The sequence below is a fragment of the Salvelinus namaycush genome, chromosome 3 (assembly GCF_016432855.1).
Source record: "Salvelinus namaycush isolate Seneca chromosome 3, SaNama_1.0, whole genome shotgun sequence".
NCBI classification, from domain to species: Eukaryota; Metazoa; Chordata; class Actinopteri; order Salmoniformes; family Salmonidae; genus Salvelinus; species Salvelinus namaycush.
Window position 1 is genome coordinate 96,088,747 of NC_052309.1, and position 72,089 is coordinate 96,160,835.

Consider the following 72,089-nt stretch of genomic DNA (forward strand, 5'->3'; position numbering starts at 1 on the left):
GCACCTCGCCTTAATAGGTGTTCCACTCTGCTAGCCAGCACCTCGCCTAAATAGGTGTTCTACTCTGCTAGCCAGCACCTCGCCTAAATAGGTGTTCTACTCTGCTAGCCAGCACCTCGCCTAAATAGGTGTTCTACTCTGCTAGCCAACACCTCACCTAAATAGGTGTTCTACTCTGCTAGCCAGCACCTCGCCTTAATAGGTGTTCCACTCTGCTAGCCAGCACCTCACCTAAATAGGTGTTCCACTCTGCTAGCCAGCACCTCGCCTAAATAGGTGTTCCACTCTGCTAGCCAGCACCTCGCCTAAATAGGTGTTCCACTCTGCTAGCCAGCACCTCGCCTAAATAGGTGTTCCACTCTGCTAGCCAGCACCTCGCCTAAATAGGTGTTCTACTCTGCTAGCCAGCACCTCGCCTAAATAGGTGTTCCACTCCGCTAGCCAGCACCTCACCTAAATAGGTGTTCCACTCCGCTAGCCAGCACCTCACCTAAATAGGTGTTCCACTCCGCTAGCCAGCACCTCGCCTAAATAGGTGTTCTACTCTGCTAGCCAGCACCTCACCTAAATAGGTGTTCCACTCCGCTAGCCAGCACCTCACCTAAATAGGTGTTCCACTCTGCTAGCCAGCACCTCACCTAAATAGGTGTTCTACTCTGCTAGCCAGCACCTCGCCTAAATAGGTGTTCCACTCTGCTAGCCAGCACCTCGCCTAAATAGGTGTTCCACTCTGCTAGCCAGCACCTCGCCTAAATAGGTGTTCCACTCTGCTAGCCAGCACCTCGCCTAAATAGGTGTTCTACTCTGCTAGCCAGCACCTCGCCTAAATAGGTGTTCTACTCTGCTAGCCAGCACCTCGCCTAAATAGGTGTTCCACTCTGCTAGCCAGCACCTCGCCTAAATAGGTGTTCCACTCTGCTAGCCAGCACCTCGCCTTAATAGGTGTTCCACTCTGCTAGCCAGCACCTCGCCTAAATAGGTGTTCTACTCTGCTAGCCAGCACCTCGCCTAAATAGGTGTTCTACTCTGCTAGCCAGCACCTCGCCTAAATAGGTGTTCTACTCTGCTAGCCAACACCTCACCTAAATAGGTGTTCTACTCTGCTAGCCAGCACCTCGCCTTAATAGGTGTTCCACTCTGCTAGCCAGCACCTCACCTAAATAGGTGTTCCACTCTGCTAGCCAGCACCTCGCCTAAATAGGTGTTCCACTCTGCTAGCCAGCACCTCGCCTAAATAGGTGTTCCACTCTGCTAGCCAGCACCTCGCCTAAATAGGTGTTCCACTCTGCTAGCCAGCACCTCGCCTAAATAGGTGTTCTACTCTGCTAGCCAGCACCTCGCCTAAATAGGTGTTCTACTCTGCTAGCCAACACCTCACCTAAATAGGTGTTCTACTCTGCTAGCCAGCACCTCGCCTAAATAGGTGTTCTACTCTGCTAGCCAGCACCTCACCTAAATAGGTGTTCTACTCTGCTAGCCAGCACCTCGCCTAAATAGGTGTTCCACTCCGCTAGCCAGCACCTCACCTAAATAGGTGTTCCACTCCGCTAGCCAGTACCTCACCTAAATAGGTGTGCGTTTCCTTCGCCTCTAGATGGTTAGTTTAATCACATAATCATTAAGCCTAGAGAGTCGATTTGATAATATAACAGTCTTAAATTTTAATAATAAGTCAGAGACACGACAATTGTAAAGCCTTAGTTATTTTGTTGCTTTGACAAAGTCATTTCTGACGAGAAGCATTCAGTTGTACAACTGACTAGGTATCCCTCCTTTCCCTTTATTATTTATGTGATTAGTGATTCTTTTGTCTGTCCCCCATTTTAAGGTCAACTCTGTGACGTGAGCTGAACTTTTGTTTTAAAGGTAGACTCAGCGATATGATGTAGATGCAGAAAGTAAACAGCTTAGTGGGTCAATTCTCACAACATCTAAGAGCGTTGAAGCGCAAATCTCAACCTCACCGCTCTGTTGATGCCCTGGCTACCACGCTGTACACAGTGTGAATGTCACGCCCTGACCGTAGATTGCTTTGTATGTTTCTATTTTTTGTTTGGTCAGGGTGTGATGTGGGTGGGCATTCTATGTTTGTATGTCTAGGTTTTGTTTTGGCCTGGTATGGTTCCCAATCAGGCAGCTGTCAATCGTTGTCTCTGATTGAGAACCATACTTAGGTAGTCTGTTTTCCCACTGTTAGTTGTGGGTGGTTATTTTCTGTTTAGTGTTTGTTGCACCTTGCAGAACTGTTCGTTTGTCGTTTTGCTGTTTTTGTTCGAGTGTTCATATTTATTAAAAGTATTATGAATACTTACCACGCTGCACTTTGGTCCTCTTCTCCTTCTCCCGACGACGATCGTTACAGTGAAGTGTTTCCGTGCACATGCGCAGATACTTTGTGTTACTGTGTGAGAGTGAAGTGTTGCATCTCGCTCATCTCAGTATCTCTGTTGCTGCTCTTTGGCAACATCATTTTACTGAGTCTACCTTTTAATTCATATTTAATTAAACTACTCCTTTTTAAATCGTTTTTTCAAAAGAAACATTAAACATCTAATAGTTAAATCATATTGTAAAATCAGATGAGCTGGTTCTACTCTTCTTGGAAATGTTGTGGTGTTTTGTGGTGGAAAGCTGAGCAGATTGAGTATAATGTAGATACCTATAGATAGATAGGATAGTTACCTATAGATAGATAGGATAGAAATGTTTAAACAATAAATACAACATTTTGAAGTTTGCATTCAATTCCTACTCCCTTTTGCACACAACAAGCTTCCACTCCCCGCTTTCACAAGGGGATTCATGGCTTATTTAAGAAGAAATCATCAACCCTGTTACTTTATTTGGCACTTAACAGGCTTTTGTTATAGTCAATTCTTTATTTAACCTCTTGAAATGGGAAAACACGTTGTTTATGAAGGTGAATATGTGCTATTTATGACAAAATCAAAGTTGTTTTTATCAATTTACACTTTTCAATAGGCACCGAATTGGTGGAACGACCCAGATGCTGGGCGGAGAGAGAGAGAGAAGCATTCAAGTATTTCAGACTAGAACACCTGCCTCTATTTTACCTTAATGCAGGAATGCCTGGTCAATGTTTAGTTTGAAGTGCCATTATTACATGGTTTAAACTGTTCTCTAGTATTAACATTAGATGTTGGCCTCAGTATAATTTTCAGCATGAATGAGAAATATGACCTTGTAAGATTCAACTCAATATTAGGAAGGTGTTCTTAATGTTTTGTACACTCAGTGTAGCGCGGCGTCATGTTTCACATTCTGCATCAGTGATCAGAATAGAGGCTGCAGTTCTCTCAACGTCCACCAGAGGAGAACACAGGACCACCAATAATGACACAAGATATAACGACATTAAAGCAGGCACAGTGGCACTAGTCAGACAGACCACTGATTTCAGTCCCATCTAGTCTCCCATCCTTCTGTCACACCCCAGAAAAAACAGATTGTTTCATGTCTACTATCTCTAGTTAACAGAGTCATTCACCAGGGACGTGTTCTAGATCTGACACTGAGTTACAGGCAGTGATGTGTTGCTCCCTTTCTCCCCCAGAACACCTGCTTCCCCTCCTCCCCTTATTTATAGCTTCATGTAAATTTAGAGGTTATTTTATCTCCTCCCAGAACTGTGTGGGGAGAGGGGGGTGGACTGAAACTGAGGGTATGTCCCAAAAGGCATTATATTCCCTTTATAGTGCACTCTTCTTAAGGGCCCATTGGGTTCTGGTCAACGGCAGTGCGCTATAAACAGAGTAGGGAGACATTTGGGACACATCCTGAGTACCTCCTCATTATGTTGGTCCTGTGTAGAACTAGTATAGGATATTCAACTCCAGTTATGGTTTGATGGAGGTAGAATATGAGTCAGTGATGAAGACAGGGCCTAATGTAGAGCAATGAGAGCAGCTGGTGATTGGTTAACTTCAGAGGCCCCTCCCTCTGTTCCTCCCTGTCTGTCTCCTTATAGGTGGGTCCTGCAGCCTCTCCTCTCCTCACACTCCAACCCTGCTCATCTCTCAGCTGGACAGAAAGGGCCGTTCACACCACACACTGACAACATGCTGGGAACAATCTGTACTCTCATCACTGCTCTAACATGTAAGGAATTTACTGTATGTTCAATCTGAATCCCCAAAATGCAATACCAGTTTAATATTAATTTATGATTTAATGTCTTAAATTGTGTGCTTAATTCCCACAGATGTCAGTTGCCAGAAAGCAGTGACACAGACACCTTCAGTACTGACTGTCAGTTCAAAGGGGACTGCTACTTTTCACTGTGACATTACCAAAGGGGAAGGTTATTATGTAAGCTGGTATAAACAGGTTCCAGGAGGAGCTCCTCAGTATGTGTTAAGGTTTCACCGTACTCAGGCCTCCCCTGATGAATATGGTTCTGGTTTCTCCTCTGATCGTTTCACATCTAAAGCCACGTCTGATAAGGATTTTCAGTTTATAATCAGTAATGTGGAGGAGACAGACTCAGCAGTGTATTACTGTCAGACATGGGACAACTCTGTTAAAGAGAACGTATCACAGTGATATACACCATGACAAAAACCTCCCCACCAAACACACTCACTTCTGCTTTCAGATGTTCTGAATATAGACACTAACTGAATGTCAAGTCATCCTGAACCAGTGTGTCTGCAGTAGGAGAACATTCCATGCTTGTGTTTTACACAAAACCCTTCACACATTTACTAGAATGTTGTCATTAACAATTACACCTAATTGTCACAAAGCATGAATGATAAAGTGATATTCCAGAAGGTTCAGTCCTAACAGAAGACTCCATGTATCAGACAACCTCCATGATAGTCAGTCCCCTGGTTTACAGTAGAGACATATTACATCAACAGTCATTTAGTGATCTACTGTTAGTTCAGAACCCCACTATCAGGTCCAGATATTATTATCATTATGTTATTATTACACATATTATGACATGCTGATTTTAAGAAAACTTACCAACACAACTCACATGAAACTAAATACTGCTATTTTCAGTGTAACCAAAATGATCTCAAATGGTTTTTGTTAGTCCAATATAAAATATAGATATTTTTGATAGTTTAATAGTTACAGTAATATAAATTCATCAGAAGTCCGTCATTACAGAAGCTGATAGGGTGAGATATAGAGGCCCCTCCCTCTGCTCCTCCCTGTCTGTCTCCTTATAGGTGGGTTCAACAGCCTCTCCTCTCCTCACACTCCAACCCTGCTCATCTCTCAGCTGGACAGTAAGGGCCGTTCACACCACACACTGACAACATGCTGGGGACACTCTGCACTCTCATCACTGCTCTAACATGTAAGGAGTCTGACTTCCTGGAGATTTTACTTCCTGGTTTATTAATAATGAGTCTGTATGTTTCTCTTTACTACATGTCATCTTCTTATTTCCCAGGTGTCAGTGGTGTGACTGTGGTGACACAGAAGCCTCCTGTTGCGACAGTGAGGAAAGGAGAGACGGCCACTCTGGACTGTAACCTGGGGACTGTTGATAATAGAGACGGCCACTCTGGACTGTAACCTGGGGACTGTTGATAGTAGAGACGGGCACTCTGGACTGTAACCTGGGGACTGTTGATAATAGAGACGGCCACTCTGGACTGTAACCTGGGGACTGATGATAATAGAGACGGCCACTATGGACTGTAACCTGGGGACTGTTGATGATAGAGACGGCCACTCTGGACTGTAACCTGGGGACTGTTGATGATAGAGACGACCACTCTGGACTGTAACCTGGGGACTGTTGATAATAGAGACGGCCACTCTGGACTGTAACCTGGGGACTGTTGATAATAGAGACGGCCACTCTGGACTGTAACCTGGGGACTGTTGATGATAGAGACGGCCACTCTGGACTGTAACCTGGGGACTGTTGATGATAGAGACGACCACTCTGGACTGTAACCTGGGGACTGTTGATAATAGAGACGGCCACTCTGGACTGTAACCTGGGGACTGTTGATGATAGAGACGGCCACTCTGGACTGTAACCTGGGGACTGTTGATAATAGAGACGGCCACTCTGGACTGTAACCTGGGGACTGTTGATAATAGAGACGGCCACTCTGGACTGTAACCTGGGGACTGATGATAATAGAGACGGCCACTCTGGACTGTAACCTGGGGACTGTTGATAATAGAGACGGACACTCTGGACTGTAACCTGGGGCCTGTTAATAATAGAGAAGGCCAGTCTGGACTGTAACCTGGGGACTGTTGATAGTAGAGACGGCCACTCTGGACTGTAACCTGGGGACTGTTGATAATAGAGACGGCCACTCTGGACTGTAACCTGGGGACTGTTGATAATCGAGATGGCCACTCTGGACTGTAACCTGGGGACTGTTGATGATAGAGATGACCACTCTGGACTGTAACCTGGGGGCTGTTGATGATAGAGATGGCCACTCTGGACTGTAACCTGGGGACTGTTGATAATAGAGACAGCCACTCTGGACTGTAACCTGGGGACTGTTGATAATAGAGGCAGCCACTCTGGACTGTAACCTGGGGACTGTTGATAATAGAGGCAGCCACTCTGGACTGTAACCTGGGGACCGTTGATAATAGAGGCAGCCACTCTGGACTGTAACCTGGGGACTGTTGATAATAGAGGCAGCCACTCTGGACTGTAACCTGGGGACTGTTGATAATAGAGGCAGCCACTCTGGACTGTAACCTGGGGACTGTTGATAATAGAGGTGGCCACTCTGGACTGTAACCTGGGGACTGTTGATAATAGAGACAGCCACTCTGGACTGTAACCTGGGGACTGTTGATAATAGAGACAGCCACTCTGGACTGTAACCTGGGGACTGTTGATAATAGAGACGGCCACTCTGGACTGTAACCTGGGGACTGTTCATGATAGAGACAGCCACTCTGGACTGTAACCTGGGGACTGTTGATAATAGAGATGGCAACTCTGGACTGTAACCTGGGGACTGTTGATAATAGAGATGGCCACTCTGGACTGTAACCTGGGGACTGTTGATAATAGAGACGGCCACTATGGACTGTAACCTGGGTCTCTTGATAGTAGAGACAGCCACTATGGACTGTAACCTGGGTCTCTTGATAATAGAGACGGCCACTATGGACTGTAACCTGGGGACTGTTGATAATAGAGACGGACACTCTGGACTGTAACCTGGGGACTGTTGATAATATTGCTGGTTGGTATAAACAGGTTCCAGGAGGAGTCCCTCAGTGTGTGTTAAGGTGGTACCACACTGGTTGGAGCTCTGTAGATTATGGTTCTGGTTTCTCCTCTCATAAATTCACATCTAATCATCAGTCTAAATCAGATTATTGTTTGATTATTAACAATGTGGAGGAGACAGACTCAGCAGTGTATTACTGTCAGACTCAAAATGACTCTCCTATCACAGTGATAAACACCATGACAAAAACCTCCTCACCAAATACACTCACTTCTGCTTCATGCGTGGCAGAGGGGTGAACTCTAAGAAACAGCAGTTGGTCAGTGATTATTATAACAATATATACATGTCACAATGGGAGATCTGGAAATGGAAGAACCATCCATTCCTACACGTCAACAAGATTATAAGAAGACATTGTCTGAAAGGAAACTGATGTTGTTTCTCTTGTTGTGATCATCACCATCATCATCATCATCATCATCATCATCACCATCATCATCAAGTCAACAATGCATCATATGGATATTGGTTTAACTGATGGATTCAAAAGGACCAGACACCAACAGCAGAATATGATGCTATACTATATACTGTTACTTCATAGAGAGGAACTCTAGAAAAGCCTGAGATGTTTGTAGAGAGAGTGAAGCTCTGTCTGAATGGGATGTTTCAGTTCCTGTCCTCTCAGTAGAGAGAGTGAAGCTCTGTCTGAATGGGATGTTTCAGTTCCTGTCCTCTCAGTAGAGAGAGTGAAGCTCTGTCTGAATGGGATGTTTCAGTTCCTGTCCTCTCAGTAGAGAGAGTGAAGCTCTGTCTGAATGGGATGTTTCAGTTCCTGTCCTCTCAGTAGAGAGAGTGAAGCTCTGTCTGAATGGGATGTTTCAGTTCCTGCCCTCTCAGTAGAGAGAGTGAAGCTCTGTCTGAATGGGATGTTTCAGTTCCTGTCCTCTCAGTAGAGAGAGTGAAGCTCTGTCTGAATGGGATGTTTCAGTTCCTGTCCTCTCAGTAGAGAGAGTGAAGCTCTGTCTGAATAAGATGTTTCAGTTACTGTCCTCTCAGTAGAGAGAGTGAAGCTCTGTCTGGATGGGATGTTTCAGTTCCTGTCCTCTCAGTAGAGAGAGTGAAGCTCTGTCTGAATGGGATGTTTCAGTTCCTGTCCTCTCAGTAGAGAGAGTGAAGCTCTGTCTAAATGGGATGTTTCAGTTCCTGTCCTCTCAGTAGAGAGAGTGAAGCTCTGTCTGAATGGGATGTTTCAGTTACTGTCCTCTCAGTAGTGAGAGTGAAGCTCTGTCTGAATGGGATGTTTCAGTTCCTGTCCTCTCAGTAGAGAGAGTGAAGCTCTGTCTGAATGGGATGTTTCAGTTCCTGTCCTCTCAGTAGAGAGAGTGAAGCTCTGTTGAATGGGATGTTTCAGTTCCTGTCCTCTCAGTAGAGAGAGTGAAGCTCTGTCTGAATGGGATGTTTCAGTTCCTGTCCTCTCAGTAGTGAGAGTGAAGCTCTGTCTGAATGGGATGTTTCAGTTCCTGTCCTCTCAGTAGAGAGAGTGAGGAGGTTATTGTACGGCTGTGTATACAAGCTGAATCACTGTGGTATTCGGACAAGGAACCAAGCTCTTTGTTACTGGTAAGTACCCTTTCTTTTAACCTTATATGGTTTTTTAAAATGGGTTTTGGTACTACATAATAGTTAATAAAGTTAAAGTACTTAACATGATATTATTTTTTCAGATTGATTTAGTTTAAATAACCTACTTTGTGGACTGATTATCAAGAGTCATGGACACCATGTGACATCTTCATAGCCTACAGTATATCTGTAGTTGTTGATTTCACATTTAAACTTAAAAAACGTGATGGACTATTTGACCATGTAGGTTACTGCTGTCACTTGACAACACTACTCATTTATAATGTCTCATACAATAATAATATATTTACTCAGAGGTAGATTTGAATGTGAATGCTACATAAAGTTGTATGAACCTTTAAAATGTTTGTCCCACGTTATATTAAATCATGATAAAATCATGTATATGGTAGTTACACACAATATTGCTACATGATTCATTACATTGCAGGCTACTACATTGCAGTTGGTAACTCTGTTTGCTGGTTGACTAGTAGTAGGATATATGTTTGATTGTATCCCTCATTCAGCACATCTGACTTCTTGATTATGTTTAAACGTAGAGATCTGAACTCATTATCCACTTGCACAGAAATCTGCTTCACCTCTGAAAAGTCACATATGGAGAGTTACTTAGAAAGTTAAACTACAAACAGAGATATGAGTAATATGTAACAATAGAATTACATGGTTTTAGTGCCTTTTAATTTATGAGCCCAACATGTTAATTGTTTGTAGCCTTTGAGAAAACGTTTTATTTTTTATTCTACAGTATAATCACACAACCCTGTTTCATTCTACTAACATATCAAATGATTTTGTGTAATATTTATTCTGCTCATTCCATTGGTCCAGACTCTACCCTCCCTCCGCCTGTCTTGACCATCTTCCCTCCGTCCAGCGATGAGTTGAAATCCAGCAAAGTCACCCTGGTGTGTCTGGCCAGTCAGATGGCCATGGGCTACGCTGATGTCAGCTGGACAGCGGGAGGGAATCCGGTCACCGGCGGCATCGCTACGAGTGGCCCGGTGCCGCAAGCCGACAAGACGTTTCAACTCAGCAGCTGTCTGACCGTTGACACGTCAGAATGGAACCAGGACAAAGTGTTCTCATGTAAAGTCACCGCGGGCTCCAAGTTCGCTGAGAAAGGCATCAAGAAGTCTGTATGCAGCACTGAATAGCCTGAGAACCATTGTAATGTCCAGTTGATTTTCTACATCACTTTTCAAGATATTGTTAATGCATTAGAAGTTTAACCTGCATATATACATTATGTTCCATGAAAGATAAATAGCTAATCACACTGATATCATAGGCTATATGATAAGTAGACTGTATATTTGAAATGGGTTGCGTTGCAGATGTATAATAGAGGAATAGTTAGAGCTTTGCTGTATTGTGGATATTAAATAAAGAACATTCTAAAGAACAAGTGTTTGTATTTGAGCATGTTGATGAGTTTCAGTGTTAGCAGCACTAAATGAGGGGGAATCTGGATAATGACTGTTTAAATTGAACCAAGACAGAAGAGCCCAGAATCCTTACCTGCTTTATTATCAAAACAAGGATTCTGACCAACCAGAGATGACCTAACAGTTGACTGTGCTCTAGTATTAACATTGGATGTTGGACTCAGTATCATTTCAGCATTATTACAACTGTATAGGTCTGGTCTTCACTTAGTCTCCCATTGACATCCATCCATGACTAAGTAAACACTCAATGAGGTCCTTTATCTTCTTCCCCAGAGTCAGATGAAGATCGCACAATGACTGGAAGTCTATGGGAAACGCTAGTTAACATTGACTGACTAAACTAACTAACTGCCTTCAAACTGGACACAGAAACATACAAATGGTATGAACAAGTCCATCTGACTCTGGGGAAGTATATAAAGGGCCTCATTGCCAAAATTCTGAAGTATCCCCTTAAGTGGAAGTTAGGATTGGTCCAACATATAGAGAGTCATGTCATGCTGTGTTTCACATTGCATCAGTGATCAGAACAGAGGCTGCAGTTCTGTCAACGTCCACCTGAGGAGGACATAGGACCACCAATAATGACTGAGGAAAGATCTACATGTACTTTACAACAGGAACAGCTGTCTGTAGACCACTGGTTTCAGTCCCACCCAAAGACCAGCTGATAGTTTCATATCTACTATCTCTAGTTATCAGAGTCATTCACCAGGGACGTGTTCTAGATCTGACACTGAGTTACAGTCAGTGATGTGTTGTTCCCCTTTCTCCCCCAGAACACACCTGCTTCCCCTCCCCTCCTCCTCTCCTTATTTATAGCTTCATGTAAATGAAGGGGTTATTTTATCTCCTCTCAGAACTGTGTGTGTGTGTGGGGGGGGGGGGGGTCATATGTCTGTGGCACTAATATATGTTCAGTGGTGATAAGGAATGCCTAGTTTAGAATAGTTTAAAGGGCTTTGAGAGGGATTATATTTAGTTATTTATTTGAAATTTTTCAGATTAAATCTCTTGAGATGCCCCATCTCATCCAAATGAATTATATTAAGTGCCATAGATATTTATTCAAACTATGCAAGATACCTGACATCTCTTCTCATCTACATTTCATCAGTGTAACCAAACCAGAAACCACCACAGACAGACAGTCTACAGACCCAGTGTCCCCACAAAGACCAACAGAACCATGAATAACCTGGGCACCATCCGAGCCACCTGTTCTCGCTCCCCAACGAAGGGGCCCCCCAAGTTCAAACAGAGTTACACTCTCCAGTTTAAAAGCATTCCCAGAGGGGGGTCATTGGATGAGTCACTATTCATTTGATTTAGTTCTAAAATAAAGATTTCTAAACATTTCCAAATGTATTTCTAAATTTATCTCTGATTTATTTAGATTTTTTACATATATACATTTTATATTGTATTGTTTAAGGTCAGTGACAGTGGTAAGGTAGAGAGGGATACAGAGAGTGGGGGCTGAGGCAGGATTAGTAACCCCATCTCCAGTGGGTCTGTGTGTGATCTGGAGTCAGCAGTGTTACCACGAGACCTGACTCCAGCACTATTCTAGTCAACAGTGTTACAACTACACACGACTCCAGCACTATTCTAGTCAGCAGTGTTACCACGAGACCTGACTCCAGCACTATTCTAGTCAACAGTGTTACCACTAGACCTGACTCCAGCACTATTCTAGTCAGCAGTGTTACCACGAGACCTGACTCCAGCACTATTCTAGTCAACAGTGTTACCACTACACCTGACTCCAGCACTATTCTAGTCAACAGTGTTACCACTAGACCTGACTCCAGCACTATTCTAGTCAACAGTGTTACCACGAGACCTGACTCCAGCACTATTCTAGTCAGCAGTGTTACCACTAGACCTGACTCCAGCACTATTCTAGTCAGCAGTGTTACCACGAGACCTGACTCCAGCATTATTCTAGTCAGCAGTGTTACCACGAGACCTGACTCCAGCACTATTCTAGTCAGCAGTGTTACCACTAGACCTGACTCCAGCACTATTCTAGTCAGCAGTGTTACCACTAGACCTGACTCCAGCACTATTCTAGTCAGCAGTGTTACAGCTACACATGACTCCAGCACTATTCTAGTCAACAGTGTTACAACTACACACGACTCCAGCACTATTCTAGTCAACAGTGTTACCACGAGACCTGACTCCAGCACTATTCTAGTCAGCAGTGTTACCACTAGACCTGACTCCAGCACAATTCTAGTCAGCAGTGTTACCACGAGACCTGACTCCAGCACTATTCTAGTCAACAGTGTTACAACTACACACGACTCCAGCACTATTCTAGTCAGCAGTGTTACCACGAGACCTGACTCCAGCACAATTCTAGTCAGCAGTGTTACCACTAGACCTGACTCCAGCACAATTCTAGTCAGCAGTGTTACCACGAGACCTGACTCCAGCACTATTCTAGTCAGCAGTGTTACCACTACACCTGACTCCAGCACTATTCTAGTCAGCAGTGTTACCACTAGACCTGACTCCAGCACTATTCTAGTCAACAGTGTTTCCACTAGACCTGACTCCAGCACTATTTTAGTCAGCAGTGTTACCACGAGACCTGACTCCAGCACTATTCTAGTCAGCAGTGTTACCACTAGACCTGACTCCAGCACTATTCTAGTCAGCAGTGTTACCACTAGACCTGACTCCAGCACTATTCTAGTCAGCAGTGTTACCACTAGACCTGACTCCAGCACAATTCTAGTCAGCAGTGTTACCACGAGACCTGACTCCAGCACTATTCTAGTCAGCAGTGTTACCACTCACCTGACTCCAGCACTATTCTAGTCAGCAGTGTTACCACTAGACCTGACTCCAGCACTATTCTAGTCAGCAGTGTTACCACGAGACCTGACTCCAGCACTATTCTAGTCAGCAGTGTTACAACTAGACCTGACTCCAGCACAATTCTAGTCAGCAGTGTTACAACTAGACCTGACTCCAGCACTATTCATTTGATTTCTTTACAAGGTAATTCAGTGGTACTCAATGCTTTTGTGGGTAGAGAACAGAGGAGGCTGGTGGGTGATGATATAGGAGTACAGGCTTATTCTAATGGCTGAAATGTAATTGATTGCAATGATCTGATCCTCCGATATCTCTGCCCACTAGCCACCACTGGTGAATAAATTATTATTTGAATAATGATTAGAACATACAGTGTGATACAATTCATGTTCAGCCATACAACCTCAACAGTGACACCACTTAGATGGTTTACAGTTGATGATCTGGTCGTTCTGATAATGTTCTATAATAACAAAGTGATGTTGATTGTTTTCCTCAGGTTTGGAGATGATATTCCAGGGATGGATCATCTTGGTACTGGTAAGATCTCTCTGTTGGCAGACACATTCTAGATTATTACAGCTTCCCGTCTTTAACAACAAGATTCAACTTGTTTCCAACGTAGTCCCCGATGAAATTTCATGTTGAATTCCTAACTGAATTCTAACTGAATCCTAACTGAACACTGCTCTATTGCACTATTACAACACACACACTAGCCAATACATTGTAGTGTTTCTCTAACACACTAGCCAATACATTGTAGTGTTCCACTAACACACTAGCCAGGACATTTACTGTATAATAATCATAATACATTTCCATGGTTACAGTTTTTGTCCATCAGTACATAGTGATAATAAGAGTCCAGCTTGCATTATGGATGTTATCTTGTAGCTTTACTCCACTAGATGTTATTATCTTGTAGCTTTACTCCACTAGATGTTATTATCTTGTAGCTTTACTCCACTAGATGTTATCTTGTAGCTTTACTCCACTAGATGTTATCTTGTAGCTTTACTCCACTAGATGTTATCTTGTAGCTTTACTCTACTAGATGTTATCTTGTAGCTTTACTCCACTAGATGTTATTATCTTGTAGCTTTACTCCACTAGATGTTATTATCTTGTAGCTTTACTCTACTAGATGGTATCTTGTAGCTTTACTCTACTAGATGTTATCTTGTCGCTTTACTCCACTAGATGTTATCTTGTTGCTTTACTCCACTAGATGTTATCTTGTAGCTTTACTCCACTAGATGTTATTATCTTGTAGCTTTACTCTACTAGATGTTATATTGTAGCTTTACTCCACTAGATGTTATCTTGTAGCTTTACTCCACTAGATGTTATCTTGTAGCTTTACTCCACTAGATGTTATCTTGTAGCTTTACTCTACTAGATGTTATCTTGTAGCTTTACTCTACTAGATGTTATTATCTTGTAGCTTTACTCCACTATATGTTATCTTGTAGCTTTACTCCACTAGATGTTATCTTGTAGCTTTACCCCACTAGATGTTATCTTGTAGCTTTACTCCACTAGATGTTATCTTGTAGCTTTACTCCACTAGATGTTATATTGTAGCTTTACTCCACTAGATGTTATCTTGTAGCTTTACTGTACTAGATGTTATCTTGTAGCTTTACCCCACTAGATGTTATCTTGTAGCTTTACTCCACTAGATGTTATTATCTTGTAGCTTTACTCCACTAGATGTTATTATCTTATAGCTTTACTCTACTAGATGTTATTATCTTGTAGCTTTACTCCACTAGATGTTATTATCTTGTAGCTTTACTCCACTAGATGTTATTATCTTGTAGCTTTACTCCACTAGATGTTATCTTGTAGCTTTACTCCACTATATGTTATCTTGTAGCTTTACTCCACTAGATGTTATTATCTTGTAGCTTTACTCCACTAGATGTTATATTGTAGCTTTACTCCACTAGATGTTATCTTGTAGCTTTACTGTACTAGATTTTTTCTTGTAGCTTTACTCCACTAGATGTTATTATCTTGTAGCTTTACTCCACTAGATGTTATCTTGTAGCTTTACTCCACTAGATGTTATCTTGTAGCTTTACTGTACTAGATGTTATCTTGTAGCTTTACTCTACTAGATGTTATTATCTTGTTGCTTTACTCCACCAGATGTTATCTTGTAGCTTTACTCTACTAGATGTTATTATCTTGTAGCTTTACTCCACTAGATGTTATTATCTTGTAGCTTTACTCCACTATATGTTATTATCTTGTAGCTTTACTCCACTAGATGTTATTATCTTGTAGCTTTACTCCACTAGATGTTATCTTGTAGCTTTACTCCACTAGATGTTATCTTGTAGCTTTACTCCACTAGATGTTATTATCTTGTAGCTTTACTCCACTATATGTTATCTTGTAGCTTTACTCCACTGGATGTTATTATCATGTAGCTTTACTCCACTAGATGTTATCTTGTAGCTTTACTCCACTATATGTTATTTTCTTGTAGCTTTACTTCACTAGATGTTATTATCTTGTATCTTTACTCCACTATATGTTATCTTGTAGCTTTACTCCACTAGATGTTATCTGTAGCATTACTCTACTAGATGTTATCGTGTAGCTTTACTCTACTAGATGTTATTATCTTGTAGCTTTACTCCACTATATGTTATTATCTTGTAGCTTTACTCCACTAGATGTTATCTTGTAGCTTTACTCCACTAGATGTTATTATCTTGTAGCTTTACTCCACTATATGTTATCTTGTAGCTTTACTCCACTGGATGTTCTTATCTTGTAGCTTTACTCCACTAGATGTTATAATGTAGCTTTACTCCACTAAATGTTATCTTGTAGCTTTACTCCACTATATGTTATCTTGTAGCTTTACTCCACTAGATGTTATCTTGTAGCTTTACTCCACTAGATGTTATTATCTTGTAGCTTTACTCCACTAGATGTTATCTTGTAGCTTTACTCCACTAGATCTTATCTTGTAGCTTTACTCCACTAGATCTTATCTTGTAGCTTTACTCCACTAGATGTTATTATCTTGTAGCTTTACTCCACTAGATGTTATCTTGTAGCTTTACTCCACTAGATGTTATTATCTTGTAGCTTTACTCCACTATATGTTATTATCTTGTAGCTTTACTCCACTAGATGTTATTATCTTGTAGCTTTACTCCACTATATGTTATCTTGTAGCTTTACTCCACTGGATGTTATTATCATGTAGCTTTACTCCACTAGATGTTATAATGTAGCTTTACTCCACTAAATGTTATCTTGTAGCTTTACTCCACTATATGTTATCTTGTAGCTTTACTTCACTAGATGTTATTATCTTGTAGCTTTACTCCACTAGATGTTATCTTGTAGCTTTACTCCACTAGATGTTATCCTGTAGCTTTACTCCACTATATCTTATTATCTTGTAGCTTTACTCCACTAGATGTTATCTTGTAGCTTTACTCCACTAGATCTTATCTTGTAGCTTTACTCCACTAGATGTTATTATCTTGTAGCTTTACTCCACTAGATGTTATCTTGTAGCTTTACTCCACTAGATAATATCCTGTTGCTTTACTCCACTAGATGTTATCTTGTAGCTTTACTCCACTAGATCGTATCTTGTAGCTTTACTCCACTAGATGTTATCTTGCAGCTTTACTCCACTAGATGTTATTATCTTGTAGCTTTACTCCACTAGATGTTATATTGTAGCTTTACTCCACTAGATGTTATCTTGTAGCTTTACTCCACTATATCTTATTATCTTGTAGCTTTACTCCACTAGGTCTTATTATCGTGTAGCTTTACTCTACTAGGTCTTATTAACTTGTAGCTTTACTGCACTGGATTTTATCCATCAGTCGTGTGGTGATGAACAGAGTGATGATCTGAATCCCCATTAGGACGATACCCACGGCTCCTATCAGGCCTGTGTGCTGCTCTATCCAGCGGGACATGCCCCCCAGACAGCCCCCCAGGAAGATGACGCTCTGAGCAGAGAACTCATCCAGCTGCTGGGATCCTACTCCACACTGGGAGTTCCACACGGGGCTGTTCTCCAGGGGGTCCACACAGCAGGTAGCAGGGACCCCACAGGACAGCACCCCCGGGGCAGAGCAGTTATAGTACCTGGGATGAGGAGGACATGGGAGGGGAGAAGCAAGGACTGTAACCAATTCAATTGGCTGCTTGGATAATGTTATGTGACATAAAAGCAATAACTTTAGTTATGTAACATATAATTTTTGACAGATTTATATTTTATAAATTCTATTTAATCTTTTTCATACAGTTTATTCTCTGAGATTAACTCTATTTTACAAGAGAGACCTGCTCAAAACTGACAAAGCTATCAAAATGATAGTAACAACCCACATTGACAGACATCAGTTCACAAGGCTGTGTGTCAGTCAATGGACCATGTCATCACAAGTCATCATGTCAATGGTCTGGTCAGTCACATCTCACTCACATGTTGACCTCCCAGTCTCTGTAGTTGTCGGCCCCGCAGCACTGCAGTCCTATCTGGATCTCATCTGTGATGAACCTCAAGTCCAGGTCATCCTGGTAACGCACCATGGCAGCCAGCATACCTGACCTCAGGTATCCCTCTATCTGTCCCTGCAGGCTGTATGCCACGATGGCCGCTAGGACCTGGGCTGCTACCAGGACCAGCACAGTAGCTGAGAAGACCTGGAGCAGGCAGCAGTTCTCTCTCAGAGCCCCCACACAGCCTGACAGGCAGAGGGTAGACAGCACCAAGCCCAGCATCACAAACACCAGCATGGGGTCGGTGCTGATCTGTCCTATTTTCTCCTGAGCGAAGGATTCCTTGTTGATGAGGCCCCACAGTCCCAGGGCCAGGACCACCAGGCCTAGCACCGTGAAGAGGAGGTTGCTGAAGAACAGGAGGTACTTGAGAAGACAGTCTCTCAGGGAGAAGGGCCTGCTACGGGCTCTGGGTTTTACCTCCCTGGTTCTACCCTGGTTCCCTGGTCCATCATTCGGTCCTGGTTCTGGAGCCTGTTCTTCTGTGCTGCTCTCATCAGTCCCCTGAAGGACTCCTGACAACTCTCTATCTGTGTCTGTCTTCAAAGAGGAAACAGGACAGACAATAAACAATGAGATTTCACTGAGACAAAAACAACTCATCAAGTTCAGTCTGTAGTGGTCATTGTCTTTAGGTTTAGCCTACTTGCAACCATAGAATTAGAATCTATAGAACTGGTCTCCTCATCCAAGTCAAGAATGGCATAATGGGTGGACTGGTAGCCATTGGAGTTTGTGCATGTCTTTACCCGTCAAACTGACAGGGTTAAAGATTGCATGTCCTTTTATTCATTTATTTTTCTATGCTTGCAACATTGAAGGGACTGTAAACTCTATTCAATATGATGTACAGTGAGTACATAACTAACAGTATACAGGTTGTCAGACGGACATACAGTTACTGTACCTTTGGTATGAGTGGGCTGGTCTCAGTCTGTGAGGTCTCTCTCCTCAACCAGGGAAAATAAAACCATCTCATGGACTGCAACCTCCTCATCTTCCTAGCAGCCAGGAAACGGTTCTCCCTCTGTCCTCTCAGAAACTATTCTTCCCTTGTCCTCTCAGAAGATATTCTTCTCCTGTCCTCTCAGAAACTATTCTTCCCTTGTCCTCTCAGAAGATATTATTCTCCTGTCCTCTCAGAAACTATTCTTCCACTGTCCTCTCAACGAATCAATGTGCGATGGACGATTCTCCCCTTGTCCTCAGCTAATCAGTGTGTGAGAGGCGGTTCTCCCCGTCTTCCGGTCAGTTTACGAGACTAGAGGAGAGAAAAGGAGAGGAGAAGAGACTGTCTGAGGGGAAAGGGAGAGAGTTGAGGTGGCGGAAGCCAGGTCAGTAGAGCTCTATGCAGTGTGGTGTGGTGGGTGGGTAGCTAGCTTAGGGCTCCAACAGACAGAAGAGTGTATTCATTCATCTACACTGTAGCAAAATAACTTGTAACGGAACGAGAGTTTCTTATTGGTCAAATTCATGTAGAACACTCCCTGTTTTGGACCGTTGCTTTTGTTTGGTTCCTAATGAATAAAGCCCAGGGCTCCCAGGGATTCCAGCAACATCATGTGAGAGTCACAGTGCAGGCGATTAAGAAGTAATCAGATCACGCCTCAATGACTGTTACACTCCAGGGTGAAATTTCCCTTAGGTACAGATCTAAGATCAGCTTACCCTCCCCAATCCTAACCTTAACCATTAGTGGGGAAAAGGCCAAACTGACCCAAGATCAGCGTCTACTCAGGCCAACTTCACCCGAGTGTTACAGGAAGAAGAGATGCTCAGGGAACAGACCCCACTTTGATCCACAACAGCCATGTGATGAGGCTGTGGAATGACATCGTAATACAGAATTGTGAGAATGTTGTGAGCATGTTGTGTGTTTTAGCCAATGAGTGTCTCTATGGTAGATATAATTAATTCAAAAAGAATGAAGTGAAAACAACAGCAAACTTTAGACACAACCAGGGGTGGAAATGGAGGGAAAGCATGGAAACCAATATCCCAAAGCCACATATAGACACAACCAGGGGTGGAAATGGAGGGAACGCATGGAAACCAATATCCTAAAGCCACATTTAGACACAACCAGGGGTGGAAATGGAGGAAAGCATGGAAACCAATATCCCAAAGCCACATATAGACACAACCAGGGGTGGAAATGGAGGGAACGCATGGAAACCAATATCCTAAAGCCACATTTAGACACAACCAGGGGTGGAAATGGAGGAAAGCATGGAAACCAATATCCCAAAGCCACATATAGACACAACCAGGGGTGGAAATGGAGGGAAAGCATGGAAACCAATATCCTAAAGCCACATTTAGACACAACCAGGGGTGGAAATGGAGGGAAAGCATGGAAACCAATATCCTAAAGCCACATATAGACACAACCAGGGGTGGGAATGGAGAGAAACCATGGAAACCAATATCCCAAAGCCACATTTAGACACAACCAGGGGTGGAAATGGAGGGAAAGCATGGAAACCAATATCCCAAAGCCACATTTAGACACAACCAGGGGTGGAAATGGAGGGAATGCATGGAAACCAATATCCTAAAGCCACATTTAGACACAACCAGGGGTGGAAATGGAGGGAAAGCATGGAAACCAATATCCTAAAGACACATTTAGACACAACCAGGGGTGGAATTGGAGGGAAAGCATGGAAACCAATATCCCAAAGCTACATTTAGACACAACCAGGGGTGGAAATGGAGGGAAAGCATGGAAACCAATATCCCAAAGCCACATATAGACACAACCAGGGGTGGAAATGGAGGGAAGGCATGGAAACCAATATCCCAAAGCTACATTTAGACACAACCAGGGGTGGAAATGGAGGGAAAGCATGGAAACCAATATCCCAAAGCCACATATATACACAACCAGGGGTGGAAATGGAGGGAAAGCATGGAAACCAATATCCTAAAGCCACATTTAGACACAACCAGGGGTGGAAATGGAGGGAAGGCATGGAAACCAATATCCTAAAGCCACATTTAGACACAAAATATTATTTTTAGTATATTTTTTTCGTTGAATTCCCATGTTTATTTATTTTCCAGAATAACTTTTTGAATTCCACCCCTGGACACAACAAAAATCAATTCCAGCTCGTTAAGGATCTGTAGGGTAAGGAGGAGGAAAGGTTTAATTTTATAACAGTATGGTCAGGGATGTGGTCTATTTCTCTCTCTATGCAGTAAAATACCTCTAATACCTTGTCTCTTTTAACTTCTTATGGCTGCAGGGGGCGTATTGAGTAGCCAGATTATATGTGCCCATTTCAAACCGCGTCGAACTCAATTCTTGCTCGTACAATATGCATATTATTATTACAATTGGATAGAAAACACTCTCTAGTTTCTAAAAACGTTTGAATTATTTCTCTGAGGGAAACAGAAATCCTTCTGCAGCACTTTTCCTGACCAGGAAGTGAAATGTCAGAAATCTATGCTCTGTTCAACCTCATGCCTATACATGGGCGTGTTACGTAGGAGTCTACAAACACTTCCTACGCCTTTCCCTGGTTGTCAAGATGCGGTGAGAGAAGAAATTTCGTGTCTATCTTGGTCAGAGGTGGAATAAAAGGTCTTTGTTTGACGTGACCGTCCATATCCTGTTTCTGGAGCGCGCGAAAGAGGACACGGATATGGCTTCTTTTTAACTGTCATTATGATAGACGAACATCTCCGTCTTAGATTTGATTTGATACATGTCACCATATCATCGTAACGTATGTTTTTTCAATATAGTTTAATCAGATTATTGAAACTTTTTCGGGAGTTTTGCCGTGTTCCGTTTTCTAACTTTGTTGACTTTGGAGTAATCCGTGTCACTTGGCAAGTGCCCATGCTATATGAAGAGGGATATTTGCCGTTCCAGATCAAAACAACGACTATTCTGGACAAAGGACACCTTATCCAACATTCTGACGGAAGATCACCAAAAGTAAGAAACATTTTATGATGCTATTTCTAATATCTGTCGTGCATGTTGACTGGTCGTGGGCGCCCAAGTGTTTCTGGCTATTGTGGCTATGCTAATATCACGCTACATTTTGTTTGCGCTGTAAAACATTTAATAAATCGGAAATATTGTCTAGAATCACAAGATGCCTGTCTTTCAATTGCTGTACACTATGTATTTTTCAGAAATGTTTTATGATGAGTAATTAGGTATTTGACGTTGGTGTCTGTAAATATTATGGCTGCTTTCGGTGCAATTTCTGATTGTAGCTGAAATGTAAACTATGAATTATACCTGAAATATGCAAATTTTTCGAAAAAAACATATGCTATACAATAAATATGTTATCAGACTGTCATCTGATGAGGTTGTTTCTTGGTTAGTGGCTATTTTTATCTTTATTTGGCCGAATTTGTGATAGCTACTGATGGAGTCATAAACTGATGGAGTAAGAATATTGGTGTCTTTTGCTAACGTGATTAGCTAATAGATTTACATATTGTGTCTTCCCTGTAAAACATTTTAATGTTAGCTTGATTCACAAGATGTGCACCTTTCATCTGGTGTCTTGGACTTGTTAATGTGTGAAAGTTAAATATTTAAAAAAAATATCTTTTGAATTTCGCGCCCTGCACTTGAGCTGGATGTTGTCATAAGTGTACCGGTGTCGGGCTGCACCCCTAACAGGTTTTAAAATATACTTTGGCAGAAAATGTGAATCTCTTATAAAATGTATAAACTATATAATGTCACAATCTTAAACCGGTGTGTGTGTGTGTGTGTGCGTGGGTGTTGTGCCATTTATGCAGCTCTGGGCCTGGTTAGATATGCCAGCCCATAATAAAAAGTATCCTCTAGAAATGATATCAGTGGGTTAACTGCCTTGTTCAGGGGCAAAAGACAGATTTTTACCTTGTCAGCTCGGGGATTCGATACAGCAAACTTTTGGTTACTGGCTCTAAACGCTAGGCTACCTGCCACCCCAAAATCATAAAACTATCAGAGGCTGTCAGATTGGACTCAGTCCCAACAGATAGTTCATCTGAATAATAGAGATCTAGGGAGTATAAGAGTGTATGAAAGTAATTATTATGATGCTGTATGTGAAGTCTATGAACTTCTACCTGGCCTGTTGGAGGACTGATAGTGATCAGTTTCAGTAGTACAATTGAAGTAACACTTCCTTCATATCACCTGTAGGGGGGAGCAGTGCTAACCTAACAGCTTGTAGTGACTGTAGATGGCCTCCACAGGAGCTGCTCAGAGGTATTCTGTTGTTCTGCTTCAATAATCAGTCAGTCAACAACATAGTATTTACATATCTACTTTATCTCTGTTGTGAACACTGTCAATCAGTGGTTACACATTGTGAACACTGTCAATCAGTGGTTACACATTGTGAACACTGTCAATCAGTGATTACACATTGTTAACACTGTCAGTCAGTGATTACACATTGTTAACACTGTCAATCAGAGATTACACATTGTTAACACTGTCAATCAGAGATTACACATTGTTAACACTGTCAATCAGTGGTTACACATTTTTAACACTGTCAATCAGTGGTTACACATTGTTAACACTGTCAATCAGTGGTTACACATTGTTAACACTGTCAATCAGTGGTTACACATTGTTAACACTGTCAATCAGTGGTTACACATTTTTAACACTGTCAATCAGTGGTTACACATTTTTAACACTGTCAATCAATGATTACACATTGTTAACACTGTCAATCAGTGGTTACACATTGTTAACACTGTCAATCAGTGGTTACACATTGTTAACACTGTCAATCAGTGGTTACACATTGTTAACAATGTCAATCAGTGGTTACACATTGTTAACACTGTCAATCAGTGGTTACACATTGTTAACACTGTCAATCAGTGGTTACACATTGTGAACAATGTCAATCAGTGGTTACACATTTTTAACACTGTCAATCAGTGGTTACACATTTTTAACACTGTCAATCCCACAACACCAATCTAGGGCTGCAATGGATTCATGTATTTAATGTATTCAGAAGCATGTTTATATCGGAATCAGGAGTAGCATTGTATTTGAAGTGCTGCAGTCCACCTCTGAGATCCAGTCATCCATCACCTCAGAGTTGACACCTCCAGGCTCCAAGGCCAGGTTTGTTCCAGTAGGTAGCTGGTTAGTCTCAGGTCCAAGTTTGTCCCAGTAGGTAGCTGATAGGTCTCAGGTCCAGGTTTGTCCCAGTAGGTAGCTGGTAGGTCTCAGGTCCAGTTTTGTCCCAGTAGGTAGCTGGTAGGTCTCAGGTCCAGGTTTGTCCCAGTGGGTAGCTGGTAGGTCTCAGGTCCAGGTTTGTCCCAGTAGGTAGCTGATAGGTCTCAGGTCCAGGTTTGTCCCAGTAGGTAGCTGGTAGGTCTCAGGTCCAGGTTTGTCCCAGTAGGTAGCTGGTAGGTCTCAGGTCCAGGTTTGTCCCAGTGGGTAGCTGGTTGGTCTCAGGTCCAGGTTTGTCCCAGTAGGTAGCTGGTTGGTCTCAGGTCCAGGTTTGTCCCAGTAGGTAGCTGATAGGTCTCAGGTCCAGGTTTGTCCTAGTAGGTAGCTGGTAGGTCTCAGGTCCAGGTTCGTCCCAGTAGGTAGCTGGTAGGTCTCAGGTCCAGGTTTGTCCCAGTAGGTAGCTGGTAGGTCTCAGGTCCAGGTTTGTCCCAGTAGGTAGATGATAGGTCTCAGGTCCAGGTTTGTCCCAGTAGGTAGCTGGTAGGTCTCAGGTCCAGGCTTGTCCCAGTAGGTAGTTGATAGGTCTCAGGCCCAGGTTTGTCCCAGTAGGTAGCTGGTTGGTCTCAGGTCCAGGTTTGTCCCAGTAGGTAGCTGGTAGGTCTCAGGTCCAGGTTTGTCCCAGTAGGTAGCTGGTAGGTCTCAGGTCCAGGTTTGTCCCAGTAGGTAGTTGATAGGTCTCAGGCCCAGGTTTGTCCCAGTAGGTAGCTGGTTGGTCTCAGGTCCAGGTTTGTCCCAGTGGGTAGCTGGTAGGTCTCAGGTCCAGGTTTGTCCCAGTAGGTAGCTGGTAGGTCTCAGGTCCAGGTTTGTCCCAGTAGGTAGCTGGTTGGTCTCAGGTCCAGGTTTGTCCCAGTAGGTAGCTGGTAGGTCTCAGGTCCAGGTTTGTCCCAGTAGGTAGCTGGTAGGTCTCAGGTCCAGGTTTGTCCCAGTAGGTAGCTGGTTGGTCTCAGGTCCAGGTTTGTCCCAGTAGGTAGCTGGTATGTCTCAGGTCCAGGTCTCCTGTAGTTTTACTCCCAGGCCTCCCATCCTTTATTTGTCTTGGATCTTCTTGTTGCTTTGGATCCTGTTTTGGTTCAGAGTATCTCAGTGCAGGTGAGGTAGATATACTGAGGAGAGGAATATGTGCAGATCTTCAAGCTTTTTAAATGTTTTCTGCTGTTCTGGGACGGCTGGACAACTCAACACCTTCCTCCTCATGGCCAGTCACCTAGAGTCATGAAATTCGTAGATTATACTCTTTCTGGAACAGATTGTCCCTCCAATTGACCATAAATGATTTGAGGTGAACGTGAGTTACAGTGACCAGATTCATTCTGCTCTAATAAGACAATTATTCTACTGGAATTACGGGCTCAACTCGCCAGTGAATGACAGAGAGTTTCCACTGAGACCACCACAGTCACACACTTTTCCACCCATAGAACGAAGGGGTCCAAACAGCTATCAAGAGCTGTCGAAACGGCTAACTTTGGTGTGTGTTGTTATGGCAACCGTCTATGAACATGTTACATAGCTGACTGGGGTGTGTTGTTATAGCAACTGTCTATGAACATGTTACAGAGCTGACTGGGGTGTGTTGTTGTAGCAACTGTATATGAACATGGTAAACAGCTGACTTTGGTGTGTGTTGTTATAGCAACTGTATATGAACATGGTAAACAGCTGACTTTGGTGTGTGTTGTTATAGCAACTGAATATGAACATGTTAAACAGCTAATCACCTCTCAGCATGGAACCTGTCTGACTCCAGAACCCATGCAGTGTGTGTGTGTGTGTGTGTGTGTGTGTGTGTGTGTGTGTGTGTGTGTGTGTGTGTGTGTGTGTGTGTGTGTGTGTGTGTGTGTGTGTGTGTGTGTGTGTGTGTGTGCACTATGCAGCTCAGTGCTCCTTCAGAGGAGGACATAAACAACTCCATTACTCCATACTGATTTCTATTAGCAGCTCCCACAGGTCTCCTCACTCTGTCCAACTCTTCAACAGGGTTTGCAATATTTCACAACATCAACTCCTGAACCATGAAATCAGTCTAGTCTTCAGATGCTTCCGATGTGAACAAATTAGAATGCCTGATTTGACTGTAAACAAAACGTTCAATTATTTACACACTCTACAATCTAGTGGTCTATTCTTTATAATGGACCTTTGGGAACGAGGGAAAAATTATTTCTATAGTATATGGACTCTTCTCCCTCCCCAACACACACGCACACACACACACACACACACACAGGACTGTACATTATCATATTGGAGAATTAATCTGTTGGTGATTACAGTAGCTGACCTACCTGCTCTGTCCAAAGGAGGACGTCTCTTCCTGTGTAGTAAATCAAATCAAATCAAACTTTATTTGTCACATGCGCCAAATACAACAACAACAAGTGTAGACCTTACTGTGAAATGCTTAGACCTTACTGTGAAATGCTACTTACAAGCCCAACAGTGGAGTTCAAGAAGAGTTAAGAAAATATTTACGAAATAAACTAAAGTAAAAAAATAAAATATTGAAATATATACATATATATATAAAGATTGCGATATTTTTTTTTTAAATACAAAAATTTAGAAAAATGCAATTATAAAAAGTTATACAATGAAAGTTACACAATAACAAGGTTATATACAGGGGGTACCGGTACCGAGTCATTGTGCAGGGGTACAGGTTAGTTGAGGTAATTTGTACATGTAGGTAGGGGTGAAGTGACTATGCATAGATAATAAACAGTAGTAGCAGTGTACAAAACTAATTTCAATGGAAATAGTCCGGTGAACATTTGATTAATTGTTCAGCAGTCTTAGAAGCTGTTAAGGAGCCTTTTGGTCCTAGACTTGGCGCTCCGGTACCGCTTACTGTGCGGTAGCAGAGAAAACAGTCTATGACTTGGGTGACTGGAGTCTATGACAATTTTATGGGCTTTCCTCTGACACTGCCTATAATATAGGTCCTGGATGGCAGGAAGCTTGGCCCCAGTGATATACTGGGCCGTACGCACTACCCTCTGTCATGCCTTATGGTCAGATGCCGAGCAGTTGCCATACCAGGCGGTGATGCAAACGGTCAGGATGCTCTCGATGGTGCAGCTATAGAACTTTTTGAGGATCTGGGGACCCATGCCAAATCTTTTCAGTCTCCTGAGGGGGAAAATGTTTTGTCATGCACTCTTCACAACTGTCTTGGTGTGTTTGGTCCATGATAGTTCATTGGTGATGTGGACATCAAGGAACTTGAAACTCTCGACCCGCTCCACTACAGCCCCGTCGATGTTAATGGGGGCCTGTTCGGCCCGCCTTTTCCTGTTGTCTATGATCAGCTCCTTTGTCTCTTCCTGTATAGCACTGTCTCTTCCTGTGTGGTACTGTCTCTTCCTGTGTATTACCGTCTCTTCCTGTGTAGACCTGTCTCTTCCTGTGTAGTATTTAAGTGTGAATTCCTGTGTGAATTTAAGTATGCTCTCTCTAATTCTCTCCTTCTCTCTTTCTTTCTCTCTCTCGGAGGACCCGAGCCCTAGGACCATGCGTCAGGACTACCTGGCATGATGACTCCTTTCTGTCCCCAGTCCACCTGGCCTTGCTGCTGTTCCAGTTTCAACTGTTCTGCCTGCGGCTATGGAACCCTGACCTGTTCACCAGACGTGCTACCTGTCCCAGACCTGCTGTTTTCAACTCTCTAGAGACCGCAGGAGCGGTAGAGATACTCTTAATGATCGGCTATGAAAAGCCAACTGACATTTACTCCTGAGGGGCTGACTTGCTACACCCTCAACAACTACTGTGATTATTATTATTTGACCATGCTGGTCATTTATGAACATTTGAACATCTTGGCCATGTTCTGTTATAATCTCAACCCGGCACAGCCAGAAGAGGACTGGCCACCCCTCATAGCCTGGTTCCTCTCTAGGTTTCTTCCTAGGTTTTGGCCTTTCTAGGGAGTTTTTCCTAGCCACCGTGCTTCTACACCTGCATTGCTTGCTGTTTGGGGTTTTAAGGCTGGGTTTCTGTACAGCACTTTGAGATATCAGCTGATGTACGAAGGGCTATATAAATAAATTTGATTTGATTTGATTAGTACTGTCTCTTCTTGTGTGGTATTGTCCCTTCCTGTGTAGTACTGTGTATTCCTGTGTGTGTAGGATTAGTCCAGGGTTATGGAAAATCCTCCACCATATGTCACAGGTGTCCATTTCTATCTGGCCTCAATCTGGCATTTCCCTTCTTTGGGCCCTGGTCAAACATAGTCAAATATGGAATAGGAGGAGAGGCCTGGGTCTCTGCTGATCTGTGTGTCTTCTCGTGTGCTGCCTGGGCCCCCAGAGTGAGAGCGAAGATGTTGCCTGGGCCCCCAGAGTTAGAACACAGAGGCTACCTGGGCCCCGAGAGTTAGAGCACAGATGCTGCCTGAGCCCCCAGAGTGAGAGCACAGAGGCTTTCTTAGCCACCAGAGTTAGAACACAGAGGTTGCTTGGGTCCCAGAGTTAGAACACAGAGGCTTCCTGGGCCCCCAGATTTAGAACATAGAGGCTGCCTGGGCCCCCAGAGTTAGAACACAGATGCTGCCTGGGTCCCCAGAGTTAGAACACAGAGGCTGCCTGGGCCCCCAGAGTTAGAACACAGATGCTGCCTGGGCCCCCAGAGTTAGAAAACAGAGGCTGCCTGGGTCCCCAGAGTTAGAACACAGAGGATATTGTTTTCCAGTACAGGACTGAGACATAGTTTTATAAGTCTGTTATATCCATCAGATAGACTGAGATGTCTTGCCATCAGCAACAAACAGGAGCATGATGAGAGACAGAGAGAGATGGAGAGAAGGTAAAGTGAACAATATGAGAGCGAAAGAGATGGTGTGATATCCCCCTTCTCCTTGGCACCTTGGTCCTGTGCTGTCATTCTTTCCCCATTCAGGGCTGTGCTGTGTTGGATTGGGCTGTAGGGAGGTACTTGATGAAGCTGCTGGAGCTGGCCCTGCACCTAGGGCTCTGGAAGGGATTATAGTTTTACTGCTCAGGATCAAGCAGGCCAGGGTTGGAAGAACCACCAGCTCAGGCCAGAGTTGGAAGAATCAGGGCTGGACTCCCTGTGCCTCACACCTCATTCATATTGATGATCATAGATAGGCTCTAATGAAGGTGATTCATGCTGAAACGTCAGCCAATTGTTTACTTGTCCCATCAATAAATCTATCAGATCTACCCAGCAACAGAGTGCTCCTTTTTCTTTATTCTCCCTATAGTCACCAGTTGAAGTATCCTGGGGTAAGGGATGATAGTTACCAGTTGAAGTATCCTGGGGTAAGGGATGATAGTTACCAGTGGAAATATCCTGGGGTAAGGGATGATAGTTACCAGTTGAAGTATCCTGGGGTAAGGGATGATAGTTACCAGTGGAAATATCCTGGGGTAAGGAATGATAGTTACCAGTGGAAGTATCCTGGGGTAAGATACGATAGTTACCAGTTGAAGTATCTTTGGGTAAGGGATGATAGTTACCAGTTGAAATATCCTGGGGTAAGGGATGATAGTTACCAGTTGAAATATCCTGGGGTAAGGGATGATAGTCACCAGTTGAAGTATCCTGGGGTAAGGAATGATAGTCACCAGTTGAAATATCCTGGGTTAAGGAATGATAGTCACCAGTTGAAGTATCCTGGGGTAAGGAATGATATTTACCAGTTGTAGTATCCTGGGTTATGGGATGATAGTTACCAGTTGAAGTATCCTGGGGTAAGATACGATAGTTACCAGTTGAAGTATCCTTGGGTAAGGGATGATAGTTACCAGTTGAAATATCCTGGTGTAAGGAATGATAGTTACCAGTTGAAGTATCCTGGGGAAAGATACGATAGTTACCAGTTGAAGTATCCTGGGGTAAGGAATGATAGTTACCAGTTGAAGTGTCCTGGGGTAAGGAATGATAGTTACCAGTTGAAGTATCCTGGGGTAAGATACGATAGTTACCAGTTGAAGTATCCTGGGGTAAGGGATGATAGTTACCAGTTGAAGTATCCTGGGGTAAGGGATGATAGTCACCAGTTGAAGTATCCTGGGGTAAGGGATGATAGTCACCAGTTGAAGTATCCTGGGTTAAGGGATGATATTTACCAGTTGAAGTATCCTGGGGTAAGGGATGATAGTTACCAGTTGAAGTATCCTGGGGTAAGGGATGATATTTACCAGTTGAAGTATCTTGGCGTAAGGAAGGTTTTCTGTATGATCATAGATACGTTATAGTCACGTTGTCCTAGCTGTTAAAATGAGTGGAAAAGTAAATGATTTTGAAATAAGCTGCAATGCTTTGTTATAATGATGGTATAACCCTTCTCTCCTTATCAACTCTTCATGAAAACTCACTAGTGTTGAAACAGCAGGTAATACATGTCTGTTACCCACAGCAGGTCTGGACATGTTCCTTCACACACATGTCTCAGTGTCTGTCCTCGACTGGAACACAACACACCTCCCTCCTCCCTGCCTCCAACATGTGTCCGGTACATCTCAGTGGTCCACAGAACCAGTGGACAGAACCCAGTCATCATGTGTCCGGTACATCTCAGTGGTCCACAGAACCAGTGGACAGAACCCAGTCATCATGTGTATGGTACATCTCAGTGGTCCACAGGGCCAGTGGACAGAACCCAGTCATCATGTGTATGGTACATCTCAGTGGTCCACAGGGCCAGTAGACAGAACCCAGTCATCATGTGTATGGTACATCTCAGTGGTCCACAGGGCCAGTGGACAGAACCCAGTCATCATGTGTCCGGTACATCTCAGTGGTCCACAGGACCAGTGGACAGAACCCAGTCATCAGGTGTATGGTACATCTCAGTGGTCCACAGGACAGGTGGACAGAACCCAGTCATCATGTGTCCGGTACATCTCAGTGGTCCACAGGACCAGTGGACAGAACCCAGTCATCATGTGTATGGTACATCTCAGTGGTCCACAGGACAGGTGGACAGAACCCAGTCATCATGTGTATGGTACATCTCAGTGGTCCACAGGACCAGTGGACAGAACCCAGTCATCATGTGTCCGGTACATCTCAGTGGTCCACATGGCCAGTGGACAGAACCCAGTCATCAGGTGTATGGTACATCTCAGTGGTCCACAGAACCAGTGGACAGAACCCAGTCATCATGTGTATGGTACATCTCAGTGGTCCACAGGGCCAGTGGACAGAACCCAGTCATCATGTGTATGGTACATCTCAGTGGTCCACAGGGCCAGTAGACAGAACCCAGTCATCATGTGTATGGTACATCTGAGTGGTCCACAGGGCCAGTGGACAGAACCCAGTCATCATGTGTATGGTACATCTCAGTGGTCCACAGGACCAGTGGACAGAACCCAGTCATCATGTGTGTGGTACATCTCAGTGGTCCACAGGGCCAGTGGACAGAACCCAGTCATCATGTGTATGGTACATCTCAGTGGTCCACAGGACCAGTGGACAGAACCCAGTCATCATGTGTATGGTACATCTCAGTGGTCCACAGGGCCAGTGGACAGAACCCAGTCATCATGTGTCCGGTACATCTCAGTGGTCCACAGGACCAGTGGACAGAACCCAGTCATCATGTGTGTGGTACATCTCAGTGGTCCACAGAACCAGTGGACAGAACCCAGTCATCATGTGTATTGTACATCTCAGTGGTCCACAGAACCAGTGGACAGAATCCAGTCATCATGTGTATGGTACATCTCAGTGGTCCACAGGGCCAGTGGACAGAACCCAGTCATCATGTGTCCGGTACATCTCAGTGGTCCACAGGACCAGTGGACAGAACCCAGTCATCATGTGTATGGTACATCTCAGTGGTCCACAGGGCCAGTGGACAGAACCCAGTCATCATGTGTTATGGTACATCTCAGTGGTCCACAGGACCAGTGGACAGAACCCAGTCATCAGGTGTATGGTACATCTCAGTGGTCCACAGAACCAGTGGACAGAACCCAGTCATCATGTGTATGGTACATCTCAGTGGTCCACAGGGCCAGTGGACAGAACCCAGTCATCATGTGTATGGTACATCTCAGTGGTCCACAGGGCCAGTAGACATAACCCAGTCATCATGTGTCCGGTAAATCTCAGTGGTCCACAGGGCCAGTGGACAGAACCCAGTCATCATGTGTTATGGTACATCTCAGTGGTCCACAGGACTAGTGGACAGAACCCAGTCATCATGTGTATGGTACATCTCAGTGGTCCACAGGGCCAGTAGACAGAACCCAGTCATCATGTGTTATGGTACATCTCAGTGGTCCACAGGGCCAGTAGACAGAACCCAGTCATCATGTGTATGGTACCTCTCAGTGGTCCACAGGGCCAGTGGACAGAACCCAGTCATCATGTGTCCGGTACATCTCAGTGGTCCACAGGACCAGTGGACAGAACCCAGTCATCATGTGTCCGGTACATCTCAGTGGTCCACAGGGCCAGTGGACAGAACCCAGTCATCATGTGTATGGTACATCTCAGTGGTCCACAGGACCAGTGGACAGGACCCAGTCATCATGTGTATGGTACATCTCAGTGGTCCACAGGGCCAGTGGACAGAACCCAGTCATCATGTGTATGGTACATCTCAGTGATCCACAGGGCCAGTGGACAGGACCCAGTCATCATGTGTATGGTACATCTCAGTGGTCCACAGGGCCAGTGGACAGGACCCAGTCATCATGTGTATGGTACATCTCAGTGGTCCACAGGGCCAGTGGACAGAACCCAGTCATCATGTGTCCGGTACATCTCAGTGGTCCACAGGGCCAGTGGACAGAACCCAGTCATCATGTGTCCGGTACATCTCAGTGGTCCACAGGACCAGTGGACAGAACCCAGTGATCAGGTGTATGGTACATCTCAGTGGTCCACATGGCCAGTGGACAGAACCCAGTCATCATGTGTCCGGTACATCTCAGTGGTCCACAGGACCAGTGGACAGAACCCAGTCATCATGTGTATGGTACATCTCAGTGGTCCACAGGGCCAGTAGACAGAACCCAGTCATCATGTGTATGGTACATCTCAGTGGTCCACAGGGCCAGTGGACAGAACCCAGTCATCATGTGTATGGTACATCTCAGTGGTCCATAGGGCCAGTGGACAGAACCCAGTCATCATGTGTATGGTACATCTCAGTGGTCCACAGGACCAGTGGACAGAACCCAGTCATCATGTGTCCGGTACATCTCAGTGGTCCACAGGACCAGTGGACAGAACCCAGTCATCATGTGTATGGTACATCTCAGTGGTCCACAGGACAAGTGGACAGAACCCAGTCATCATGTGTATGGTACATCTCAGTGGTCCACAGGACCAGTGGACAGAACCCAGTCATCATGTGTATGGTACATCTCAGTGGTCCACAGGACCAGTGGACAGAACCCAGTCGTCATGTGTTATGAGCTAGAGGTGAACCATCTCAGTGGACAACAGGGCCAGTGTTTTGGAGAAGTATACAGTTAGTTTATCTTGTCTTAGCTTGTCGTATCTGTGGATAAATAAGCATAGCTTTGAAGCGTAGTCAGTTTTCCATACATTCTGACGTGTGGAATCATTTTTCAATACGTATCAGTACAGTTCCGTTCTCTCTCTCTCACTCACTCCCTCTCCCTCTCCCTCTCCCTCTCCCTCTCCCTCTCCCTCTCTCTCTCTACTCCCTTTCCCCCTCCCCCTCTCCCTCTCTCCTCCTCTCATCATAGTAATGTACTCTGCTGGCTGACAGGGTGAATTCCCAGTTCTCCTGGCTGGATGTCAATTATTCCCACCTCATATTCAGATATATACCAGATGAATGGCAGCACTAGTTTCTCTGTTTTGAACCTGTTTAAACGCCTTCAGCCTCTCAGTATATCACCATTTGCTCTGGTGTTCTGGAGGGGTGATTGGTGGATGTAAAGATGAATATTTGTGCATTATATAATGTAAACTTTTGTAATTTTGACCATAGGAAGAGACTTGAAATGTTTGGAGGGATTTCACATTTTGAGAAAACATGATGCATTTAATTCCGTTCCAGTTGCGTCTCAGGCCCTCTCAATCTCACTCCAGCTACACCTTATCTAGTTATATTGATGTGTAGAATGCCTTCACCTCGTGTGTGTGTGTGTGTGTGTGTGTGTGTGTGTGTGTGTGTGTGTGTGTGTGTGTGTGTGTGTGTGTGTGTGTGTGTGTGTGTGTGTGTGTGTGTGTGTGTGTGTGTGTGTGATAAATGGGATCAGGTTATTTCTACCGCACGTGGCTGCATGGAATGGGTTCTATCTGGTTTCTACATCTCTGGTCTCTCAGTAGAGGAATATTCTGCCAGTAGAATAACCTGAATGCAGTCAAAGGGGCAATATTTTTGATCGCAATTTACCTGAAAAGCTTTTACCAAAAAAGCTTATTCTTGTAATCACTGGACATTACCTTACAGTAATACACTTTTCTGTGATAAATCATCATAAGATAGCTTGTAAACCTTTGGTCGTAATAAGTGATGGACGCTGGTTAAATGTTTCCCATCCGCCTGCTATTAAAGTGTTGTAGGGTGGCTAAATGTTTCCCATCGCCTGCTATTAAAAGTGTTGTAGAGTGGCTAAATGTTTCCCATCGCCTGCTATTAAAAGTGTTGTAGGGTGGCTAAATGTTTCCCATCCGCCTGCTATTAAAAGTGTTGTAGGGTGGCTAAATGTTTCCCATCCGCCTGCTATTAAAAGTGTTGTAGGGTGGCTAAATGTTTCCCATCCGCCTGCTATTAAAAGTGTTGTAGGGTGGCTAAATGTTTCCCCTTCCCTGCTATTAAAAGTGTTGTAGGGTGGTTAAATGTTTCCCATCCGCCTGCTATTAAAAGTGTTGTAGAGTGGCTAAATGTTTCCCATCCTCCTGCTATTAAAAGTGTTGTAGGGTGGCTAAATGTTTCCCATCCGCCTGCTATTAAAAGTGTTGTAGGGTGGCTAAATGTTTCCCATCGCCTGCTATTAAAAGTGTTGTAGGGTGGCTAAATGTTTCCCCTTCCCTGCTATTAAAAGTGTTGTAGGGTGGCTAAATGTTTCCCATCCGCCTGCTATTAAAAGTGTTGTAGGGTGGCTAAATGTTTCCCCTTCCCTGCTATTAAAAGTGTTGTAGGGTGGCTAAATGTTTCCCATCCGCCTGCTATTAAAAGTGTTGTAGGGTGGCTAAATGTTTCCCATCCGCCTGCTATTAAAAGTGTTGTAGGGTGGCTAAATGTTTCCCCTTCCCTGCTATTAAAATGCTGTAGGGTGGCTAAATGTTTCCCATCCGCCTGCTATTAAAAGTGCTGTAGGGTGGCTAAATGTTTCCCCTTCCCTGCTATTAAAAGTGTTGTAGGGTGGCTAAATGTTTCCCCTTCCCTGCTATTAAAAGTGTTGTAGGGTGGCTAAATGTTTCCCCTTCCCTGCTATTAAAAGTGTTGTAGGGTGGCTAAATGTTTCCCCTTCCCTGCTATTAAAAGTGTTGTAGGGTGGCTAAATGTTTCCCCTTCCCTGCTATTAAAGTGTTGTAGGGTGGCTAAATGTTTCCCCCTCCCTGCTATTAAAAGTGTTGTAGGGTGGCTAAATGTTTCCCATTCCCTGCTATTAAAAGTGTTTTGTAGGGTGGCTAAATGTTTTCCCTTCCCTGCTATTAAAAGTGTTGAAGGGTGGCTAAATGTTTCCCCTTCCCTGCTATTAAAAGTGTTGTAGGGTGGCTAAATGTTTCCACTTCCCTGCTATTAAAAGTGTTGTAGGGTGGCTAAATGTTTCCCCTTCCCTGCTATTTCAATAGAGACTGTGTTTCACTGATACATGGTCTATTTTATTGAGTCTCTGTTAGGAACAAACATTTTGGTTCCAGTCAGTGCTTTGGTTCCTGTGTCAAAAAAGGTTAGTGTCAACATTCAACTGTCCCAAAGAGAGCATTGGTCTGTCAGATTCCAATACATCAATACTGTTATCTGGTGAGAAGTTTAATCAAAACTGTTTCTTATTTTTCTCTCCTTGAAAGTTCCTACACCTGTTTGTAACATTTCAGAGTCTAGAAACATAGAAGACAAACGGTATATCTCACAGGAGCCATGAATCTCTTCTCGTTACTGCGTGATGGCTCTCTGCTCTGCAGGGATCTCCAGACCAGGCTGGCTCAGGCTCTGGGCTGGCCACAGACTCTCCTGTCCCCTCCCTTCCCCTCCTCACCTCTCCCCTTCTCTTCTCTTCTCTCCCCACCTCTCCCCTCCCCTTCCCTCCTCTTCTCTCCTCTCCTCTCCCCTCCTCTTCTCTCCTCTCCCCTCCCCTCCCCTCCCCTCCTATCCTCGCCTCTCCTCTCCTCTCCCCTCCTCACCTCTCCCCTTCATGGTGTCCTCACCTCTCTCCTTACTGGTGTCCTCACCTCTCCCCTTAATGGTGTCCTCATCTCTCTCCTTAATGGTGTCCTCATCTCTCCCCTTACTGGTGTCCTCATCTCTCTCCTTAATGGTGTCCTCATCTCTCTCCTTAATGGTGTCCTCATCTCTCCCCTTACTGGTGTCCTCATCTCTCTCCTTCATGGTGTCCTCACCTCTCTCCTTACTGGTGTCCTCACCTCTCCCCTTCATGGTGTCCTCATCTCTCTCCTTAATGGTGTCCTCACCTCTCCCCTTCATGGTGTCCTCACCTCTCTCCTTAATGGTGTCCTCACCTCTCCCCTTCATGGTGTCCTCACCTCTCCCCTTCATGGTGTCCTCACCTCTCCCCTTCATGGTGTCCTCACCTCTCCCCTTCATGGTGTCCTCACCTCTCCCCTTCATGGTGTCCTCACCTCTCCCCTTCATGGTGTCCTCACCTCTCCCCTTCATGGTGTCCTCATCTCTCTCAATGGTACCCTGATGTCTGACCTCAGTGGCGTCCTCATTTGAGGACCCTCTGTACGAGGGGTGATGTTTGAATCAGGTTATCATTTGATCATTAATAATGGCAATGTCCATGCAAAACGGTTATATCCAACTGAAGATCTCTATCTACTGTATCTCTGTGAGTTTAATACTTTACAGAAACAGTATGTCCACCCTACACGAAATAAAATATTTATACAAAACCAAAACGCATTAGATTTGAAATAGAATGGTGTCTGCTGGTCAGACACAAAGAACACGAGATAAAAGATGAAGGTCTATCAGGAACTGTAATCTATAAATAATCCATCGCTGTGAGGAAGAGAGACAGGCTGTCAAGTACATACAACACCCCCCCACAAAGTTATGAAATTATGCCACAAAATAACTATCACTAAGTATATAAATATGTTATTTACAGTTATAAGGGAAATCTGATGGTCTTAAATTTTATTGTACTATATTCAGAAATTATAAAAAATTATTCTGGCCTTATTCACCCACTTTTTGGGGTATTTGGTATTTTATTAGGATCCCCATTAGCTGTTGCAAAAGCAGCAGCTACTCTTCCTGGGGTCCACACAAAACATGAAACTGTCACAGCCATCGTAAGGTGGAGACCAAGGCGCAGCGTAGTAAGCGTACATTCTTCTTTAATTAAAGAAAGAACACTGAACAAACTATCAAAACAAACCATGAAGCTAATATGCGTAGTGCAGACAGGTAACTAAACATAGACCAAGAACCCACAAAAACAAAAAAGGGAAAATGGCTACCTAAATAGGATCCCCAATCAGAGACAACGATAACCAGCTGCCTCTGATTGGGAACCAATTCAGGCCACCATAGACATACACACTACCTAGAACTCCCAAAATCCTTATACATACAAAACCCCTAGACAATACAAAAACTAACATACCCACCCTCGTCACACCCTGACCTAACCAAAATAATAACGAAAACAGAGATAACTAAGGTCAGGGCGTGACAGAAACATAATACAGAATGACATAATACAGGACATCAATAGACAAGAACAGCTCAAGGACAGAACTAGATAAAAAACATTTAAAGGCACATGTAGCCTACATATCAATGCATACACACAAACTATCTAGGTCAAACAGGGGAGAGGCGTTGTGCCGCGAGGTGTTGCCGCAATCTGTTCTTTTTAAACCAGGTTTGTTGTTTATTTGAGCAATATGAGATGGAAGGAAGTTCCATGCAATAAGGGCTCTATATAATACTGTACGTTTTCTTGAATTTGGGAACTGTGAAAAGACCCCTGGTGGGATGTCTGGTGGGATAAGTGTGTGTGTCAGAGCTGTGTGTAAGTTGACTATGCAAACAATTTGGGATTTTCAACACATTTATGTTTCTTATAAAAGGAAGAAGTGATGCATTCAGTCTCTCCTCAACTCTTAACCAAGAGAGACTGGCATGTATAGTATTAATATCAGCCCTCTGATTACAATTAAGAGCAAAATGTCCCGCTCTGTTCTGGGCCTGCTGCAGCTTAACTAGGTCTTTCCTTGTAGCACTGGATCACACGACTGGATAATAATCAAGATTAGACAAAACTAGAGCCTGCAGAACTTGCTTTTTGAGCAGAGCATCTCTTTTTTACGGACAGACCCCATCTTTACAACCATCTATATGTTTTGACCATGACAGTTTACGATCTAACGCCCAAAAAATGTTGTCTCTGACAAATAGGTTTATGATAGCATTTCATATCATCATGTTTTCATATTTTCTATCACACCTTTATTATGTACATGATCTTGTGTGTTTTTTTAATCTGATAGCTGAGGAAGTAAGCTTTTTGCTAATATAAGTCATGACTAGTTCCTCCTTGCCATGAAGGATGAATCAAGGTTTCCTAGGACCAAATAAAGCCTTTTTTCAGAATGTGTTTCTGTTCTTCTCCTTATTAATGAGATACGATAAGAGTAAAAGTCCCACTCAAAGCAAGGGTTTAGTGAGAGGAAAAACAGTACAGAACTTAAACAGTGTAGTACTTATTCTGATCTTGTTCTGTCAACTCTAATTCAGTACACCATTTGTGACGTCCTAAGATAAGTTTACCAACCCTCTAATTTAGAAAGAACAATGTAAATGACTGATGATGATGCTGATGGTGGTGATGTTGGTGATGATGGTGATGATGATGATGGTGATGATGATGATGATAAGAAGCCAACATCAGTTTCCTTTCAGACAATGTATTTGTATCATCCTTTTTGACATGTAGGGATGGATGGTTCTTCCATTCCCAGATCTCCCATGTTGTTTATAATATAGGACAACCCCCCCAAATCAAGTGAAATGAACACAATAGTCTTTCATCCTCATTATAATAATCTGTAATCATGGTAGAGGTGCAAAGAGACAAACACATACTGTTGGTTTCGGAATTCAATGTTTATTACATTAGAAAATGAAGTATGGCTTTCCAGAAGCACAAGCATAAAAGCATTACAGTGGTTTAACATCGTCTCTCCATAACAGGGTGTTGAAGGTTCATGTTGGATACATGTAGATCTTAGACGTGATGATCTGTGTATATCCTTTCTGTACAAATATACATGTCCTGAATTTTAAAAATGTGATAGGATGGAGGCTAAAATACTTGCGTTTGCGTTGCTTATAGCAGTCACGTTCAAAAACAAAGATGATGTATATACATTTTCTTAGATCATGATTTGTATGATTCAATTGGGGGATATTTTTACTTCGGAATTCTGAAAATGATGATGGTTAGATGAATGTCCTACTCTCTGGCAGAATGGCACCATTACAAAATTCTGTCAACTTTCCCAAAATTGCCAATTTTTCGAATATCCCCAGGTTTGCCGGATTTCCCGTGCTTTTCTTCTAACTAGTATTTCTGGAATACCTGGTAATTTTGGGGAAGTTACCACAATTTTGCAACCTCAGGAAATTAGCAATCATTGAAGTGAGACAGGCACAGAGAAAGAAAGACACATTCTGCACAGGAAGCAGGTGAGGGGAGGATGAATCATAATAACAGCTGAAATAGGAACTATGTGTTTGAAACCATTACATGTATTTAGCTCCAGCCAATTACACATCCTCCCTACCAGCCACCTGTGATGCTTAGGCATCTTCACCCACATTTACATTCACGGTCATCACATCGTCCTGAATATTGATCTCACACTTTTCACCATAGAAGCCCTCATTGCATTCACAAATTGTCAAAGAGGTGTCTAGTATTCTCTTGCATTGGCCATTTCCACAGTCAGTGTTGTCAGAGCAGGGGTCAAGTTGTCTAATCTGGTTATCACTTTTTACATAGACTGAAAAGAAGCCCCAGTGACAGTCATTTCTGATTAGCGCATCTGGAGTTTCAGAAAACCCATCTTTTTTTGTTGAAATATGGATAGCTGCAATTTGAGTCATAGCCAATTTGTATGTAGAAGGACCATACCTGCTGTATTTGTATGAACATTCAGGAAGTTTGTTCAGCACTTCAGGCTTTGAGCACTCTATGTTTTTCACACAGTTAGAAGCATATTCTTTTATAGTATTTCCAATAAAATGGTCGCCTTTCTCTGAGAAGCTCACAGCAACAATGACCTTCTCAAGAGGAATCTTGGTATAACGTACCATGTCATGGCTACTGTCATCTTCCTTTTTGTACACAGCAACTATCCAGTCATACCAGAAGTACTTTTTATTCAAAAACTCTCTAACTTTGGTAGCTAGTGGGGTCATTTCTAAGGATTCGGATGTGCCAATCACTTCCACATCGTTCTTCATGTACTGTTCAAAGTTCTCAATGCATTTCAGCACTGTTTGTGTGTGAGCTTGGGTAACGTTGTAAAACTGAATAATTGATTGCTTGGCCTTGGCCTCTGTGTTGAAGTCCTTCAGCTTGTAATAGATGAGATTCAGCTGCAGGCCCTTCCACATCAGACCTCTGAAATATATGCTGTATGTCTTCACCTTTTCAACTTCACCACTGAATTTTTTTACCGTGAGCTCCAGGAGGTTTTCGATGAGTGAAGGCTGGTCTCCCGTCAGGTATTTGTAGAAATTGGTCACGCTGTTCTCCGTTGCTGTGTTCTCATAGAACTGGGTGAACCTCAGAATCAGAATCAGAAAACTTCATTGTCAGGCAACAAACCTTATTAGGAATTTTTCTTTGTGTGTTATTTCAAAAGTGGGAAGTTAGTTTAGTTTAGAAAGAAAGAAAGAAAGAAAGAAAGAAAGAAAGAAAGAAAGAAAGAAAGAAAGAAAGAAAGAAAGAAAGAAAGAAAGAAAGAAAGAAAGAAAGAAAGAAAGAAAGAAAGAAAGAAAGAAAGAAAGAAAGAAAGAAAGAAAGAAAGAAAGAAAGAAAGAAAGAAAGAAAGAAAGAAAGAAAGAAAGAAAGAAAGAAAGAAAGAAAGAAAAAACTTGATGTGGTTACTGAAATAGCTGTATCTTTTTATTGGTAGAATATATATCTGTTCTGATTGCTGATTTGAATAGCAGCGAAATAGACAAATATTGCATAACCTACTTTTTGGCAATTTTGGGAGGAAAGTGGTCAAAATTGCATTTGTTTCTAAAAGTTGAGTGAAAAAGAAGTTGATGTGGTTACGGAAATAGCTGTATCTTTTGATTGGTAGAAAATGTCTGTTCTGATTTCTTACACTAGTTTTTGTCTAATGGGTCATTCTTGAATTGCGGTGGCATTTGAGCATGACATCTTTGCTCACAATGTAATTTCCCTTCATTTAAATAGAGTAACACCAACTGCACTTTTTATTTAGACACACCAAATTATCAATGGAATCCTCAAATGCTAAAAGGGTGCAATTACCTAATCATTTTCTTTAATATACATCCCTCCCCTGATAACAGCTTGGCAAAGGAAGGAATGCTCAAGGTCCTTGTATCACATTTCCTTTTACTGCTGGATTATTTTCCATCTGTAGCAAATCTGTAAGTACACTATACATACAAAAGTATGTGGACTTCGCTTTAAATGAGTGGATTCAGCTATTTCAGCCACACCCGTTGCTGACAGGTGTATAACATCGAGGACACAGCCATGCAATCTCCATATACAAATATTTGCAGTAGAATTGCCTTACTGGAGAGCTCAGATACTTTCAATGTTGCACCGTCATAGTATACCAGATTTCCAACAAGTCAGTTTGTGAAATTTATGCCCTGCTAGTGCTGCCCCAGTGAACTGTAAGTGCTGTTATTGTTAAGTGGAAACGCCTAGGAGCAAAAACGTCTCAGCTGCCAAGTGGTAGGCCACACAAGCTCACAGAATGTGACCGCCGAGTGCTGAAGCGCGTAGTGTGTAAAAATCATCTGTCCTCGGTTGCAACACTCACTACCGAAATCCAAACTGGCTCTGGAAGCAACATCAACACAATAGCTTCATGAAATGGGTTTCCATGGCTGAGCAGCCATACACAAGCCTGAGATCACCATGCCAAGCGTCGGTTGGAGTGGTGTAAAGCTCGCCGTCATTGGACTCTGGAGCAGTGGAAACGTGTTTTCTGGAGTGATCAGTCAGGCTTCACCCTCTTGCAGTCAATGGACACATCTGAGTTTTAGCGGAAGTGAGGAGAACGCTACCTGCTCCAATGCGTAGTGCCAACTGTAAAGTTTTGTGGAGAAGGAATAATGGTCTGGAGCTGTTTTTCATGGTTCGGGCTAGGCCCCTTAGTTCCAGCGTAGGGAAATCTTAACACTACAGCATACAATGATATTCTAGATGATTCTGTGCTTTCAACTTTGTGGCAACAGTTTGGGAAAGGCCCTTTCCTGTTTCTGCATGACAAAATATATAGAGGACAATGCCCCCATGCACAAAGCGAGGTCCATACAGAAATGGTTTGTTGAGATCGGTGTGGAAGAACTTGACTGGCCAGCACAGAGCACAGAGCACAGATCTCAACCCCATCGAACACCTTTGGGATGAATTTAAACGCTGACTGCGAGCCAGGCCTAATCGCTCAACATCAGTGCCCGACTTCACTAATGCTCTTGTGGCTGAATGGAAGCAAGTACCCAGAGCAATGTTCCAACATCTAGTGGAAAGCCTTTCCAGATGAGTGGAGGTTGTTATAGCAGCAAAGGGGGACCAACTCCATATTAATGCCCATGATTTTGGAATGGGATGTTTAATGAGCAGCTGTCCACATACTTTTGGTTATGTAGTGTATTTTAAACAATGCATAAACATAACGTGTTGCAGTATAAAGGACTTGCATTATGTTTTATCATTGATAAACAGTTCAATATAAACAAACCATTTATGATGTGTAACTATTAGTCATTTGTCAAGTTATTTTTGTTATGGTTGAAAATGCAAGGTAGGCAAATGCCCCCTCATTTCTAGAACCATCTAACCTGTTGGGAAAATTGTCAAAATTCACAGTGGTTACAGAGGGTAGAATGTTGGATGCCATCACTGATTTTTAAAGCAGTAACTACAATTAAAGTTGTAAACGGTTACATACTTCTCCACCAGTTGTCTCTTCTTGTCCTTGTCCTTGGCTGCCATGCTATCCGACAAGAATTCAATGAACATGTCCCAGGAGTTGGTGATCTTAAGCTCGTCTTGAGAGTAGACACTGGCGTAGGTTACCCACTGGACTTCAGTTTTCAGAGAGTTGATTTGCAAAGTGATTGAGTCAAGCTTTCTGTTAACCTCTGCAAACTGAGTCTTCACCTCAGTTAACACTGGGTCATCTTGACCGACAAATGCCAGGGCAAAATTTACAGCAGCACCAGCAAAACCACCAAAGGCAGGGCCATAACGTGCCGTGAACTTTAAGACTTTCTTAAGTACACTAGTCCAATCTGATGGATCCTTTGCCTCAACTATTATTTTAACAATTTCCAAACTCTTTTCAAATACTTCAACAGATTTCTCAACTCTTTCTCTTGTGTAGTATTCCAGGTCTTCAACTGATACAGTGGTTCCAATTGAGGTTGCATATAACAGGAGTATCAGCAGTGCTGAAGATGCCATGACTGCAAATTAGAAGAAAAAATATATATATATTTACAGTGTTAAAGTTCAATAGCTTTTCCAGATGTATACATATTAATATCCAAAAAGGGTTGGTAAAAACAAGCTTTGTAATTGGTTGAGATACTGTACGTTTTAAGCCGTGCTAGAAAAGCTGTTTACAAAGGGTAGGCCTATGATGCAAAAATAGGCTACTTTTTTATTGTTCGATCTGAGAAACCATTGCACATCCACTGTTCCATCAGCCCAGCCAGGCAATTCATTAACGGGGCAGTGCAGTCAAACACGGAATTTACCTTTGTCATATGCAGAAAGTATTGGCTTTTTCCAAATTTTTGTTACAGACTGAATTTAAAACGGATTAAATATATATTTCTCTTCTCACCCTACCCCATAATGACAAAGTGAAAACATGTTTTTAGAAATGTTAGCAAATGTATTGAAAATTCAATACAGAAATATCTAATTTACATAAGTATTCACACCCCTGGGTCAATACATGTTAAATCACTGTTGGCATCGATTACAGCAGTCTTATACAATATTTGCAGATTATAATTTTTTTAATTCTTCAAGCTCTGTCAAATTGGTTGTTGACCATTGCTAGTCAGCCATTTTCAAGTCATGCCATAGATTTTCAAGCCAATTTAAGTCAAAACTGTGACTAGGCCACTCAGGAACATTCAATGTCATCTTGGTAAGTAACTCCAGTGTATATTTGGCCTTATTTTAGGTTATTGTCTGCTGGTGGAAAGCAGACTGAACCAGGTTTTCCTCTAGGATTTTGCCTGTGTTTAGCTCTATTCAGTTTATTTTTATCCTCCCAAAAATGTCCAGTCCTTGCCAATGACAAGCATACCCATAACATGATGCATCAACCATCATGCTTGAAAATATGAAAAGTGGTACTCAGTGATGTGTTGTGTTGGATTTTCTCCAAATATAATGCTTTGTATTCAGGACATAAATGTCATTTCTTTGCCAAATTCTTGCAGTTTTACTTTATTGGCTTATTGCAAACAGGATGCATGTTTTGGAATATTTTTATTCTGTACAGGCTTCCTTCTTTTCACTCTGTCATTTAGGTTAGTATTGTGGAGTAACTACAATGTTGTTGATTCATCCTCAGTTATCTCCTATCACAGACATTAACCTCTGTAACTGTTTAAAAGTCATCATTGGCCTTGTGGGGAATTTTTTTAAGAAGCTATTTTTGTTTATTTTTTACCATTTTAATTTAAAACAAGCACAGTAAAGGTACTTCATTGTAACCCAGAAATGATTTTGATATTGAGATTAAAACAGCTGCATTGGAACTTTAACTTGATCTTCACTGTAAAAACGCATCTAGACGTTATTTTCTCTTGCTTCTAGCCTAGCACTTGCTTTGCTTGATTTGAACAAACGTTGTTATCTGCCTCTCCGACCTTTGCAACATTGTTTACATTTTTTTATTCGATCTCCACCGGCCCGTAGAGAATAAACGTGTCAGGACAAGACAGATAGTGTTTCTGAGACAGGTGAAATCATGCATCAGCATACTGTTTATGGATATAAAGACATGGCAATAGAATAACAGGTCAAACTAAACAAAATGCAGCTGGTTTGCTCTCTCTCCAGCTTCAGTTTGAAGTGATTGTGTTATCTGCGTACATTTCATTTAATGTAATAAGTAACCCATTGTCGAAAAGCAATTGTACACACAAGGTGATGTGATAGAAATGTTTTGCACAGCTGTGCTGATCTACTGTACTCGGCTTCACCTCATACCTATGACCACATCATAGCCATGTTAAAAAATGGTGTCACATGCCCTCTTGTGTACAATTTATTTTATATACATATACTGTAACGACCCTGGGTTTATAAGCGCGGATATCCACTCTGTCGCTTGAGAATGCTTTCGGGGCCCAGTCGACAGCTTGCTGGACTTCAGGCTAGAAGGTTGAGGGTTCGAGACCTACTCCCTGCCTGTTTCATGATAATGCATATTAATAAGTGATTAGTCATTTTATTAAAATAATAATCTTTAGGCCTACCTGAAATTCCAAAAGTAAGCAAAAGTTCAGGTCTCGAGGTGAAGAGATGTGTCTCTGCTGAGTTTCAGCCTCACATTTGATAACCCCTTTATAGCCACCAAACTCATTTTCTTCGTAAACAAACCCCGTAACCGTTTTTTATCAACTAAAAGAGGGTTTATTGGCCTTTAAATATTTACTTAACAAACATCCCCCTCCATGTGATCTCCCTACCTACTTCATCATAAAATATTTAATGTGCTTGCTGAAAGCAAGACTAATCTCAATTATTATTATTCTGCTCCCTCTAGTGCTTACACACAGCTATAATCACCAAACCAACTTTCAAATGTGCAGATGACACCATCTTAGATTTCTTGATAAAATAATTTTTAGAGACCTAGCAAAGTTCACAGAGACAACACTTAAAGCATTTTCAAGTAGCTGATGAGAAATCAAAGCAGGGGAGTATGAAGGGAATGCTATCACAGCATACCGAGGACGTTACATACCATTCTGACGGTGCAAATAAAGGCGAAACAAATCAATTTTACGCAAAATGATGCTCGAGGACATAAATAGATAATGTATACGTGATCAACCTGAGAGAAAGATTAGAAAACAACAACACTTACCTGACTGCTCCCATCCCTGGCTGGACAGCCAATACAGACAATGAGGTTACACAGGATCGGCCAGCCGACACAATCACTTGCTAATCCCAGAGTCCTCATTGTGAAATGCCAATGCTTCACATAGACAAGATTATTGTGGAAGCAAGGAAATCCCCTGTGGAGATGGCTGGTCTCACTGTCTGGTTTGCAGTCGACTCCAGTGATCATACCTACAAGCATCGGCGACCCTGCTGCTCGATCATGAACCGGGTGAGGGGCTTTGGCTACCATGCTTTACTGCTGTACCCGGCAATCATCAAGCTGATGCATGGAGCTGAACAATGTCTTTTAACGACACAAACCTAAGTAGTGAAGTTTGTTTGCTCTCTGGAGGAAGAAGGCCGTGAACAGCCCGCTTGACTGCTGGTAAGACCGACATAAGCTTGCTTAGCTAGCTAACTTTGTTTACAAACAAGGGCTATGGGTCTAGTGCTGGCACTTGGGACTGTGAAAAATAAACCCGGAACCATGAACCAGAAACTGGGGCTGCTACAGGTGCTCGTTCGGGATCTGGGTCTGTAGAAGGAAGGAAGGACAACCTGAGGAGCAAGCCGAAACACAAGGGATCCCCAGGCCCAGAGGTCAAAAGTGGTACTCCCCTGTGGCCTGCTCGCTCTGGGTCCCTACTCCATGCCTCGTCTTGTGGTCTGGTGCTGGGACTGAGTTAGGTGCGGGTGTTGGATCTACAGAGGGGAGGAAGGACAAACTGAGAAGCAAGCAGAAACACCCAGAGGTCAAGGATGGTACTCCCCTGTGGCTTGCTCGCTCCGGACGTAGGTCTAGATCTTTGGTCCTTCTTCCGTGCCTCTTCTGGTGTGGTGACTTGTTCCCGGTTCTGGTCCGGTTCTGGTTCTGTGAGAAGGATTGCTATAGAGGAAGGAAGGGGGCGAGAGAGGAAAAGGGAGAAGGGAGGTGGCGGTGGTGGTGGTGGTGGGAATGTCCTTCGGCCTGGGCTGGTGCTGGAGGACGAGCGATGTGACGGCAAGGTTAGGAGGCAGGAGGCTGGAAGACGGAGGGGAACATACAGGGCCCAGACCCACCTGGCCCACCTGGGGTTGATCATTTTGTTGCATATTTTAGTGAGGGTAATTTGTGTTGTTGGGTGGTTCTGTTCACAGGTTACCAGTAGAGGCTCCTCAGAGGACCATCCTCCTCAGTGAAATTCATTACATTTTTTTATTGTAAAACATTTAAAAAGTTTTCCTTTTTAGATAAAACTATACTAAATATATTCACATCACCAAATAATTGATTCAAATACACTGTTTTACAATGAAAGTCAACAGCACTCTGTAGGGTAGCACCATGGTGTAACTGGAGAACTAGCTTCTGTCCTCCTCTGGGTACGTTGACTTCAATACAAAACCTAGGAGGCTCATGGTTCTCACCCCTTCCATAGACTTACACAATAATTAAGACAACTCCCGAAGTTTGTCCTCCAACAAATCAGAAGTCTTGCAGCATAATGCAGCATAAACTGACATGTTGTTATTAGCTATGTTGACTATTTATTTTTGTTTATTTTATTTCACCTATATTTAACCAGGTAAGCTAGTTGAGAACAAGTTCTCATTTACAACTGCGACCTAGCCAAGATAAAGCAAAGCAGTGCGACACAAACAACAACACAGAGTTACACATGGAATAAACAAGTGTACAGTCAATAACACAATATAAAAAAAGGAAAGTCTATATACAGTGTGTGCAAATGGCGTGAGGAGGTAAGGCAAAAAAAAATAGGCCATAGTAGCGAAGTAGTTACAATTTAGCAAGTTAACACTGGAGTGATAGATGAGCGGATGATGATGTGCAAGTAGAAATACTGGTGTGCAAATGAGTAGAAAAGTAAATAAAAATAATATGGGGATGAAGTAGGTAAATTGGGTGGGATATTTACAGACGGGCTATGCACTATGACGTTACTTTAGCTAATATGGTGACAACAATGTAGACTGTGTGTGTAGCGGTTATGATATGGTTTGGCTTGGAAACTTTTTTTCACCTGGTCAGATACAGCTGATGTGTTGCCTATTGAAGTCCACAAGCGAAGGGAAAATGTGAGAGTAGGAGAGCGCATAGATGTGAGAAGGAATACAACGTGGCTGCTATGAAAGTGAACTGTGTTTACGCATGATCAGGGGTGTATTCATTCCGCCGATTCTGTTGAAAAACATTTCTTAAAATGAAGAAAATGGAACGAAACGGGGATAAACATACCTGCATTTGTCCAATAGAAACTCTCTTTTGCAACTGTTGGACTAATTATTACACACTAGATCAGCTAGATGCAGGCAAGAGAGTGCAATGTGGTATTGAATGTGTCACTGTCCATCCATGTGTCATTGTCTGTTACCTCAAATGTTTTTTTGAGTATCATGTAGTAGCCTAGTCAAGTTTGTTTGCTAGCATTGGAGTTTGGGTTCTGGGGGGGTCTTCTGCTCTGGTCTCTTGTTGGTCTGGTGGTGGTCTTTCCCGTTAAGTAAGTTTTATCCAGTTGGAGTTGTCGTCATCTGAGTACAAGAGTTGTGAGGCGAGGGGTTCTTCCGGTTGTATGGCCTCTATCGAAACCAGCTCCCCTTTGACGAGGGCTTTGGAGTGGGATGGAGGTGTCTAGGAAGGGATTTGTTGGGGGAGCAGATGTGGAGGGGCTGGCAGGGGTGGGGACTGTTTCAAGAGACATCTTGGGTTGTGCCTGATGGAAGGTCTGGGTCTGGTTCTGGGACTGGTACTGGGTCTTCGTTGTTGTCTGGTGGAGGGGGTGAGGGGTTGGTTGGGTTAGGATTTGGATTAGTGGGGTTGGGGTAGGTGGCATTGACCCTTGCCCTGCCGGCAGGAACTGGGGCAGATTCTGAAGAAGGGGACCCCTTTTCTGCACAGGTTGCAGGGTCATGTGGAGGCTCAGTCTAAGGTGGGATTGTTATCTTTACAGATCTTGCAGATGATGGCTGTGCAAACTGTGGCCAGATGGCCCAGTTGGCTGCAGTTCCTGCAAAGTTTGCGCATGCTCTAGTAGTGGATGAAGCCTGTTGTTTCCCAGTGTGATGGTGTTGGGGTGGTGTTGGACTCCGCTCACTCTGAATGGGTCTGGTCTTACCTGGATCGGCCATTTTCGTACACCAGTACTGACGTTATCTTTGTCCAGGACCCTCTTAGCTGCTGACTTGAGGGTGGTGAACCTGCTTAGCCTATCTGGGAAATGTGGGACGGTAGCGTCCCACCCCGCCAACAGCTAGTGAAAGTGCAGGGCGCCAAATTCAAAACAACAAAAATCTCATAATTAAAATTCCTCAAGCATACAAGTATTTTACCACATTTTAAAGATAAAATTCTCGTTAATCCAGCCACAGTGTCTGATTTAAAAAAGGTTTTACAGCGAAAGCACCACAAACTATTATGTTAGGTCACCACCAAGTCACAGAAAAACACAGCCATTTTTCCAGCCAAAGAGAGGAGTCACAAAAAGCAGAAATAGAGATAAAATTAATCACTAACCTTTGATGATCTTCATCAGATGACACTCATAGGACTTCATGTTACACAATACATGCATTTTTTATTAGATAAAGTGCATATTTATATCCAAAAATCTCATTTTACATTGGCGTGTTATGTTCAGTAGTTCCAAAACATGCGGTGATTTTGCAGAGAGCCACATCAATTTACAGAAATACTCATAATAAACATTGATGAAAATTACAACTATTATACATGGAACTTTAGATAAACTTCTCCTTAATGCAACCGCTGTGTCAGATTTTTAAAAAACTGAAAAAGCATACCATGCAATAATCTGAGTACAGCGCTCAGAGACCAAAACAGCCAAAGATTTATCCGCCATGTTGTGGAGTCAACATTAGTCAGAAATAGCATTATAAATATTCACTTACCTTTGATGATCTTCATCAGAATGCACTCCCAGGAATCCCAGTTCCACAATAAATGTTTGATTTGTTCGATACAGTTCATAATTTATGTCCAAATACCTCCTTTTGTTAGGGCGTTTGGTAAACAAATCCAAACGCACGTGCAAGTCCAGCCGAAAGGTCGGACGAAAAGTCCAAAAAGTTATATTACAGGTCGTAGAAACATGTCAAACGAAGTATAGAATCAATCTTTAGGATGTTTTTATCAGAAATCTTCAATAATGTTCTAACCGGAGAATTCCTTTGTCTGAAGAAAAGCAATGGAACGCGAGGTAACTCTCACATGAACGCGCATCACGAGCTCATGGCAATCTGCCAGACACCTGGCTCAATCCCCTCTCATTCGCCCCCCCTTCACAGTAGAAGCGTCAAACAAGGTTCTAAAGACTGTTGACATCTAGTGGAAGCCTTAGGAAGTGCAAAATGACCCCACAGACACTGTATATTGGAATGGCAATGAGTTGAAAAACTACAAACCTTAGATTTCCCACTTCCTGGTTGGATTTTTCCCAGGTTTTTGCCTGCCATATGAGTTCTGTTATACTCACAGACATCATTCAAACAGTTTTAGAAACTTCAGTGATTTCTATCCAAATATACTAATTATATGCATATTCTAGCTTTTATGGCTGAGTAGCAGGCAGTTTACTCTGGGCACCTTATTCATCCAAGCTACTCAATACTGCCCCCCAGTCAGCAAGAAGTTAACAACACTTGGATGTTATAGCCCTGGATGCATTCAATTTAAGCTGTACTGTAACTACCTTGGATTCTCTGTTGGTAAAGGGGTATGCTCTGCGTTTTTTAAACAGGGCTGAATCTTTGCAATTTCTGAACTTTGACCAAAACTGTTCTAGTAACTGGGGGGTCTTGAAACTGAAAATGATTCCTGTGGACCTGTGGGTTTCACCAGGCAGTTCAGGTCAGACGGCACAAAGCCTATACCTCTCTGCACAAGCCTATACCTCTCTGGAGAATTTCACTGCTGAATTCCAGGCAGGTCATGGTTTCTGGTCTGGCGGTTGTTGTTGATGTTGCTGCTGCTCCCCCCCCTCTCTCTCTCTCTCCCACATCAGGTTTACAACGGTTAAAAATACCTGGTAGAATCTGCCATGCAGCATTGAGGGAGACAGTCTACCAGAACAAAGAGCTTCTCTTTGTTCAAAACTCCTAATCCCCAAAATGGGAGAAATAAACAATATTTATATTTTTGAGAATGTGGGAATGGTCAATGGACACTTAAGGGACAGTCATGTCGAGTGTGTTTCATTTGGTGATCTCATGAAGGACAGGAAACACACATAACTATATCTCTTAATTTAACGTGTACATTTCCCAGCTGTCAGGTTTACATCTAAATGTGGGATAAAATGAATGAGTAAATATTAAACTATTTGTGAAAAGATGTAATGTGATGTTAGCCTTCTAAATGAGAATTGTTCTTCATATAAAAGTTTTAACTAGTCAGTGAGGCCCCCGTGAGGCCAGACATTACATTAGGCATCATGGAACCGCTCCTTCTTCCCAAAATTTACATTAGACCAAGCAAACCACGGTGTAAGATAAGCAGCTGTTTAAATACTTTAGTCTGGTAAACGCATCCGATTATAAGAAGATTTCTGAATGGTACTCAGAAATATCCATTCTTACAACCTACGACTTTGATCTCTGGTGTACAAACCAGAGGCTTTTCTGACGACTCTCTCCAGCAGATGGACCGGCGACCACAGAGAGAGACAGTGAGACATAAACTCGTAAATATGTAAATTGCAGTTTCTTTTTGAATGAGCGGTCGTTCGTGTAAAGTATTAGCAATTTCTATGAGTGTAGTTATCAGCTATACGTTTCCCGGTCTTGAGCGGTCCACACCCCCTTTCTTTTGTCTACCAAGCCGTCATTTCGGTTTCATCCACTAGGGACTTTTTCTTTGTATCATGTAATACTACATGTATGAACTAGTTGTGTGAGTTTTCATGTATTTCTGTGATTTGATTAGTTAGTTAGTAAATAAATAATTAAGCCAATTTGTATATCGCTGATTCATAATTTATAATTTATGCTAGGGTTCGTGCAGATATCCAAGGGTTTGCGACGTTTGGAATGAGACTAACGAAGGTAACAATTAATCAGCATTAAAAGAAGACTGTAATTGATCAGATATTACAATTTCTGAAGAGTATATTCGGGAAATTATAACGCTGTAAATCTCAACATTTTCCGTGGTGCTCCGAATTCCTAGTTAATTAATGTTTACATGATTAGTTTAATTACGTAATAATTATACCTAGATAACTGATTTGATATAAATAAGTCTTCACATTTAATGAAAGTCCTGACACGACAACTGGTACTGTTTTTAACTGGTACCGGGGGACCTTCAGACGAGTCTTGTGAGGCCTGTGGGCGTTCTAGAGCAAAACTAATGACATGTACAGTGGGGCAAAAAAGTATTTAGTCAGCCACCAATTGTGCAAGTTCTCCCACTTAAAAAGATGAGAGAGGCCTGTAATTTTCATCATAGGTACACTTCAACTATGACAGACAAAATTAGGGGAAAAAATCCCGAAAATCACATTGTAGGATTTTTTATGAATTTATTTGCAAATTGGTCTGCCTACCTCACATGGGTAGGCAGACCAAAAAATCCAAGATGGCGTAGCAGTCAGACGTCTTTGTCTTAGTCCTGTCGTGTCCCTTGTATATATCTTTTTATATCTTTTTCTTCGCATATCTTTTAAAAATATTTTCCTAAACCTCAACTTCTAAATACTCTCCTGCAACCCACCTCACCCAATGTGGCATGGATCTGTAATTCTATTTACTTCGGATCTGGAATCCCTCAACTAATGCTAGCCAGCTAACCACCTACCAGCTATCAGTCAGGAAACCACTGCTCGTGGTCATCAGCTAACCTTTAGCTTGGAAAGCTCTCGCCAGTTCGTACTACGTGACTCAAATCAGAGCATAACGGACCTATTTTTTTCTCTCCATATCCCCGGATTCCTACCGCAAAATCTGAACATTTTCATCTGGATCTAAGCAACTAGCTAACCGCAATCCCGGGTGACTACTCCTGGCTAGCATTTCCATCCCGGAGCAAGCACCAATTAGCCTGGAGCTAGCCCATCTTGGGCTCCTTTGCTACCACCAAAGCCCACTCCTGGGCTACAATATCCGGACCCCTTCTACTGCCGGTACGGGGCACGGAACCCCGCCGATCCTCTATGACTGGAATACCGACATAATCTGCCCGAGAATTCCAACAGGCCCCTCAGGCGCGACATCCGCTGAAGGCCCATTCTGCTAACCGCGGCCTGCTAGCTACCTAGAGCTACTTGGAACCCTACTAATCCACGAGTGGTCTATCGATGTCACCGCACGAAGAGGCAATAACAGACTTACCTCCATCGCGACGTCCCCCAAAGGCCCTTCTGCTAACTTGCTAACCCCGGTCTGCTAACTGCTAGCTTGGTTGCCCCAGTCTGGTAACTGCTAGCTTTCCCCAGTCTGCTAACTGCTAGCTTGCCCCAGTCTGCTAACTGCTATCTTGCTTGCCCTGGTCTGCTAACTGATAGCTTGCTTTCCCCGATCTGCTAACTGCTAGCTTGCTTGCCCCGGTCTGCTAACTGCTAGCTTGCTAGCCCCGGTCTGCTAACTTCTAGCTTGCACACATCACCTGGTTTAAACGTCTCTAGAGACTATATCTCTCTCATCATTACTCAGGTTTACCTCCAATGTACTCACATCCTACCTTACCTTTGTCTGTACACTATGCCTTGAATCTATGCTATCGTGCCCAGAAACCTGCTCCTTTTACTCTCTGTTCCGAACGTGCTAGACGGTCAGTTCGTATAGCCTTTAGCCGTACCCTTATCCTACTTCTCCTCTGTTCCTCTGGTGATGTAGAGGTTAATCCAGGTCCTGCAGTGCCTAGCTCCACTCCCACTCCCCAGGTGCTCTCATTTGTTGACTTCTGTAACCGTAAAAGCCTTGGTTTCATGCATGTTAACATTAGAAGCCTACTCCTTAAGTTTGTTTTACTCACTGCTTTAGCACACTCTGCCAACCCGGATGTCTTAGCCATGTCTAAATCCTGGCTTAGGAAACCACCAAAAACCCTGAAATCTCCATCGCTAACTACAACATTTTCCACCAAGATAGAACTGCCAAAGGGGGCAGTGTTGCAATCTACTGCAAAGATAGCCTGCAGAGTTCTGTATTACTATCCAAGTCTGTACCCAAACAATTCAAGCTTCTACTTCTAAAAATTCACCTTTCCAGAAACAAGTCTCTCACTGTTGCCACTTGCTATAGACCACCCTCTGCCCCCAGCTGTGCCCTCGATACTATATGTGAATTGATTTCCCCCCATCTATCTTCTGAGCTCGTGCTACTAGGTGACCTAAACTGAGACATGCTTAACACCCCGGTCATCCTACAATCTAAGCTTGATGCCCTCATTCTCACACAAATGATCAAGAACCTACCAGGTACAACCCCAAATCTGTAAACACGGGCACCCTCATAGATATCATCCTAACTAACTCGCCCTCTAAATACACCACTGCTGTTTTCAATCAAGATCTCAGCAATCACTGCCTCATTGCCTGCATTGCCTGCATCTGTAATGGGTCTGCAACCAAACGACCACCCCTCATCATTGTCAAACGCTCCCTAAAACACTTCTGCGAGCAGGCCTTTCTAATTGACCTGGCCGGGGTATCCTGGAATGACATTGACCTCATCCCGTCAGTAGATGATGCCTGGCTATTCTTTAAAAGTGCCTTCCTCACCATCTTAACCTGTCTAGGGCAAGCTTCCGCTAGCGGAACCCCACGACAACATTCCGCTGAAAAAGCAGCGCGCGAAATTCAAAAATATTTTTTAGAAATATGTAACTTTCACACATTAACAAGTCCAATACAGCAAATGAAAGATAAACATCTTGTTAATCTACCCATGGTGTCCGATTTCAAAAATGATTTACAGCGAAAGCACAACATATGATTATGTTAGCTCATAGTCAAGTCAAAACAACACACAGCCATTTTTCCAGCCAAAGATAGCAGTCACAAAAAGCAGAAATATAGATACAATTAATCACTAACCTTTGATGATCTTCATCAGATGACACTCATAGGACATCATGTTACACAATACATGTATGTTTTGTTCGATAATGTGCATATTTATATCCAAAAATCTCAATTTACATTGGCGCGTTACGTGCAGTAATGTTTTGATTCCAAAACATCTGGTGATATTGCAGAAATACTCATAATAAACATTGATAAAAGATGCAAGTGTTATTCACAGAATTAAAGATAGACTCTATGCCACTGCTGTGTCAAATTTCTAAAAAACTTTATGGAAAAAGCATAATCTGAGAACGGCGCTCAGTACCTGCATATAAACAATTAGACAATTCCGCCATCTTGGAGTCAACATTAGTTAGAAAAAACACTATAAATATTCACTTACCTTTGATGATCTTCATCAGGTGGCACTCCCAGGAATCCCAGTTCGACAATAAATGACTCATTTGTTCCATAAAGCCCATCATTTAGCCACTTGTTGTTAGCGTGTTCAGCCCAGTAATCCATCTTCATGAGGCACGACCATTTCCTCCATGACAAAAACTCAAAAAGTTCCGTTACAGGTCGTAGAAACAAGTCAAAAGATGTCTGAAATCAACCTTTAGGATGTTTTTAAATAAGCATGCCCCATTCATAAAATGTTGAACTAGGAATAGATATAGTCCTTGGTTCACTCCAGACCTGACTGCCCTTGACCAGCACAAAAACATCCTGTGGCGTTGTGCATTAGCATTGAATAGCCCCTGTGATATGCAACTTTTCAGGGAAGTTAGGAACAAATACACACAGGCAGTTAGGAAAGCTAAGGCTAGCTTTTTCAAACAGAAATTTGCATCCTGTAGTACTAACTCAAAAAAGTTCTGGGACACTGTAAAGTCTATGGAGATTAAGAGCACCTCCTCCCAGCTGCCCACTTCTCTGAGGCTAGGAAACACTGTTACCACCGATAAATCCACTATAATTGAGAATTTCAATAAGCATTTCTCCACGGCTGGCCATGCTTTCCACCTGGCTACCCCTACCCCGGTCAACTGCCCGGCACCCCCCACAGCAACCCGCCAAAGCCCCCACCATTTCTCTTTCACCCAAATCCAGATAGCTGATGTTCTGAAAGAGCTGCAAAATCTGGACCCCTACAAAATCAGCCGGGCTAGACAATCTGGACCCTCTCTTTCTAAAATGATCTGCCAAAATTGTTGCAACCCCTATTACTAGCCTGTTCAACCTCTCTTTCGTATCGTCTGAGATTCCCAAAGATTGGAAAGCTGCCGCGGTCATCCCCCTCTTCAAAGGGGGTGACACTCTAGACCCAAACTGCTACAGACCTATATCTATCCTACCCTGTCTTTCTAAGGTCTTCGAAAGCCAAGTTAACAAACAGATTACCGACTATTTCGAATCCCAACGCACCTTCTCCGCTATGCAATCTGGTTTCAGAGCTGGTCATGGGTGCACCTCAGCCACGCTCAAGGTCCTAAACGACATCCTAACCGCCATCGATAAGAGACATTACTGTGCAGCCGTATTCATCGACCTGACCAAGGATTTTGACTCTGTCAATCACCACATTCTTATTGGCAGACTCGACAGCTTTGGTTTCTCAAATGACTGCCTCGCCTGGTTTACCAACTACTTCTCTGATAGAGTTCAGTGTGTCAAATCGGAGGGCCTGTTGTCCGGACCTCTGGCAGTCTCTATGGGGGTGCCACAGGGGTCAATTCTCGGGCTGACTCTCTTCTCGGTACATCAATGATGTCGCTCTTGCTGCTGGTGATTCTCTGATCCACCTCTACGCAGACGACACCATTCTGTATACTTCTGGCCCCTCTTTGGACACTGTGTTAACTAACCTCCAGACGAGCGTCATAGCCATACAACTCTCCTTCCGTGGCCTCCAACTGCTCTTAAACGCAAGTAAAACTAAATACATGCTATTCAATCGATCACTGCCCGAACCTGCTTGCCCGTCCAGCATCACTATTCTGGACGGCTCTGACTTAGAATACGTGGACAACTACAAATACCTAGGTGTCTGGTTAGACTGTAAACTCTCCTTCCAGACTCACATTAAGCATCTCCAATCCAAAATTTAATCTAGAATCGGCTTCCTATATTCCAACAAAGCATCCTTCACTCATGCTGCCAAACATACCCTCGTAAAACTGACCATCCTACCGATCCTCGACTTCGGTGATGGCATCTATAAAAAAGCCTCCAACACTCTACTCAACAAATTGGATGCAATCTATCACAGTGCCATCCGTTTTGTCAACAAATCCCCATACACTACCCACCACTGCGACCTGTACGCTCTCATTGGTTGGCCCTCGCTTCATACTCGTTGCCAAACCCACTGGCTACAGGTTATCTACAAGTCTCTGCTAGGTAAAGCCCCGCCTTATCTCAGCTCACTGGTCACCATAGCAGCACCCACTCGTAGCATGCGCTCCAGCAGGTATATCTCACTGGTCACCCCAAGCCAATTCCTCCTTTGGTCGTCTTTCCTTCCAGTTCTCTGCTGCCAATGACTGGAACGGAGTGCAAAAATCTCTGAAGCTGGAGACTTATATCTCCCTCACTAGCTTTAAGCAACAGCTGTCAGTGCAGCTCACAGATCACTGCACCTGTACATAGCCCATCTGTTAAAAGCCCATCTATCTACCTACCTCATCCCCATACTGTATTTTATTTATTTTTCTTGCTCCTTTGCACCCCAGTATCTCTACTTGCACATTCATCTTCTGCACACCTACAATTCCAGTGTTTAATTGCTATATTGTAATTACTTTGCCACCATGGCCTATTTATTGCCTTAACCCCCTTATCTTACCTCATTTGCACTCACTGTATATATAGTTTTTGTTTTCTTTTGTTCTACTGTATTAATGACTGTATGTTTTGTTTATTCCATGTGTAACTCTGTGTTGTATGTGTCGAATTGCTATGCTTAATCTTGGCCAGGTCGCAGTTGCAAATTAAAACTTGTTCTCAACTAGCCTACCTGGTTAAATAAAAGTGAAATAAAATAAATAAATAAAAATTCCATAAAAATGGAGCTCTATAGGAGAAAGCCCTGCCTCCAGCTGTTTGCTTAGAAATTCTAAGGACAGTAAGGAGGCCTGCATCTTGTGACCGTAGCAACGTGTAGGTATGTACGGCAGGACCAAATTGGAAAGATAGGTAGGAGCAAGCCCTTGTAATGCTTGTAGGTTAGCAGTAAAACCTTTAAATCAGTGTTTATTATGTGAAATAGATCAACACACGGGTGCGTCATTCGACACGTAGGGATTAACAGTGACCCTGGGATCGACCCTGGCACTTCGTTGGGATTTTCGGTCAGTGATTGAGTAAGGCAAACTTATGTGTTGTTTGCTCTGCTTTTGGACACAAGGTCAACGGCTTGCAGAGAAAGGGCATGGTAGGATAAGTACTGAAAGGTTCACTGAGTTGCATGTTTAGGAGCAAAGAAAAGCCATTTTAACAATAATATTATAATATAAATAAACCTAACCATTGTTTAATCAACCCAATCTCCAAATAATACGCCAACCCGCGGGGTAACTGCAGCAACAGAATTACGCCATGGCTTGACATTTAAATTACAACATGTTGTACCATATTTTAGTTATCACAAAATTACGCCTTGACTTAACATTTTAATTACAACATGTGGTGTCTTATCTTAGCTGTCAGTCAAACACAGCAAAAGTGAAAATAAGATTTCAGTTTTCAATCATTAATTCCAAATGATTAAATGAAGGGTTAGGGTTAAGGTTAGGGTTATGGTTAGGTTTAAAATCAGATTTTAAGTGGCTGTGCCAGCTACTGACGACTCTGCAGAGCTGCCTCCAGGGCAAGATTCATGACAATAAATGCCAACCTGCACACTATTTATTTAATTTTTATACAAGTTCAGCAAGTGGTACTCAATGCTTTTGTAGGTAGAGAACAGAGGAGGCTGGTGGGTACAGGCTCAATGTAATGACTGAAATGGAATGGATAGAAAGATATCAAACACATCGAACACATGGTTTCTATGTCTGATACCGTTGCATTAATTCCATTCCAGCCTTTACAATGAGCCGGTCCTCTGATATCTCTGCCCACTAACCACCACTGGTGGAGAAATAATGATTAGAACATACAGTGTGATACAATACAGGAAACCTTCCTTTTCATGTTCAGCCATACAACCTTAACAGTGGCAACATTTAGATAGTTTACAGTTGATGATCTGGTCATCCTAATAATGTTCCATAATAACAAAGTGATTGTTTACATCAGGTTTGGAGATGATATTCCTGGAATGGATGGTCTTGTTACTGGTAAAATATCTCTCTGTTGGCAGACACATTCTGCCAACGAATTGCAAAAATTGCTGAAGCTGGAGACTTTTATTTCCCTCACCAACTTAAAACATCAGCTATCTGAGCAGCTAACCGATCGCAGCAGCTGTACATAGTCCATCTGTAAATAGCCCACCCAATCTACCTAACTCATCCCCATACTGTTTTTATTTACTTTTCTCATCTTTTGCACATCAGTATTTCTACTTGCACATCATCATCTGCTCATTTATCACTCCAGTGTTAATCTGCTAAATTGTAATTCTTCGCTACTATGGCCTATTTATTGCCTTACCTCCTCATGCCTTTTGCACACACTGTATATAGACTTTCTTTTTTTTCTACTGTGTCATTGACTTGTTTATTGTGTTATTGGCTTGTTTATTGTTTATTCCATGTGTAACTCTGTGTTGTTGTCTGTGTCACACTGCTATGCTTTATCTTGGCCAGGTCGCAGTTGTAAATGAGAACTTGTTCTCAACTAGATTACCTGGTTAAATAAAGGTTAAATAAATGAAAAATTTAATTCTAGACTATTACAGCTTCCTTTCTTTAAGAACAATACAAGAATGGACTCACACATTAAAGAGATTCAACTTGTTTCCAACGTGGTTCCCGTGGAATACACATTGAAATCCTAACTGAATCCTAACTGAACACTGCTCTGTTCCACTCTCTAGTTTCACTCCAATCACTGAGTTAAACTATAGTGAAACTGAGAGATTATTCAATTCGGTTCCCAGGATACTGTGCATTATTCAACTATGCTGTATGTTTCCATCCATAGATATCACAGTGATCTAATAAAATAAAAAATGAGGTCTGTCTGACATTCAAAAACAATACTTAGGACTGCATTCAATCCGTATCACTGAAGTGTTGTGGTATATTCACGTTACAGAGTTTGCGGAGACCGCATTCAATCCGTATCACTGGAGTGTTGTGGTATATTCACGTTACAGAGTTCATGGAGACTGCATTCAATCCGTATCACTGAAGTGTTGTGGTATATTCACGTTACAGAGTTTGCGGAGACCGCATTCAATCCGTATCACTGGAGTGTTGTGGTATATTCACGTTACAGAGTTCTCGGAGACTGCATTCAATCCGTATCACTGAAGTGTTGTGGTATATTCACGTTACAGAGTTCGCGGAGACTGCATTCAATCCGTATCACTGAAGTGTTGTGGTATATTTACGTTAGAGTTCTCGGAGACTGCATTCAATCCGTATCACTGAAGTGTTGTGGTATATTCACGTTACAGAGTTTGCGGAGACCGCATTCAATCCGTATCACTGGAGTGTTGTGGTATATTCACGTTACAGAGTTCATGGAGACTGCATTCAATCCGTATCACTGAAGTGTTGTGGTATATTCACGTTACAGAGTTTGCGGAGACCGCATTCAATCCGTATCACTGGAGTGTTGTGGTATATTCACGTTACAGAGTTCTCGGAGACTGCATTCAATCCGTATCACTGAAGTGTTGTGGTATATTCACGTTACAGAGTTCGCGGAGACTGCATTCAATCCGTATCACTGAAGTGTTGTGGTATATTTACGTTAGAGTTCTCGGAGACTGCATTCAATCCGTATCACTGAAGTGTTGTGGTATATTCACGTTACAGAGTTTGCGGAGACCGCATTCAATCCGTATCACTGGAGTGTTGTGGTATATTCACGTTACAGAGTTCATGGAGACTGCATTCAATCCGTATCACTGAAGTGTTGTGGTATATTCACGTTACAGAGTTTGCGGAGACCGCATTCAATCCGTATCACTGGAGTGTTGTGGTATATTCACGTTACAGAGTTCTCGGAGACTGCATTCAATCCGTATCACTGAAGTGTTGTGGTATATTCACGTTACAGAGTTCGCGGAGACTGCATTCAATCCGTATCACTGAAGTGTTGTGGTATATTTACGTTAGAGTTCTCGGAGACTGCATTCAATCCGTATCACTGAAGTGTTGTGGTATATTCACGTTACAGAGTTTGCGGAGACCGCATTCAATCCGTATCACTGGAGTGTTGTGGTATATTCACGTTACAGAGTTCATGGAGACTGCATTCAATCCGTATCACTGAAGTGTTGTGGTATATTCACGTTACAGAGTTCTCGGAGACCGCATTCAATCCGTATCACTGAAGTGTTGTGGTATATTCACGTTACAGAGTTCTCGGAGACCGCATTCAATCCGTATCACTGAAGTGTTGTGGTATATTCACGTTACAGAGTTCTCGGAGACCGCATTCAATCCGTATCACTGGAGTGTTGTGGTATATTCACGTTACAGAGTTCACGGAGACTGCATTCAATCCGTATCACTGAAGTGTTGTGGTATATTCACGTTACAGAGTTCGCGGAGACTGCATTCAATCCGTATCACTGGAGTGTTGTGGTATATTCACGTTACAGAGTTCGCGGAGACTGCATTCAATCCGTATCACTGAAGTGTTGTGGTATATTCACGTTACAGAGTTCGCGGAGACTGCATTCAATCCGTATCACTGAAGTGTTGTGGTATATTCACGTTACAGAGTTCGCGGAGACCGCATTCAATCCGTATCACTGAAGTGTTGTGGTATATTCACGTTACAGAGTTCTCGGAGACCGCGTTCAATCCGTATCACTGAAGTGTTGTGGTATATTCACGTTACAGAGTTCACGGAGACTGCATTCAATCCGTATCACTGAAGTGTTGTGGTATATTCACGTTACAGAGTTCTCGGAGACCGCATTCAATCCGTATCACTGAAGTGTTGTGGTATATTCACGTTAGAGTTCTCGGAGACCGCATTCAATCCGTATCACTGAAGTGTTGTGGTATATTCACGTTACAGAGTTCTCGGAGACCGCATTCAATCCGTATCACTGGAGTGTTGTGGTATATTCACGTTACAGAGTTCACGGAGACTGCATTCAATCCGTATCACTGAAGTGTTGTGGTATATTCACGTTACAGAGTTCGCGGAGACCGCATTCAATCCGTATCACTGAAGTGTTGTGGTATATTCACGTTACAGAGTTCGCGGAGACCGCGTTCAATCCGTATCACTGAAGTGTTGTGGTATATTCACGTTACAGAGTTCGCGGAGACCGCATTCAATCCGTATCACTGGAGTGTTGTGGTATATTCACGTTACAGAGTTCGCGGAGACTGCATTCAATCCGTATCACTGGAGTGTTGTGGTATATTCACGTTACAGAGTTCTCGGAGACCGCATTCAATCCGTATCACTGAAGTGTTGTGGTATATTCACGTTACAGAGTTCACGGAGACTGCATTCAATCCGTATCACTGAAGTGTTGTGGTATATTCACGTTACAGAGTTCTCGGAGACCGCATTCAATCCGTATCGCTGAAGTGTTGTGGTATATTCGCGTTACGGATTGAATGCGGTCTCCGCAAACTCTGTATCACTGAAGTGTTGTGGTATATTCACGTTACAGAGTTCGCGGAGACTGCATTCAATCCGTATCACTGGAGTGTTGTGGTATATTCACGTTACAGAGTTCACGGAGACTGCATTCAATCCGTATCACTGAAGTGTTGTGGTATATTCACGTTACAGAGTTCTCGGAGACTGCATTCAATCCGTATCACTGAAGTGTTGTGGTATATTCACGTTACAGAGTTCTCGGAGACCGCATTCAATCCGTATCACTGAAGTGTTGTGGTATATTCACATTACAGAGTTCTCGGAGACCGCATTCAATCCGTATCACTGAAGTGTTGTGGTATATTCACGTTACAGAGTTCTCGGAGACCGCATTCAATCCGTATCACTGGAGTGTTGTGGTATATTCACGTTACAGAGTTCACGGAGACTGCATTCAATCCGTATCACTGAAGTGTTGTGGTATATTCACGTTACAGAGTTCGCGGAGACTGCATTCAATCCGTATCACTGGAGTGTTGTGGTATATTCACGTTACAGAGTTCGCGGAGACTGCATTCAATCCGTATCACTGAAGTGTTGTGGTATATTCACGTTACAGAGTTCGCGGAGACTGCATTCAATCCGTATCACTGAAGTGTTGTGGTATATTCACGTTACAGAGTTCGCGGAGACTGCATTCAATCCGTATCACTGGAGTGTTGTGGTATATTCACGTTACAGAGTTCGCGGAGACTGCATTCAATCCGTATCACTGAAGTGTTGTGGTATATTCACGTTACAGAGTTCTCGGAGACCGCGTTCAATCCGTATCACTGAAGTGTTGTGGTATATTCACGTTACAGAGTTCGCGGAGACTGCATTCAATCCGTATCACTGGAGTGTTGTGGTATATTCACGTTACAGAGTTCACGGAGACTGCATTCAATCCGTATCACTGAAGTGTTGTGGTATATTCACGTTACAGAGTTCTCGGAGACCGCATTCAATCCGTATCACTGAAGTGTTGTGGTATATTCACGTTACAGAGTTCTCGGAGACCGCATTCAATCCGTATCACTGAAGTGTTGTGGTATATTCACGTTACAGAGTTCTCGGAGACCGCATTCAATCCGTATCACTGGAGTGTTGTGGTATATTCACGTTACAGAGTTCACGGAGACCGCATTCAATCCGTATCACTGAAGTGTTGTGGTATATTCACGTTACAGAGTTCGCGGAGACCGCATTCAATCCGTATCACTGAAGTGTTGTGGTATATTCACGTTACAGAGTTCGCGGAGACCGCGTTCAATCCGTATCACTGAAGTGTTGTGGTATATTCACGTTACAGAGTTCGCGGAGACCGCATTCAATCCGTATCACTGGAGTGTTGTGGTATATTCACGTTACAGAGTTCGCGGAGACTGCATTCAATCCGTATCACTGGAGTGTTGTGGTATATTCACGTTACAGAGTTCTCGGAGACTGCATTCAATCCGTATCACTGGAGTGTTGTGGTATATTCACGTTAGAGTTCTCGGAGACCGCATTCAATCCGTATCACTGAAGTGTTGTGGTATATTCACGTTACAAAGTTCACGGAGACTGCATTCAATCCGTATCACTGAAGTGTTGTGGTATATTCACGTTACAGAGTTCACGGAGACTGCATTCAATCCGTATCACTGAAGTGTTGTGGTATATTCACGTTACAGAGTTCTCTGAGACTGCATTCAATCCGTATCACTGAAGTGTTGTGGTATATTCACGTTACAGAGTTCGCGGAGACCGCATTCAATCCGTATCACTGGAGTGTTGTGGTATATTCACGTTACAGAGTTCGCGGAGACTGCATTCAATCCGTATCACTGGAGTGTTGTGGTATATTCACGTTACAGAGTTCTCGGAGACCGCATTCAATCCGTATCACTGAAGTGTTGTGGTATATTCACGTTACAGAGTTCACGGAGACTGCATTCAATCCGTATCACTGGAGTGTTGTGGTATATTCACGTTAGAGTTCGCGGAGACTGCATTCAATCCGTATCACTGGAGTGTTGTGGTATATTCACGTTACAGAGTTCTCGGAGACCGCATTCAATCCGTATCACTGAAGTGTTGTGGTATATTCACGTTACAGAGTTCTCGGAGACCGCATTCAATCCGTATCACTGAAGTGTTGTGGTATATTCACGTTACAGAGTTCTCGGAGACCGCATTCAATCCGCATCACTGGAGTGTTGTGGTATATTCACGTTACAGAGTTCGCGGAGACCGCATTCAATCCGTATCACTGGAGTGTTGTGGTATATTCACGTTACAGAGTTCGCGGAGACTGCATTCAATCCGTATCACTGGAGTGTTGTGGTATATTCACGTTACAGAGTTCTCGGAGACCGCATTCAATCCGTATCACTGAAGTGTTGTGGTATATTCACGTTACAGAGTTCACGGAGACTGCATTCAATCCGTATCACTGAAGTGTTGTGGTATATTCACGTTACAGAGTTCACGGAGACTGCATTCAATCCGTATCACTGGAGTGTTGTGGTATATTCACGTTACAGAGTTCTCGGAGACCGCATTCAATCCGTATCACTGAAGTGTTGTGGTATATTCACGTTACAGAGTTCACGGAGACTGCATTCAATCCGTATCACTGAAGTGTTGTGGTATATTCACGTTACAGAGTTCACGGAGACCGCATTCAATCCGTATCACTGAAGTGTTGTGGTATATTCGCGTTACGGATTGAATGCGGTCTCCGCAAACTCTGTATCACTGAAGTGTTGTGGTATATTCACGTTACAGAGTTCGCGGAGACTGCATTCAATCCGTATCACTGGAGTGTTGTGGTATATTCACGTTACAGAGTTCACGGAGACTGCATTCAATCCGTATCACTGAAGTGTTGTGGTATATTCACGTTACAGAGTTCTCGGAGACTGCATTCAATCCGTATCACTGAAGTGTTGTGGTATATTCACGTTACAGAGTTCGCGGAGACTGCATTCAATCCGTATCACTGGAGTGTTGTGGTATATTCACGTTACAGAGTTCGCGGAGACTGCATTCAATCCGTATCACTGAAGTGTTGTGGTATATTCACGTTACAGAGTTCTCGGAGACCGCATTCAATCCGTATCACTGGAGTGTTGTGGTATATTCACGTTACAGAGTTCGCGGAGACTGCATTCAATCCGTATCACTGGAGTGTTGTGGTATATTCACGTTACAGAGTTCGCGGAGACTGCATTCAATCCGTATCACTGAAGTGTTGTGGTATATTCACGTTACAGAGTTCGCGGAGACCGCATTCAATCCGTATCACTGAAGTGTTGTGGTATGTTCACGTTACAGAGTTCGCGGAGACTGCATTCAATCCGTATCACTGGAGTGTTGTGCTATATTCACGTTACAGAGTTCGCGGAGACTGCGTTCAATCCGTATCACTGGAGTGTTGTGGTATATTCACGTTACAGAGTTCGCGGAGACTGCATTCAATCCGTATCACTGAAGTGTTGTGGTATATTCACGTTACAGAGTTCGCGGAGACTGCATTCAATCCGTATCACTGGAGTGTTGTGGTATATTCACGTTACAGAGTTCGCGGAGATTGCATTCACGGTAAACGCTGCATATGTCGGCTCAATATCTGGAGTATTTATCCTGTCTAATCCGGTGTCCTGTGTGTATTTCAGTATGCGCTCTCTAATTCTCTCTCTCTCTCGGAGGACCTGAGCCCTAAGACCATACCTCAGGACTACCTGGCATGATAACTCCTTGCTGTCTCCAGTCCACCTGGCCATGCTGCTGCTCCAGTTTCAACTATTCTGCCTGCGGCTATGGAACCCTGACCTGTTCACCGGACGTACTACCTGTCCCAGACCTGCTGTTTTCAACTCTCTAGAGACAGCAGGAGCGGTAGAGATACGCTCAATGATCGGCTATGAAAAGCCAACTGACATTTACTCCTGAGGTGCTGACTTGTTGCACCCTCAACAACTACTGTGATTATTGTTATTTGACCATGCTGGTCATTTATGAACATTTGAACATCTTGGCCATGTTCTGTTATGATCTCCACCTGGCACAGCCAGAAGAGGACTGGCCACCCCTCATAGCCTGGTTCCTCTCTAGGTTTCTTCCTAGGTTTTGGCCTTTCTAGGGAGTTTTTCCTAGCCACCGTGCTTCTACACCTGCATTGCTTGCTGTTTGGGGTTTTAGGCTGGGTTTCTGTATAGCACTTTGAGATATCAGCTGATGTAAGAAGGGCTATATAAATACATTTGATTTGATTTGATTCCTCTAACACACTAGCCAATACATTGTAGTGTACCTCTAGCACACAAGCCAGTACATTGTAGTGTCCACTAACACACTAGCCAATACATTGTCCTGTTCCTCTAACACACCAGCCAATACATTCTAGTGTTTCACTGATACACTAGCCAATACATTGTAGTGTTCCACTTACAAACTAGCCAGTACATTGTAGTGTTTCACTAATACACTAGCCAATACATTGTAGTGTTTCACTAACACACTAGCCAGTACATTGTAGTGTTTCACTAATACACTAGCCAATACATTGTAGTGTTCCACTAACATACTAGCCAGTCTACTGCCCTCTCCCTTTAGTGTATAGTGATATCTCCCACTCGTACTTCCTCCTGTGGGATTTATTTCTAACAGTTGTTTGTGATTTTCTGCCAAGTTACACTATTGACACTTCACTCACTCAGGGATTCTAGTGCTTTTCCCAACTACCAGTACCTGCTGTATAAATGTCTGATCCTTCTTTTCCCAACTACCAGTACCTGCTGTATAAATGTCTGATCCTTCTTTTCCCAACTACCAGTACCTGCTGTATAAATGTCTGATCCTTCTTTTCCCAACTACCAGTACCTGCTGTATAAATGTCTGATCCTTCTTTACCCAACTACCAGTACCTGCTGTATAAATGTCTGATCCTTCTTTTCCCAACTACCAGTACCTGCTGTATAAATGTCTGATCCTTCTTTTCCCAACTACCAGTACCTGCTGTATAAATGTCTGATCCTTCTTTACCCAACTACCAGTACCTGCTGTATAAATGTCTGATCCTTCTTTTCCCAACTACCAGTACCTGCTGTATAAATGTCTGATCCTTCTTTTCCCAACTACCAGTACCTGCTGTATAAATGTCTGATCCTTCTTTTCCCAACTACCAGTACCTGCTGTATAAATGTCTGATCCTTCTTTACCCAACTACCAGTACCTGCTGTATAAATGTCTGATCCTTCTTTACCCAACTACCAGTACCTGCTGTATAAATGTCTGATCCTTCTTTTCCCAACTACCAGTACCTGCTGTATAAATGTCTGATCCTTCTTTTCCCAACTACCAGTACCTGCTGTATAAATGTCTGATCCTTCTTTTCCCAACTACCAGTACCTGCTGTATAAATGTCTGATCCTTCTTTTCCCAACTACCAGTACCTGCTGTATAAATGTCTGATCCTTCTTTTCCCAACTACCAGTACCTGCTGTATAAATGTCTGATCCTTCTTTTCCCAACTACCAGTACCTGCTGTATAAATGTCTGATCCCTCTTTTCCCAACTACCAGTACCTGCTGTATAAATGTCTGATCCTTCTTTTCCCAACTACCAGTACCTGCTGTATAAATGTCTGATCCTTCTTTTCCCAACTACCAGTACCTGCTGTATAAATGTCTGATCCTTCTTTTCCCAACTACCAGTAGCTGCTGTATAAATGTCTGATCCTTCTTTTCCAGAGTATAGTTCTACAGTACCTAGGGTTCCTAATCTCTCAGACATGATCATGTATTATATAAGTCCCTATTGTAGTATTACAATAATGTATCAATGAACAACAATTCTCTCTTACATGTATTGCATACTGTTAATTTATGCTGCCTGTGCTTTTCTATACTGTAGATACTATTTTCCTACTCACTCAAGCGCCAATTTTGATATGTCATGTCCATGTTCAATTGAGTGCTGAAGGTGTGTTTTGTAGATGCCTGACTGCATGTCTGTCTGTGTGGTGGAGCGGTGACTGGGAGCAGCTGTATCGGCTGTGATGACAAGGAACTTAGCTTGGCTCAGGTTATGGGCTTTATTAAGGTGTTTGATAATTGGAGGAGCATGTGAATTTTTACACAACTATCAGCAGCAATGGATTCGTTGGAACAAACTCAGAATAAAGTTGGAGATATTGTTTTTGTAACGTTCTTCGTCGGGCGAAAGAGAGGAGGACCAAAATGCAACGTGATGATTATCCATTTTAATAGAATACTTTAAACAACGAACAAAAAACAATAAACCGACAAAATGAACGAAGACGAAACAGTCCCGTAACGTAAACACAGGAACACAGTAACAGGAACAATCACCCACAACCCACAATACAAAACAGGCTACCTAAATATGGCTCCCAATCAAAGACAACGACTAACACCTGCCTCTGATTGAGAACCATATCAGGCCAAACACATAGAAACAGACAAACTAGACATACAACATAGAATGCCCACTCATATCACACCCTGACCAAACAAAACAGAAACATACAACGCAAACTATGGTCAGGGCGTGACAGTTTTGGAGAAAATAAATCTGCCTTTGTTATATGAATTGTTATACTAATAATCCATCCCCATCATAATCTGTGTACTCATTGATTCAGTTACAACAAACAACTGACTGAAGATGCCTTCTGCTCTAAATGGGCACCGACAGCCTTATTTCTATAACACACATGGAGAAAATACACTATAATCATGATATCACACATCTGCTTCCTTAACTGGAAAAAGGGCTCATTTATACAGAGGTAATCAGACCAAACAAATCAATCAGGAGATAAATGATTTAAGAGCTGAGTTCATTATCTTAAAGACCAAGTCCCTATGACGTAGTAATATGACCTGGCACACACCTCACAACCATAAAGGGAGGATAGAGCAATAATCAATATGATACTTTTCCTATTACATTGTGTGTGTGAGAGAGAGAGAGAGAGAGAGACCGAGAGAGGTCATTTTATTGTGAAAAAACAATCTGCCTCTGTTGTTATTTATAAACTACTATGTTATTTAAAGACTACTGTGTTAGTTACAGACTACAGCATTACAGTCAAGGACATTTATCATCATCATAATACATTTCCATGGTTTCATGGTTTTTTATCCATCAGCACATAGTGATAATAAGAGTCCAGCTAGCATCATGGATGTTATCTTGTAGCTTTACTCCACTAGATGTTATCTTGTTGCTTTACTCCACTAGTTATTATCTTGTTGCTTTACTCCACTAGATGTTATTATCTTGTAGCTTTACTCCACTAGATGTTATTATCTTGTAGCTTTACTCCACTAGATGTTATCTTGTTGCTTTACTCCACTAGATCTTATTATCTTGTAGCTTTACTCCACTAGATGTTATCTTGTTGCTTTACTCCACTAGATCTTATTATCTTGTAGCTTTACTCCATGTGGCAAACCTCTTCAAGGTTATGAGCATTTGTCACAAATTAAGTGGGAAACTGTCACCAAATTACCCCAGAATGAGAGTTCTTTCGAACAGGACAGTACCTGTGTGTTTGTCTCTCCGTCCTGGTCCACCCAGGTCGTAGGCAAGGTCAAGGATAGCAGGGTTCGGTACACGAATCGGGTTCTCAGTAGGTCCAGGTCCAAACGCCAACAGGTAAGTCCAAAACAGTCCAGCTCATACACAGTAAATCCAGCCAATATCTATTGTCTCTTTCTCTATGGTTCACAGATCCTTCCAGCCCTCCCTTCCTCTTCCTGGTTTTTCTTGACCCTTTATCTGTGTGTTGGCTCCACCTTCTGAGGGTTCCCCTTGCTTCTGGGACTTGTAGTTTTGGCAGTCGGCCATTTTGTGATCTGTAGTTCTGATCGGGGTGGCCATTTTAGTGATCGGGCAGAGCCCGTTTATTAGTTCTGCTCTCACATATCTGCCATTTATCACTCGACCCCCTTCTTTGCCACATCCACTAGATGTTATCTTGTAGCTTTACTCCACTAGATGTTACTATCTTGTAGCTTTAGTCCACTAGGTGTTATATTGTTGCTTTACTCCACTAGATCTTATTATCTTGTAGCTTTACTCCACTAGATGTTATCTTGTTGCTTTACTCCACTAGATCTTATTATCTTGTAGCTTTACTCCACTAGATGTTATCTTGTTGCTTTACTCCACTAGATCTTATTATCTTGTAGCTTTACTCCACTAGATGTTATCTTGTAGCTTTACTCCACCAGATGTTATATTGTAGCTTTACTCCACTAGATGTTACTATCTTGTAGCTTTACTCCACTAGGTGTTACTATCTTGTAGCTTTAGTCCACTAGGTGTTATATTGTAGCTTTACTCCACTAGATCTTATTATCTTGTAGCTTTACTCCACTAGATGTTACTATCTTGTAGCTTTAGTCCACTAGATGTTACTATCTTGTAGCTTTAGTCCACTAGGTGTTATATTGTAGCTTTACTCCACTAGATCGTATTATCTTGTAGCTTTACTCTACTAGATGTTATCTTGTAGCTTTACTCCACTAGATGTTACTATCTTGTAGCTTTACTCCACTAGATGTTATTATCTTGTAGCTTTACTCCACTAGATGTTATCTTGTAGCTTTACTCCACTAGATGTTATCTTGTAGCTTTACTCCACTAGATGTTACTATCTTGTTGCTTTACTCCACTAGATGTTATTATCTTGTAGCTTTACTCCACTAGATGTTATCTTGTAGCTTTACTCCACTAGATGTTATCTTGTAGCTTTACTCCACTAGATGTTATATTGTAGCTGTACTCCACTAGATGTTATTATCTTGTAGCTTTAC

General features: G+C 42.8%; 3 protein-coding genes across 5 annotated transcripts; 1 reads left to right on the forward strand and 2 right to left on the reverse strand.

Moving 5' to 3' along the window:
• The first annotated feature begins 4,125 nt into the window (after positions 1-4,125).
• LOC120043759 (immunoglobulin lambda-1 light chain-like) lies at positions 4,126-10,253 on the forward strand. Of its 3 annotated transcripts, XM_038988321.1 has the most exons (5): positions 4,571-5,335; positions 5,432-5,523; positions 7,169-7,437; positions 8,788-8,828; positions 9,687-10,253. In XM_038988321.1, exons 1-5 carry the CDS (start codon positions 5,296-5,298, stop codon positions 10,010-10,012), a joined length of 768 nt encoding a protein of 255 aa, XP_038844249.1. In that variant the 5' UTR covers positions 4,571-5,295; the 3' UTR covers positions 10,013-10,253. The 3 variants fall into 3 exon arrangements, 1 of the variants encoding a protein (XP_038844249.1); XR_005476506.1 differs by lacking the exons at positions 7,169-7,437; positions 8,788-8,828; positions 9,687-10,253 and adding an exon at positions 4,126-4,367 and having other exon boundaries at positions 5,205-5,335; positions 5,432-5,586; XR_005476505.1 differs by lacking the exons at positions 7,169-7,437; positions 8,788-8,828; positions 9,687-10,253 and adding an exon at positions 4,126-4,329 and having other exon boundaries at positions 5,205-5,335; positions 5,432-5,586.
• A 6,715-nt stretch (positions 10,254-16,968) lies between these two features.
• Positions 16,969-19,530, reverse strand: LOC120044141 (tetraspanin-10-like). The gene is made up of 3 exons (XM_038988728.1): positions 19,489-19,530; positions 17,619-18,235; positions 16,969-17,275 (listed from the first exon to the last, which is right to left on the reverse strand). Exons 1-3 carry the CDS (start codon positions 19,528-19,530, stop codon positions 16,969-16,971), a joined length of 966 nt encoding a protein of 321 aa, XP_038844656.1.
• A 19,641-nt stretch (positions 19,531-39,171) lies between these two features.
• LOC120043744 lies at positions 39,172-45,946 on the reverse strand. Its single transcript, XM_038988308.1, has 3 exons — positions 45,814-45,946; positions 43,260-43,776; positions 39,172-40,879 (listed from the first exon to the last, which is right to left on the reverse strand). The coding sequence occupies exons 2-3, from the start codon at positions 43,772-43,774 to the stop codon at positions 39,889-39,891; spliced, it is 1,506 nt and encodes a 501-aa protein (XP_038844236.1). The 5' UTR covers positions 43,775-43,776; positions 45,814-45,946; the 3' UTR covers positions 39,172-39,888.
• Between the last annotated feature and the right edge of the window lie 26,143 nt (positions 45,947-72,089).

Excerpts from the sequence above, each read along its gene's own strand:
- LOC120043759 (XM_038988321.1), top strand. The coding sequence starts at position 5,296 with ATGCTGGGGACACTCTGCACTCTCATCACTGCTCTAACAT. Across the intron at positions 5,336-5,431 it reads TCTCATCACTGCTCTAACAT|GTGTCAGTGGTGTGACTGTG; the intron begins GTAAGGAGTCTG and ends CTTATTTCCCAG. Across the intron at positions 7,438-8,787 it reads TCTCCTATCACAGTGATAAA|CACTGTGGTATTCGGACAAG; the intron begins CACCATGACAAA and ends TACAAGCTGAAT.
- LOC120044141 (XM_038988728.1), bottom strand. The coding sequence starts at position 19,530 with ATGTCATTCCACAGCCTCATCACATGGCTGTTGTGGATCAAA. Across the intron at positions 18,236-19,488 it reads CATGGCTGTTGTGGATCAAA|ACAGACACAGATAGAGAGTT; the intron begins GTGGGGTCTGTT and ends TCCTCTTTGAAG. Across the intron at positions 17,276-17,618 it reads AGAGACTGGGAGGTCAACAT|GTACTATAACTGCTCTGCCC; the intron begins GTGAGTGAGATG and ends TCCTCATCCCAG.
- LOC120043744 (XM_038988308.1), bottom strand. The coding sequence starts at position 43,774 with ATGGCATCTTCAGCACTGCTGATACTCCTGTTATATGCAACCTCAATT. Across the intron at positions 40,880-43,259 it reads AAGAGACAACTGGTGGAGAA|GTTCACCCAGTTCTATGAGA; the intron begins GTATGTAACCGT and ends TCTGATTCTGAG.